The sequence below is a fragment of the Toxorhynchites rutilus genome, chromosome 3 (assembly GCF_029784135.1).
Source record: "Toxorhynchites rutilus septentrionalis strain SRP chromosome 3, ASM2978413v1, whole genome shotgun sequence".
In the NCBI taxonomy this organism is placed as follows: domain Eukaryota; kingdom Metazoa; phylum Arthropoda; class Insecta; order Diptera; family Culicidae; genus Toxorhynchites; species Toxorhynchites rutilus.
The window spans coordinates 179,351,137-179,423,225 of NC_073746.1; the positions used below are offsets into that span (position 1 = coordinate 179,351,137).

Consider the following 72,089-nt stretch of genomic DNA (forward strand, 5'->3'; position numbering starts at 1 on the left):
ACGTAATTAGTCGCGACGCAAATTGAAACAATGACTGATGAAAACATTACCGAGCGCAAAACACCGGTGCAAAGAAGCTTAAAATAAACAGCAGCAGCTATCTCGTCGTCGTCGGCGTTGCAATCGATCTTACGAGTTTATACGGCAGCCTCTGCCTCTGCGACATGTTTGCAATTCTCACCTGTTCACAACAAGGCGCCAAATGATGACCCAACTCTGCAAATTCCGCTCGCAGGCTGTTTGCTGATTATCATTATTATGACCATTAAAACATTCGTAAGAGTTAGCTCTAATGCAGACTGGCGCTGGGCGAGAGATACTAAAGGGGAGCGCGAGCTGTTTTGATGCACATCTGGTTTGACTTAGCGGCAGCAAATGCCAGATGTCGTGAAGCTTTTCTAGATATTACATTTGTGATACGAGTATAGATTATTGGAACAAAGAAATTAGATGACGGTGTCAATCATATTTCCTGTTTAAAAAAAAACAGTTTTCTTATGACTGAAATCATACGTTAGCCTATCCTTTCCGTACGCTTTTATGCAAATTTAGACAAGGAAAACTCTGAATAAACTAAGATCCTAAGGTGAACGAGGCACTTGAGATTCAACCAACTGTTAGAAATGTTTTATATATTTCGGTTCATTGCAAACCAATTTCTTTTGATACGATATTCTTGGGCAACAATTGAAGTTAACGAAGTTAACAGTTAACACGTAACATTTCTACGTATAAATATTTTTATGTATAAATTATCGCGATTTACATGTTCTGCCAACTTTTTTTCTATTTAGAAACATGTCAAAGGCGAGAAATAACACACAAAAATGATACGAGTAAATCATTACTTTTTCAGGAATCTCCATACAAATTTCCATACAAACTTCTGAAAGGCCATGCTTTCCAGAAACTATATAGATAGAAAGTTGATGTCTTCGACAAAAGTTCATATTTTCAAAAGATCTAAAACTTTGTCGTATACGCTATATCGCTATCTTGACTTTGAACAAAAATAGGATTAGTAATATTTTTTCAAATAAAACATGAAAAGGTTGTTTTTGAACAAAATCTTTTTCCCTTTAAAAGTGCTCATCTTCTGATGTATAGATGACTGGTTCGAAATTGTAAGGGCAATTCACATATTGTTTCAAGAATTTAAGAAAATAAGTTTTTGAATACTTTTAATATATTTTTTTTTATCAGTGTAATTTTTCTTCAAATTTTTTCGGTATTTCTTATAAAAATAAAACTCGTAAGACGAGTTGTCATGAAATCCGTCTATGATACACCTGTCTTTGGCATTTTTTTGCTTTAACACTTTCGTCGCCCAGAGCGATTCGGTCGAGTTTCTTGCGGGGTCCAAATTCAACTGTCGGTGCGCTAGAGAAATAAGCGGGCAACGATAATAATGAATTCGGGTTCGATTCAGGACTACTTTTCTGTTGAATCCGAATGAAATCAACCGACTAATGATTAGAAAACTTATAAAAATAAGTTTTCAGCCAATTATACAGTGTTGGAAATGATAACAAAAAAAAAATGAAATACAACCGAACGTACCGTTCTGAATAATATTTCGGACACTTTGTTCTAATATCTTGAATTGCTTAATGCACTGATGATACAGGGTTTCCCAACTTTAAATTCCGAAAGTCAATTGAAATAAAACACACTTAGAATTCGAATTTCGATGAAACTTTTATTTCAAATAAAAGTTTGGTTTATGCCATTATGTGTGAAATACAACATCATTCAAATGTCCACCTAGGGCTTCCTCGCACACCTTGATCCGGAACTGGTAATTTTCGATGACTTTTCGGCACATATGGGGCTGTATCTCGGTCATAACTTCACGAATGTTGTCTTTCAAATGTTCAAGAGTTTGCGGAGAGTTGGCATAGACACGGTCTTTCGCATAACCCCACAAAAAAAAGTCTAGCAGGTTCAAATCGCATGATCTGGACGGCCAATTGGCATCACCAAAACGCGAAATTATGCGTCCCTCAAATTTCGTTTCGGGGGCCATGTTCGGTCGTGTTGTGTGGCACGTGGCGCCGTCCTGCTGAAACCACATGTCATCCGTATCCATATCTTCAATTTGTGGCAAAAAAAAATCGGTTAACATGCGGCCATAGCGCTCACCATTCACAGTTACCGTCTCGCCGTCCTCATTTTCACAGAAATACGGCCCGATGACTCCACCAGACCATAATGCGCACCAAACAGTTTGGGTGTTCACATAGCCACCGAGCTCGAAATGTGCCTCATCGCTGAAGAAAATTTGATGCGAAAATTCAGCATTTTGCTGCTGTTGTTCTTTCACCCAATCGACGTATGCCCGACGTATTCCATGGTCTCCACGCTTTTTGTACCAGTTGGACTTTATATGGATGTAGGTGCAAGTCCAAATGCAAAATTCGCCACAATGATGTGTTTGACAAGCCCAATTGCTGAGCACGCCGTGGAATCGAAACATTCGGGTCATCCTCCACACTGGCAGCAACAGCAGCAATATTTTCGGCCGAACGCACATTACGATGATGCACAGGTTTCACAATATCCGCTACGGATCCAGTTTGTTCGAATTTATGCACTACATTAGCGATTGTGTGCTCTGTAGGCCGTCCATGTCGACCAAAATCCGTCCGTAATGCTCGAAAAACATTTGCCGGTTTTTCATCATTTTTATAGTATAATTTAACAAAATTAACACGTTTTGCGATGCTAAAACGATGCATATTGTAAAATGGCAGACATTCAACTAACGATATAACGCTTTGGTTGACAGCTATGTCAAACGGTTGTCAGCGCAGGGCTGTATACTTTCGAAAGCCCGAAATGGAAAACCCTGTATAACTATAAAATTAATATCACAATTGCTTCTTTAGAGTAATTCCTTGGTTTCACTATCAATTCATTTGTGAATTACATTGGAATTATTACATAGTAGGAAAAATCCATCCAAAATCCATAATCCACTCATAATCGTTTGTGTTTGACATTTGCTTAGCGTGAGCACGTAAAATTTACCCCTTCATCAATATTTAAATTTCTCTCGTGTTTCATCAGTTCTCATTATCGTTATCAGGTCACTGTGATTTCTTGGTAAGTGTTTCGCAGTTGACTATAAAATATAATCAAGTGTAATGTACCGTTCTGAATCATATTTCGGACACTTTGTTCTGATATCTTGAAATGCTTAAAGCGCTGATGATATAACTATCAAATTAATATCACAATTGCTCTTTATCCCTTGGTTTCACTATCATTTCACATGAGAACTACATTCGAATTATAACATAATCGGTAGAAATCTTACAACACTACTCATTATCGTTTGTGTTTGACGTTTCCTTAACGTGAGCACGTAGAATTTACCCGTTCATGGATATTTAAATTTCTTCCGTGTTTCATCAGTTCTCATCATCGTTAACAGTTTACTGTGATTGCTTGGTAAGTATTTCGCAGTTCATTTTAAAATATAATCAAGTGTAATGTAATTTTCTTCCAAAAAATTACGAAATAAAGTGTCCGAAATTTGAATTCAATCTGTCCGAAATTTGATTTAGTGTCCGAAGTTTGATTCTTATTCGCTCCATTTGAAAAGCATTTTATACGATGTTTTTGACGTAGGATTACGTCTTTCGGGAACATATGGGAGTACAAATTGAAAAACGAAAATCGATCGCATCGTGAAAAATGTCCAATTTCAAACGCTTATTGCTCAGTCATTTCATGATGGAATAATGAGATTTTTGCATCAAACGATTTCAGCAATCTACAACAATTTTTCACCTTGAATAAAAAAATATATATCATGTAACTAATTATCGAACAATTGAAAAATCTCAACCCCTTTCCTAACGGAAATACCCACTTCTGATTGGTCGAAATTGATGACACATGCGGCGACAAATACATAAAAGTAGGGGGAGTTCTTTTTATCTGTATTATAGTGACTTTCAACCCATTTGGCTGGTTCGTCACTTTTACTTCCATTTTTGGAAGAATGTCGGGAGAGAGAATTGAACTCGTGACCTTTGGCGTGAGAGGCATGGATGTCACCACTACGCCAGATCGCCTCCTCAAAGTAGGGGGAGCTTTTGTTCCTACCGAAATGTATTCCCTAACAGAGACATCAAAATCAAGGTGCCCGAGGGAAATCGGCATTCCAAATATATGCAAGTCGGGATCATTTTCATATTGCAAGTAAGGTGAGTGATACGGTTAATTCTAGCAAATAAAATTTACTTTGCTTCGTGAAATTTTATATCAATGACCGATCGTGTATTGTGAAAAATTTAGCACAAGTGTTAGTGTAAAATTGTATATGGTAGCAGTTGTGTTAAATGACTTGAAGTATGAAATGATTTATTTCAATTTTCATAAATAAAAACAGGAAGTGGGTTATATCTATGGTATAACCGCAAGAGTGACGTAGGACTATCGTTGATTTAGAGATCATTTGTTTGAAGTTGAATCTGAATTCATTCTGAATGAATGAATATTTGGAGAACTTCGAAAACGAGAGCGTTACGTTGGAGCCACAAGGTTTTATGCATCCAATATTGGATACGGAAATATCCTACTGATGGGAAAGAATAATCTTCAGAAGCTATCCTGTTAATTGCGATTGATTGAAAAATCACAAAACCAAATGTATTTGGTCACAGTGTTTCTTGGATAGAAAACATTAAAATAAACTCTTTCACATGAATGTAATTTTAAATTCCCAGAGGAACTGGCAGATTATTTTCAGTAACGATTAGATATTTCCACATTTTCCTCGATACTGGAAGCCCACCAGTGGTTAATGCTAACTCGATAACCATCTGTTAATAGCACTTGATTGAAACATATTTGGTCACAGTGTTACATGGATAGAAAACATTCAATTAAACTCTTTCACATGAATATATTTTGAAAATTCCCAGAGGAACTGGCAGATTATTTTCAGTAACGATTAGTTATTTCCACATTTTCCTCGATACTGGAAGCCCACCAGTGGTTAATGCCAACTCGATAACCACCTGTTAATAGCACTTGATTGAAACATATTTGGTCACAGTGTTACATGGATAGAAAACATTCAATTAAACTCTTTCACATGAATATATTTTGAAAATTCCCAGAGGAACTGGCAGATTATTTTCCAGCAATGATTAGATCTTTCCGGAACTTTCCCGATGCTGAATGGCATCCTAACGGAAAGAGTTCTTCGCGTGTATGTGTCGATCCTTCGCCGTCCACCTCCTCCAGCACGTTAGGCAACGATGTTGTCTTGTCGATGTCCTCACGAAAAATGAATGTGTCTCACCACCAGAATATCGCTTAAGTATGCTTCTTGTGTGTGATTGAATCGAGAGAAGGTGTGGTTTACGATGGCAATTTGGAAGGCAAACTAGAGGGGAATGAACTCTCTGAGCTCGGAACTTTCGGGGACTGAGCAATAATCGATTGCGGGCGCATACAATATTGGATACGGAAATATCCTACTGATGGGGAAGAATAATCTTCTGAAGCTATCCTGTTAATTGCGATTGATTGAAAAACCACAAAACCAAATGTATTTGGTCACAGTGTTACATGGATAGAAAACATTCAATTAAACTCTTTCACATGAATATATTTTGAAAATTCCCAAAGGAACTGGCAGATTATTTTCAGTAACGATTAGATATTTCCATATTTTCCTCGATACTGGAAGCCCACCAGTGGTTAATGCCAACTCGATAACCACCTGTTAATAGCACTTGATTGAAACATATTTGGTCACAGTGTTACATGGATAGAAAACATTCAATTAAACTCTTTCACATGAATATATTTTGAAAATTCCCAAAGGAACTGGCAGATTATTTTCAGTAACGATTAGATATTTCCACATTTTCCTCGATACTGGAAGCCCACCAGTGGTTAATGCCAACTCGATAACCACCTGTTAATAGCCGCGCGTGTATGTGTGTGTAGCGATGTCTTCCCAGGGAACCGTTTGTGGCATCACTCTCCTCCTGATAGATTCCCTTCTGGCCTAGGGTGCACAAACAGGCTCTTGGTGACACCGTTCATCCGCGCTTTCATGATAAATAAAGAGCTTCACCGCAACAGCGACAACATGCTCCAATCGCTGTTCAATTAGAACTGAGTGGATTTCCGAGCGCCGCTCGCTTATATACCGATTGGTGATTTCAATAGCCTGTTTTGAAAGCAATTTTAAGACTATTGAAACAAGTTTTTGGATCAAAAAGTTACAAGTATATAACGCGTAGACATTTTATCTTTCGAATGAAGTGTTTATCATACCATTTCGTTCAGTTGTTTAGGAGCTATTAACGCTCAAAATCTCGGTCTCCGGCGTAACGCTTTCGTTTTCGAAACTTTGATTTTACACCCCGGTATAGAAATGAAAGACGTAGTCCTACGTCAAAACCAAGGTGTGTTCCCGCTCAAGAACAGGTCGTTTGGTTTAAGCTGTCTCTTTTGATGTGTACATTTTCACCCAAGGAATTGTGTTCGGTATTGGTTGGTGAGTTGGTGAGTTTTCTTTCTTTATTTCATCCATACATAACGCAGGAGGCATCTCGTCTAGGATCACAGAGAGCGGTTTTAATCATAACTCGTTCCGCTTTGGTATCTCTTGTCTGATACGCACCATCCAACTACTGTTTACCATCCTTCTGTCATCATCACTCGGTAAACACTGGCGAAGTGAACAAACAAAACGGCCACCGAATCATCATCAAAGAGTTTAACGATGTAATTCTCCAAACATATCCAAAATCAACAGATAGCCTAACGGAATCCTACGTCGTGCGGTCGTGTCTCGGATACAACCCTTCTGTGACTTTTTTTATGTTTTCAATCAAATAGGTACCAAAGTAGAAAGCTTAAAAGCATATTGAACAAATTTATTAAAAATATCAACCAAATAATATCTGGCATAAAGTTGAGATCTGTTTTCTGCATCATATACCATGAGCGTCCGAAATATGATTCAGAACGGTACTTGCTTTATATACTATATTCGATGGCGATGGATAACTACAATTTTATTGGATAATATGGAACATTCTGTTCAATCGATTGCGAAGATTCTGAGATGATTGACATTTGAGGGAAAATAATTGTCATAAACTATATCACATTTGGCAACTCCGATTTTTCACGTAATTCGTTTTCATCGTTCTTTGCGCTTGGTAGTTACAAAGCTAAAAGAAGAAGCAAGTTGCAAGTTTTTTTCTGAGAATAAGAATTATAATTTCGCAACGCGAAGAAGCCCCTGTTTATTCCAAAAAACAATATGTCTATTATGTATATTTTTTTAAACACACATGTGTTTTTTTCATCCCTCAAATGTTCACCGGACGGCGTAATAGTAAATCTGAAAGTGAGGAAAGTAGTAACGTACGAAGCGTTAGAAGAAAAGTTTCGAGTATTATCTCATCGAGTTCCGATTAGGATATTGAAGAACTATATGCAAGAGAAGACCTGGACGATATGTTAGAAGAACTTACTATGGACGAAATAAAGATACTGATTTTTCAACAGTACAGATCTGGGTGACAGGGCGATCAAGTTGTCAAACGATGAAAAAAATTAATACATTTTTTTTCGTTAAGAAAAAAAATTAACCTTAAGCTTTGGAAAATCATAAAACTGTCAGATTTGATGATATTGCGCTCAAATGTGGGATTCAAGCACTTGAATATTATAGCTAGTAAAAAAAAAATATTACGAAACAACTGACGCCATTTAAGTTTTTTGCCTGATGGGCACCGATTTTCCACTGTGCGATGGTCTAAAAAATCTTTCTTCCCCTTGTTTCCAAAAATGACTTTATTCAAAAATTTTAAACTTCAAATAATCGACATATTAAATTGATTCCAATGAGGAAGCCTTCTTTGAAAAAATATTACACTTGCGAAAAAATAGATTCTGGTCGCATAGGAATATTGAACGAAGGCTGAAAAAAAGTAAAAATCATGACTCAAAAACGAAAAAAAACACATTTTTGTTTTTTGGATATGTTATGTAAAAAACTCAGCCTCCCAATTCACGTCCGATCTGTTGCATCAATAATTTTTGCTATATATAACACAACCATGGAAGCCTCATATCAACAGTCCCGCTGTCCAACTGTGAACATTCGAACAATAGGAATATTCTTACGCAGAAAAAAAGGCGACATGTGTTGTGTATCGAAAGAAAAGGAATAATCTTAGATAAAAAATGTGTATCGATAGGATAGAACTACTCTTACGCCTAAAAAATGTCTACTGTGTGATATACAACATGAGAAAAAATGTAAGGTAAATGATTTTAGTTTGTCCAGTCGAAAATATGATCATGGTTTGTCCACTGTTTTGAATGCTCAGCGCATATGTGTCAAATTAGGTATTAGAATATTTCAAAACATATTAATGATATTATCTTCTTCGTGATTTACAGTAGTTTTATAGTATATTTTTACGGATTCACATGTTTTAAAGAATTAGAAAAACCACATTCTATTGGTGTCAATGCGCCCCTCACTCGGGCTAACTTTTAATCAATCACCAGATGATTATTTGGCACGTATTCAGACCTTTTCTGGATTATAACACTTACAAACATTGTAAACATCAATTAAGGCATTTCGATGATCAATTATAATAATGAGTTGTCCGAATCACAAATGTTGTTTTATCCACATGATTTCTATGGCAACCGCTTGGCGCGCTGCAGTTTGTCTATGGTGTCCTTCGCGCATAGCAGAAATAAAGTTTCTCTGTGTTGAGTGTGTTGAGGTGAACACTTTTAACTCTTTGTGGTCGTTTGTCTGTTCTCAGCCACCACAGCAAGAAACCATGCTAATCTTAAATTTTACTGACCCAAGTATCATTTTATGCTATTCCTAAACTATGCTTTATGTCTAGTGAAATTGTTCACGAATCAATACGGTTAAGTAACAGATAACGGTACTCAGTGTCAAAGTAATCACCCATAAAGTGCATAGGAGTGTGGGACAAAAATCATAACAGCAGAATTTAGCCATTGTAACACTTTGGTGTGATGGAAAAGATTGTTCATAAGTATCAGAACTACTGTTTGCATGAATGTCTCATGTTATTTGAATAATCGCATAAGTGCCGCAAGTGAAAAATATTTGTTCATCTAAAGTGAGAACTTCTGATCATTTCGGATACGTAGAAATCATTATTTGAGTAACTGGTTCAAAGTTGAAGTTGTCTTTAAGAGCAGAATGTTTGCATAAGTTTCTTACGTCATCTGAATAATTTCAAGTTTAAAAAGGCTTCGTTTTTTAAAAGTGAAAAGTTCTGATCTTTTAGGATACACATTGCTGACATTAATTACACATTAATTGCATCGATGGCAAAAATGTATCATATCCAGCAGATAATAAAAATAAAATTGTGTATTGATCATACTTTTTTCTTTTTTTTTGTCAAGTATTGTTTATTTATTTCTAGTATTTACATCACAAATTCATTATAATTTAAAAAGAATTCAAGTTAACTATCAATTGCATTGTTATGATTTTTGATATAGTTTTTGTATAGATTACGAATAACCTCAGAATTTCAATTTTACTTGCTGGTGCGATGTTGTTGAGTACCGGTCGTAAAAGATCGTCAAATGTGAGTCTTCGCCACCCACCCAGTGTCGTCGCAAATCGCTGTTGCATGTACCGCCATGCTGCAGTCACTCTGGGGCACTCGCTGAACTTATGCTTCAGCGTCTCCGTAGTCACGATGCAGCGTTCACAATTCTGATCGCTTGCTCACCCGATGATGTTGTACAATCTACGATGTTCTGTCTTTTCATTCACCAACAGATAAAGGTCACTGCGCTGGCTCGATGACATTTTTTTGGTGGAAATGTTTAGCCAGATTTTCTTCCAGTTTTGGCTCGGGTATTTTCGTTCCACTCTAGGCGGTTCCAGTTGTTCCAGAAATGTGTATTTGGTGGCAGGTGGGTAGCTGTGTAGCTGTACTGTTTGTATTTGGTCGCAGGTGGGGTTTTACTGCATATGCTGCGGCAGCAAGATGATCTGTTGACACATGATTTTCAAACAGGGACATTCAGCAGGATAGGGGATGTTTTGGCTCAATACGGATTGATAAAACGGCATTGTATTGATTTCTTTCAAGTGGCGATTGACCAGAAGTACCTTGCTTTTGATTACCGGTAAGTGTAGCTTAAGTCCGCCTTGTTCTTTGCTACTCGCCAATTGTTGCATTGGGACACGTGCTGGCAAACCACGAAATAGGAAAGTTCCCATCATCGCAGTCAGTTTCGCAGTATGAATGCACTGTGGTGGTAATATCGATGCGACGTACCACGCCTTTACTGTGATAAACGTGTTCAGCAGTATAACCTTCTGTTGTAAGTTTAGGGATCGCATGTTATGCATCCACATTATTTGCGCAATTCTGGATACCAAACTGTCCCAGTTCAATTTTGCTATCAGTCGCACTGAATTGACAAAAATAATGCCCAACACCTTAACCTTCTCTGTTGTCTGCAGCCCTGGTATCGTCAGCGGATCTCCATTGATGAAACCGACATCTATTAACACTGTTTTTTGACGATTGAGTTTTGCTCCAGCTACTATCTCGAAATCGCCAAATACTTTAAAAATACGTTCCATTGTTGACGTTGAAGTTGCGATCGCCGTAATGTCATCGGCGTACGCAACGCATAAATCATCACCACATATACGCTCCAGATGTGTAAGTAGTGGATGCAGATATATCACGAAAAGAAGCATGGACAAAGGATCACCTTGACGTACAGAACGCTCTATTCGGATCGGTTGTGACAGGCGTCCATTCATGAGCAGCTGCGACGAAGAGGCATCTTCCACCCTGGAGATCCAGCTAACGAAGCTCGGATTAATTCTCAGAGAGAGTAAAGTCCGGTGTAGGAACTCATGAGAAACCCGATCAAAAGCGTGTTCCAAATCGAAAGATTTCAACTTTCCTTTCTGTTTGTTCGTTATCATTCGGGCCACTCGATCCTTCAGCGAAAGAGAGGCTTGAAAAATTGACCGATGGGCATTTGCGCATTTCTGCACAGCGCTCAGCACACGGTGAGTCCGGAGTAAAAGTTCTAAGCGAGCTTTCATCACTCTACTCAGAATTTTGTAGTCAACATTGAGCAGGGTTATAGGACGGTATGACTGCGCTGTAGTTTCACCGCCTTTCTTTTTCACCAGCACGATTATGCCATCGGTGAACGCTGAGGGGAGCTCGTTTCTTCTCGCTTCATTGATTATGAAGTAGAGTTCTCTATATATTACGTCAAACATTCGCTGGTAAAATTCTACCGGTAACCCATCGGATCCGGGCGATTTCCTCTTTTGCGAGGTTCGGATGGCATGTTTGATCTCACTGACGGTGATTTCTTCCATCAGTGTTGTGTTAGCTTCGTCGTTCTCGGGTATAGCACTCTCGCATTCAAAGTTTTCTTCTGATATCGGCCTTTCCTCTTCCGCCGCATACAGATCCACGAAGTACTGAAACATGTGCTGTTCGACTTCACTAGAACCCACTATTTGTTCTCCTCGCTCGTTCTGAAGTTCTGTTATTTCTGTTCTTTTTCGCCGTCTGTCAGCAAGTTGAAACGTTGATAAGTTTTCCCCCGCTACGAGTGTCTCGTTGATGCGTATGAAATTTTGCGCAAACTTCCGTTGCAGAGAAAGCATTTGAGCTTTAACGCGATTGATTGTGACCAGCATGTCGGGATTTCTGTAGTAGTCATCATATGCGACTCGCAATTGTACGTAAAGCCGTTGATGTCCAGCGTTGAAGATGTTGAATATTTCTCTTGACTTCCATCGGAAAAAAAGATCTTATTTTCGGTTTCGCGAAGGACAACCACCATGCCATCCAGCTGGGAAAATTCCTCCGCTGTCGGGTCCAAAATTGCCATCGAATTTGGAATTCTTCTATATTCTCGAGAGTCAAAAGATGCGGACGGAGACACCAGAAACCGCGTCCTTGTTCGCGGCCAAGATGGGGAAGGCAAATACGAGCTGTTAACGCCTTGTGGTCTGTGAAAGAACACACGTGTGTTGAAGCGCTACGAAGCTGCTCGCGTAGCCCTGCGCTTACATATATACGATCGAGCCTGGATGCCGCATTGTGTGTGATATACGTGGGCGCTTGAGTAGTGGGATATAGCTTCAGCCACAAGTCGTATAGCTGCAATTGCTGTACAGTCGCTTGCTGTGCCGGACTCGAGTTGACACTCGTAGAGTCGCTTGGATGTAACACGCAATTGAAATCACCAGCGAGAATTACGTTTCGTGTGTTGTAGCGAAGATAGTATGCAATTGTTCCATTAAAAAATCGCTCTCTCTCGGCACGTAAAGCTGTACCTGAAGGTGCGTAGACGTTGCAGAGAGTAGTATTCTGGATTCGTAATGCGATTAGACGGCCATCCAGGCTCTTTTCGACGTGAGAGAAAAGAGCCTGGCTATCGCCGTTCCCCGTCTTGCGTGATCTACGTTGCAGACGACGTTAAAATTGGGAAGAGATAACCGCTCATTTTCTACCTCCTGTAGGAACACGATGTCTAGCTCCTGTGTTCGGAGAAACGTACGGAGTGCGTCAATCTTCGTTGGGTTGGTTATCGTGTTTATATTTATCGAGGAAATATTGTAGCTGGAGAATTCAGCCATTAGGATAGTATATTATCTCCTTCGCGCATGTTGTCCTCATCATCACTGCGAAGCTTCTTGCCTGGTGGGCGATCGCGGAGAGTGTAGAGCGAGAAGAACCAACAGAAGAGTCAGTATCGTTCCCATCGGACTTGCTGCTAACAGTTTTGCGTGTCACTCCACTGTTAGTAGGGGGTAATTGACCTGTTGTGACGGTCAACGACCCACTGCCCGATGGTTGAGTCAAACCCGAGGTAGAGGGCAACGTAGGGAATTTTTGTTCGGTGGACTCCGGTGGTGGTAACTGCTGGTGCTGAGTAGTATTTTTTGGTGGTGGCATGGTTGCGGACTTGGAAGCGCTCGTCTTTTTTTATTCTGTTCTAGGAACGAGTTTCACAGGGTCTTTGTTGGTTTGGTTCGTTGTTTTCGGCGGCATCAGTGAGGTACCCATCTGCTTTGCAGCATCGGCATATGACTTTTGCACAATTTTTTGTTTTGCACGCAAGTAGCCCCGATGTGTATGTACTCGCGGCAGTGTCGACAAGTTTGTCGTTGTCCAAAATAAGACACCTGTGTCATCTCTCCGTCGATGGTGACCCACGACTCGATGTTTTGTTTAACGATCATTCTTACTATTTTGATACCGGTCGGTGTACCGGAAAAGACAACGTCGGCTCCGTTTAGTTGCTCCCGAATTGAGATGACATCACCGTATTTTGAGAGTAGTTCGGCGATTTTTTTATCCGATACATCCTCGGACAAATCGAAGAGCCTCACTTCCACTGCTCCCTCCTCTAGCGTGATCCTCAACGGATAATTTTTACCGTCGACGGTTAACTCGTGTTTGTTGTCGTGCTCTTCGCAGATTTTTTGCGCCAACGATAGGTCGGGGACTTTCACAAAAGTAACACCGAGAGTTCTGCTGTTCTGGATACGTAGTACATCACTTTGTTTCAACCCCAGAATAGTCGCACAGAATTGGTGGATTTTTACATTATCCGGCTTCTTCGGCACATTCGAAAAATCTATTCGAAAGGTATTTTCTCGGCGGCCCATCGAAAAGTCGTTTGGACGCGCAGCGACACGGAACGGCTCAGTGATGAGCAGAAAGCGTAATGGAAATATTCCCGATAGAACTGATATAAATTTAGCTTATGTTCGACTTCCAAGGAACGATAGCAAGAACGCGTTTGTTCAGCACGGAAGTTGAGCGCTCACTGTCCTTATACTTCATATGATGTACTCTTGGAGACTGTTTCCAAAGATTTCACATAAAGACGAATAATGAAATATAATTTTTATATCAAAACATCACATTAAAATACATTGTTAAATTAATATATTGTTTATATACAGTTCACAAAAAAAAATTTATATTTACATAATCTTGCATGTATCACTGCTTTTTCAAGAAAAAATAATTCCGACCAGTACGACACCCATGTCCAAAATTTAAGACGACCGCAAAGGGTTGAAATGTCCAAGATAAGGCAATATCTATATTCTGAAGAAATCCTAAATTAAATTAAATCAATGGATCGATATGATGACAGTAAACTCAAGCAATGAGTAATGCACATCTACTTTCAAATTCGTTTTTTTTCATTCAAAAATAATGATTTCTGAAACTGGACAAACCATGATCATTTTTCGGGCAAAACATGATCAGAGGTGGACAAACCATGATCATAATTTCTTTTTGAGGAAAATTGTTAAAAAACATAAATATTTGAATAATTTCAACGTCTTATGGTAGATTTAAAAACTAGAGACTTAAGGCTTTTCATCAAACTCAAACTCATCTTAATTATATGTGACTAGCTGACTCGGCGAAACTTCGTCTCAAACCAAAATTTATGTTTCGTTATCACATCCACGGTTCCTTACTAAGCGCACGTTTATGGGCCCAGCAACCCCCATGCCCTAAGAGAGGGGATAGGTGTTTAGAACCATCATAGAAACGTTTCGTGCCCCCTAAAACCTCCACATGCCAAATATGGCTCAATTTGCTTGATTAGTTCTCGAGTTATGCAGAAATTTTTGTTTCATTTGCATGGGAGCGCCCCTTAAGAGAGGGGGAAGGAAATGTCGAACTACAATAGAAATGTTTATCGATCCCTAAAACCTTTATATGCTAAGTTTGATTCCATTTGTTTCATTAGCTCTCGAGTTGCTCAGCAAACTCCCCCCTTCTCTTTAGAGAGAGGAAAGGAGTGTCAAACCACCATAAAAACATGTATTGCTCCCTAAAATCTCCACATGCCAAATTTGGTTCCGTTTTCTTGATTAGCTCTTAAATTTTGCAGAAATATATCCCCCCCCCCTCAGAGAGAGGGGAGGAGTGTTTATTCACCATAGAAACGTTTCGTGTCTCCTAAAACCTTCGCATGCCAATTTTTGGTTTCATTTGCTTGATTAATTCTCGAGTAATGCAGAAATTTGTTTTTCATTTGTATGGCAGCAAACAATATGTTAATGTTAATGTCTAAGTCAACGAATCTTTGCATCATAAACTGAAGTGATAAAACCTGTGAATTGTAAAACCATTTTTTTTTTATTTTTCCGTATATATTCAATTGCATTTTGATATAACGGAAAAGTCCAAAACTGTCGTTGAAGGCCTTTGTACGACGAACCAGTTAATAAATGTTACTCTACAAACCTTTACGAGACAAGAAAGATTGTTTCAATGTTTTGCTGATGTAATCTGCCGCCCGAATTACATTGCGCGACCTTTTTGATTGTTTTTAATGTTTTTTCCTCTCTCATGGTAAACAGAGCAGGTTATTAACCAGAAGTTATTGTGTCACCTTGATCAACCTAGACCCCAAACAAAACCTCATCAATATCTTTTTACGTCCAATTGAAGAAAAAAAAGTGCTGTAAATCCTATGAATTAAATGTGACAAGAGCGCGAACTCACGCCGCGTATTTCCGATACAAACAGGTGTACGAAGATAAGAGCTCTCACCACACCATATCAGCGATTCTCGTTGTAAAATCGTACATCGCGAGTGCAAGTAAACTCAACCTCTTTTTTTTCCGTGAACGGACTAAACGGACGCAAGATGTTTACATTTTGCGTGCTAGTGTTGGAACCCGTCTGCCGTAGTTGTTTTCTTATCTTGCGAGTTGAGCTCAAACAGAACCCAACGTCATCATATCAAACCTGGGACCACATCAACTTTAGCCGTTGTCAAAATTCCTGCCAGCGAGCCATCGTAGCGGTGGAAGGTGATGTTTTTGATCGGGTTTCGGATGTAGAGAGTAGAGCGAACACAACTGTTTAAAATTGATTCAAAAAATACTTTTAAATGTTTATTCCTCGAAGTAGAGTTTTGGATATTGTGTAGGACATAAAATTGTGTACAAAACAATCACAAATTTGATTTGCTTATAAATATAAATTATGGCTTATCGTACTTATCGAAATTTTTACATGTACTATCTACTAAGGACCAGTTATTTATTTGTTGAAAACCATTAACCCCACTATGAGAGCGTGACTCTGGGGGCGATAAAATATTATGTTTTCTGCTCATTAGTGTGAATGATTCATTCAGCTGAGAGCTGCGCTTGGCTTGTTTTGGCAAAAATGCTTGTTGTTTGTGCTTCGTGGACTAATATAGTTTGAAACAGATGTTAGTTTGGCGTATGGCACTCGCTGTTTTCTTTGTGAAATCTACTGTAAAATCACAACTCTGTTTTTATTGTTTGCTTGATTTTTAGTTTTTTTTTTCAGAGATATTATTGTCTCAAATTTCGCATTATGGCGACGAATCAGACCTGCAACGTTTCTGCGTTCCATCTATTTGTACTATCGATATCTTCGCTTAAAAGTCTAACTTTTAGTTTCAACTGAGATTCTCGGAAAAAATGAACTTACACAACATGCGACTAAGGTAGCAGAATAAATAACGATTTTGGACCTAAACCTACGACAGCAAAAAAAATGGAGTTGTTTCACCATCATCTGATCTGCGCGCGATACTTCAAACCGAAAGTCACCCAAATTCTGTTTGACAGCTCCCTCTATTGCTATGCGTTTGAGGGGCTTTTCACCGCGCCTATTATCACAAACACCACACCGCGTTCCCCGCTTTGATTGACACCTTCAGTCGTCTTTTTTCTTCTTAATTTTCCCTTCGGTTTGGATGGTTTTCGTCACCATCTCAACGCAATCGTCGAGCGACGGCTCGGAACCGTCGGCACTGTAATCCTCTCCCGCCATCCTGCTGAGGGTTAGAATGTAGGAACAAGCGATCCGCAGAATCGACAGCTTGGACAGCTTTTGCGAGTTGGAGTACGAAGGGACGGCCTGGCGGAGTTTTTCGTACGCCGCCGAGATCGTATGCACCCGGGTTCGCTCGCGGGCGTTCGCTTCGATTCGTCGCTCGCGGGTCATGTTTTTGTAGTTACGCGGATGCAGTGGCTTCGTCGAGGATCCCGACGGTTCACCGACAATGGGCTGGGGAGGTACGAACACCGCTGGTTGGTTCGGGGGATGCAGCGAGTGCTGTAGATGGTTCCGCCGGGAGTCTTCTTCGATTTTCTCTTGGGATTTGGCGGAGAGGGATTTTTTGGACACCAATGCAAGGGGCTGCTGCTGGTGGGGTATCGGAGGGGAGGTCGCTGATGGGCGGATGGCTGGTTGGATCTGTTGCTGGAGTTGATCCAAGGGTTTAATGCTGATGGCACGATGAAGTGTCGTAACTCCGGGGTGTCTGACCAGAAGATCTGCAGGGTTAAGGAAGTGGGCTGGTAGTGGATGACCGTTGGGCATTTCTTCACTTGGTGCCCATGGTCGGAATGGATTACCCCCGACATGGTGATCTGGGATTTCCTTCCCTTGGCTTAACCGTTCCTCGTAGCGGATGCGCTTCTTGATCGGTCCGAGCGATTCCGATTCTGTGATTATCCTAAGAGGTTCGGTACTTTTCCGCTTGTTTTTAATGACCGAGGGTTGAGGCAACTTTACTTCCACCGAATCCTCGGAGCTATTCTCCGGACTGATTATTCCATCCCTGGAACTCTGGTCCAAACTTTTGAGATCATCTTCATGTTCCGAGCTGCCCGAATTGAAACCGGAATCTCGTTCCAGAGAAGCGGCCGACATTGCAGCACCTGGAAGGATAAGGAGAGAGCAGAAAAAAAAGTTATGCATTAGACGTTTTTGTTCCAAGGTCGTCGTACAAAAAGTTAACCACAGCCCCAGATGGGACCGTGTAATATAAGCAACAAAGTGTAGGGCGCAAAAAAAATCGAAACCGGCTGACAGGTGTTGCCAGATGGGAACGCGTTCGCCTTCCGCCGGCGATGAGACAAGGGGGAGAAAAGTCGTAATTGCGTATCGTTACAGCAACAAATTGGAAGGGGGAGAAATCGGACGGACTCGGAACCAGAAGGGAGCCCGTAATTTACGAGTTTAACGTGTGTCCGTGAGTGTTGCGCGGCAGAACGCTTCTGCTTCAGCTTCTGCCGATCGGTGGCGGGCCGGAAATTACGATTTAATATTATTTACATATTTGCGCCATCACACCACTTGGTTCTAATATAAGGCAGAATAGTTTTTTGTGTGCGGTAAGTGAGAAGGGAGAGAAAACACGGTCATCTGCAGAGGAATTTGCCAGTAATTAGAGGAGGACCTAGGTCTCTTTTTCGCGCCATTTTTAAGACTTTTTAGGCGTAGTTAAATGTTCTGTGCATGACGCTTCACATAGTGAATTCGTGAAGCGGCTAATCAAACCTTGTTTACTACATCCCATTCATCTCTCTCTTAGCGATGTCTAGTAATCGCTCCAATACTTCCTACAAAAATCGATTATAAACCCTTTATAAGGCCGTGGAAACATGGCAAGAAATTGACTTCAACTTCATAGAACATGATCCTCACATGGAAAAGAACACATATTTAATTTTGAGATAAAAAATCAACTGTTGAAATAGTTGAAAGAATTCATGGTAATATATTTGCCACTGCCCGTTAGCTCTAAAAACAATGTTTACCGCTGCTTTGTAAGTTCACTTTATTGCGCCTTTGGTTATGCAAAAATTGAAACAATATTCCTAGTGTAGCGAAAAAATATATTTTTTTTATATAGACTTACAAAGAAAAAAAAATGAAAATTTGAATTTTTCATCAAATACACCATTTATTTTATTGAAAAGGCTGCATGATCTTACACAGTAGATCCTAAATAGAACGCTTACAGTGAAAAACTCAATAAATGGATGCATTTTCAACGAATTTAAACAGAATTTTGTGTCGACGCTCTAAAATAGCGGTTTGTTTACAAAGAAATGACTCCCGAATTAATATCGTACATTTTTAACAGCCCTAAAAAAATGGAGTATTTCCAGATACCTTCAGACGTTTTTGGTTAAGCAGAATATTGAAATAATATTCCAAGTGCGGTGGAAAAAATATGTTTTGTGGGTAGCAATATAGTTGCCATGGCCTTATAAAGGGTTAATCGCACGAATACTGAGCAACCGATAATAATAACGGATTTTTAAGGAAGAATGAATACACTTTTTAGAGGGTCTTTGTAGCCTAATTGGCTGTGTATCCATTACTAAGGGAACGTAAGCTTAGGGCCCTGAACTGAAAATCTTTATGTGTTGTGTGTCCAGTCTCTCACCGTTTACACACGCTCTGCTACTTGCAGCAAGAAAGTGATTAATAACTCAACAACGGAGGCCTCATATCAACTGTGCCGCTATGTACGGTTCAGCTATGACATTTAAACAATAGGAATACTCCTACGCCGAAAAGGTAACATTATGTCAATTACAACATGTTATCGAAAAGAAAATGTACACGAATAAATTCGGTTACGGCTGAAATGTTAAATGAACCTAAATAGAATAAACATATGGGATAAAATACACTTTTAAAATAAAAATTATGAATGAAATTTTCAATTTTCTCTATCGAATATGTATTTTGTATAATGGAGTTACATGTTTTTCGCAAAATGTGGAACATATATTAAACGAAAACTTTGTTTTATGATGAATTTATATTAAAATGGCGAGTTTTTGTGGATATTAGGAAATGTATAACCAAATGGGTAAATAAGAATGGGGACTACAAGTTAGGTGAAAAAACAACCCTGTGTAAAAAAAATTCTTTTAAATTTTAACCTTTTTTTTTAATTTTTAGGGTGGGCTGTCATACAAATGAAAAACTAATTTCTGCATAACTAGAAAACTAATCAAGCAAATGAAACCAAATTTGGCATGTGAGGATTTTAGGGAGCACGAAACGTTTCTATGGTGAATAGACACTCCTCCCCTCTCTCTGATGGAACAACTCGAGAACTAATCAAACACATGGAATCAAACTTAGCATATAGAGGTTTGAGGGATCGATAAACGTTTCTATGGTAGTTCGACACTCCTCCCCCTCTCTGAAGGGGGCCCCCATACAAATGAAACACAAATTTCTGCATAACTCGAGCTCTAATCAAGCAAATTGAGCCATATTTGGCATGTGGTGGTTTTAGGAGGCATGAAATGTCAATGTGATAACGAAAAATAAATTTTGGGCTGGACGAAGTTTGCCGGGTCAGCCAGTTACAAATAAAAATAATCATAACGGCAAAAAAATTCAAGCAAATTAGTAATATTAGTCTAAATAATTATTGATCTCAGTGTGACGATTGATAGATTATTATGAGGCGAATAATCGTATCGAATAACAAACCGCTGAAAAATAGTCTATTAGTTAACGAACGATTAATTTAAAAAATCGGACATCACTACTGTCCCTCACCTGTCATTAACATGTACTAGAAACTAGTGCATGTAAAATGAAAAGCGAGGGTAACCCTACAGCACTGAATCACGCGACTGCAATGAATTAACGCTCGCACGTTAATTATTACACAGATTGGAAAGATATGCAATACGTCGTGAGGACGCCTTTGGCGCCTTTCTTTCCGCGTCGATTGATGAGGTACGACGTCAATTGACAGATGTTCTACGGTTCAAACCTATGTCTGACAATGCCAATCGAGACGTACACAAAAATGGGTTGGGTTCCAATGGTACTTTCAGATGTTGAGACAACAGGAGAAAGGGAACTAATAAAGATCGGCATATAATTTAAATTTTTGCATCGTAGCTGACTGGCTGTATTCGGTGCATGAACTCTGAGACGCTGCTAAGCGAGTTCACAGCTTCTCGCCGCCCCCTCCTATTGCGGTGTGCTGCTCTTCTCTTCGCGCGGCCCGGTATCGTTATTGTTTTATATTACGCTAAATGACGGCGCCAGATTGCGCTGAAACCGTCTCGCCAAAGTTCTCGCTCGCACAAACACATCCGAACGGATTCCGAATCCACTGCGCCAGGAAGAAAACAGTGTCCTACGCCCCATCACCACGCCGAAGTGAGTCTGTTTCAAACTGTCAAACGCCAGCGCTCCCGATGCTGTTGTTGCTGCTGCCCTGGATGCTGCTGCCGGAGATGTTCGCTCCGAAGGAACCTTTTTGTTGGTATTTTCTGCACAACAACTGTGGCGCGGTTCTCGTATTTCGGTACATTTGAAAGTTTAAAAAGGCATAAATAATCCAGCGAGCAAACGAGCGTCTGGTTGCATCGTGTTTCACGCGACTCAGATTCCGCTTCCCCCCCATTCTTGTTGCCTCTCATCTCAGCGCGCGCAAGAAGGGAACACGAATTTTTGCATGCATTTAAGATAACGATCGCAATTTTGCGCACATGTTTCCACACATGAAGACCATACTGAATGGTCTTACCCTCGTTGTGTTTTTTTTTCGCCTCGTCGGAAAGCGCGCACATTTTGTCCCTTATGACCGTGACTAAACAGGGCATAATTAAACGACATCATCTGTTATTCGCGCAGCCCACGCATACCAAAACTGCCAAGTGGCGGCAGTGGTAGTGGTTGTGATGGTCCTGCTGCCCCTACTAATCATCATCCCTCGGCTCCCTCTTTGGCCAATATCCAGCCGCCGCCTGTCGTGGATGAGTGTGTGCGAGGGCTTTACACCATCAAATACAGCTGGCACCTTTTTCAGATAATCGATGCTGCCCGGGATGTGTGGTGTTTCTCATTAGTAATTTTTTTTGTGTTGTTGTTTTCTAGCAATTGCCATATGGTATTCCCATCGCACTCGGGGAAAACACAACAGACCGCGAGTGGGTGGTGAGTGGATAATAGATGGGGATTTGTTGCGGTTGCAAACTGTCAAGCCGGCCAGAAACTTCTCGGGGGAAGACGCATAATATACGGAAATTCTTCGCTCTATTTTCGCTGCAGCTTCAAAAGTGTGTTCGTCATAATTCTGTATACGATGCTCCATATGCCTTCATTCCAACGCATTTAAAAGTGGTCAGCATCCTTCGCACTACCTCAAACTTTGGGCATATGAGATCAAGTGCTCCGGTTTATCATTTTGGGTACAGAGGTGAGGTTGCGTGCCCTGTCAAGGTATTGTCAGGATCAACCATGACCTGAAAAGAACTGAGTCAGGTAGAAGTTCACTTCTCCGTGTTTTCTATTCATCCAGGTCTGGAGAACCGGTGTATCCGCCATATCACATTCCTGCTTCTATTTGGCCATCTTGCCAACGACCCCACTCTCATCAATTTTTGGAAACCTCAGGTGTCCTCTGTTTGTAGCGTTCACTCTCCACCGTTGGAGTGATACCGATAGGGATCATCCCGACAAACACTCACACAGCTTCCTACGAGATAGTGCTATACACGCATACGACTCACATGGCTATGAGCCGCATCGTGCTGTTTATCTTCTCGGGGTTTCAATGAATCTCTAAGGCCAACAACCAGACCGGAACACGCGTCTCTACACCCAAAGTTAATTTCTAGCACATGTTATGGCATCCCGATTTATTACATTAAATGAGCTGAAATATAGCAGAAAATGTTCTACTCCCCAATACATGTATATCATTTGTATAATATATACGACAGAGCCAATATGAGCGAGCGATACAGGAGACAAATTTGAATGAAAGCATATGAAAGCTTTTCGTATAGTTTGCCAAATACACGGCCCAGACAGAAAAAGATATATTATCGCTCATGTTCGTCTTTATCCTTTTAGAAAACACCAAATTAATTTAATGATGAGGTGTAATATTATCACGCTTCGTAGCCCCGAATAAGGATATGATTGAATGACTAAAAAGTGAATAAGTGACACTGCATAAAAACAAATACCACTGGCGAAAGACACAATTTAGCATCATTATTTCCGGTAGATATTCGGATGATTCATAAGGGTGTAGGGATCAATTCCCGTTCTAGCCAAGGATTCTTCGTTAAAAAAATTTCTTCCGACTTGCATTGGTACACGCGTTTTCTTGAACTCAAAATGTAGTCAAGGCGTGTCATTCCACAAACTAAGTACTGATACAAATGGCGCGTGTAATACTACGTTGAGACAGCGAAATTTCTCTAAAAACGTTAAGGCTAAAGAAAAAAGCCTTAAGCCTGAAAGCCTTAATCTAAAAAAAAGGAATAGAAAATACATGTTCGAAAAAAATTTCTTCAAATTGTATTCTAAATGAAGCTATATATTCACATCTGGCCTCCCTAGTCGCAAAGAACGAACACAAAGAAACGCAAACACAGAAGCTCAATTTTTGTTGCCAAGTAGTTTTGCATAGGGTAGTTTTTCATGGGAATCAATATTCTTAAGATAGTTCCGTTTGAATATTCGAGATGGCCATCTTCATTGGCATTCTAATATAAACATCGACATCGAAAAAAAAGTTTTTTTTTTCAGTTATAAGGAAATATTTTAGGCCGTAAATCGAAAACGTGCCTTAATTGAAGAGAGCCGTTGTAGCGAAATGCCGTATAAAGAGCGGCCGTATAGCGAGGTATGGGTGTACTCGAAGTACAAAATTTGTTGATTATCTTTGTGTGAATACCATCATTTGATACTCACGACAAATCGCAGCTCTGACTGCATCCTTCTGAAATTTCATGTACAAGAGTCTCATCTTTCAAAAAAAAAATTAGAAGGGTGGTGTCCAAGACACGACCGTACTGTTAACGTAGGACTACTTGTCACTCATTTACAGTTCGGTGCAATTTGAAGAGCACAAATTGGGATAATAAAAACGTGGGACATTTTGCAACAATTCATTGTGAGGTGCGTAAAAATATTTCCAATCAATTGTTGTAACACCTTCGCGATCTATCAAGCAATGGTCGAGTAGCTAAGCCGAAAAATATTTTTAAAAATATTTTTAAAAAATACTGAATGTGCATCTTACCACGGTGTATCAAAAAAAAAATTATTAAAAAAAATTCATCAAAAATTTTAATACTAAAAAAATCTTCAGATTTTGAAAAAAATTTGTTTGGGGTTTAGAGATTCAGTACTACTCTAATTCATATTGAACTCTCTGTGGTCGTTTGTCTGCTCTCAGCCACCATACGTTTCTTACCGTTCTGGTCGTTTGTCTGCTCTCAGCCACCACAGCAAGAAACCATGTTAATCTTATATTTTACCCAACCAAGTATCAGTTTATGCTTTTCCTAAACGAAGTTTAATGTCTAATGAACCTGTTCACGAATCAATACGGTGCTCCTATGAGTAATAAATAACGGTATTCAGTATCAAACAGAGTGGTCATCCTCACAAGATAATGCACAGTGCGTTGAATGCATAAGAATGTGGGACAAAAAATCATAACAGCAGAATTTAGTCATTGTAACACTTTGAAAAAGATTGTTCATAAACATCAGAACTACTGTTTGCATAAATGTCTCATGTTAATTGAATAATCGTATAATCTCTCAAGCGACAAAATCTTTGTTCATCTAAAGTGAAAAGTTCTGATCATTTCGGATACGCTGAAATCATTATTTGATAAGTGCTAGTTTGAGTTATGTTGAAGTAGTTGTTTCGAAAATTTATTGCATTAATGGCAAAAGTGTCTCATATTCAACGGATAGTAGAAATAAAATTATGTGTTGATTATACTTAATATGATTTACTCTTGGAGACTATGTCGAATGATTTCGTACGGAGACGAATTAAAAAATATATTGTTTATATAAAAACATCACATTGAAAATACATTGTTAAGTTAATACATATATGTATAGTTCACGAAATAAATTTAAAAAAATGTTTAGTTTTTCATAATCTTGCATGTATTACTGCTTTTTCAAGGAAATATAATTCTGACCAGTACGATACTCATGCCCAAATTTAATACGACCGCAAAGGGTTAAATGTGTTCCTACGGCTTTTCTAGATAAGTGTGCTATATATTTGAGGCCTTTTATGGGACACCATAGGATCTATGGTGAAAAATGCACCTTTCGTTTTTTTCACGCCATTCTCAATAGCTTTGAGACAAAAATATGAAAAAATACTGAAAGTACATCCTACTAAGGTGTATCGATAAATATCTTCAAACTATTTTTTCGTTCGTAATAAAAACAAATATTTTAATACACAGTACACAAAAATTTTATATATTTTCTGGCATTTAAAAATTTTGAAAGAAATATAACTTGAGACCCACTTTTGCTCTAATTTTTATTTAAATGCGTTCGTGTGTGTCTTTTTTTCTACGTGTGGCGTAATTTTTCCTAGAGCATTGCGATACGCAAAAATAATTTTCTTCATCGTCTGCATTATTATTTTTATTTTCTTGAAATCGATTATTTTATTGCATTCGTGATTTTCAATTGTAAGATTAAATTAAAAAAAAATTTAAAATAATTCGGATAATTTTAAGTGTTTTTTCATTAATCCGAATGATCTTTCCATAAGGACTTTATGAATTTGGTAAACCATCTAAATCCAATGTAAAGATAATCTCATATATTTTAAGATATGAGAAAAAAAACTGTACAGCACAACAAAATTTAGACATATTAAAAACAAAATTTCAAAAATATTAGAGCAGTAATGGGTCTCTAAATTCAAAAAAAAAATTTAAAAAAACCCAAAGGAAAAAAAAAAATTTTTTTTTCACGCAATCCTCTTAAAAATTCAAGAAAAAATTACGCTACATGTGGAAAAAATACAACACACATGAACGCATTTAAATAAAAATTAGAGTAAAATTAGGTCTCAGAGTAATATTTTTTTTTCAAAATTTAGAAATGCCTGAAAACATATATAATTTTTTTGTACCGCGAAAAACACTCTAAAAATTCTGAAAAAAAACACACATACCTAAAATAGACGTAGGAAGAAATTTGAATACAAAGTAGAAAAGTATTTCAAAATTTAATCTCTATACAGGGTAACTTCGATATAACGTACATTTCACTTTCAAAATTATACGTTGTATCGAATTACTTTATATCGAAGCATAATAAAGGACTCACAAACGTAGCCTAAAATACATTATTGTGTTGCTATTTTAGTAAAGTTAATGAATAAATTCAATTAGAAGTCGGAGCCAGACTTTCTCATGATGTTTCCCTTCGTACTGTTGATTAAAGTTTGATTCATTTGGAATCCGGAATCACAAAACCAGCTGAATTTCGGGATTAATTAAAGGTACAAACCATGTTTTAGCATCACAACACAGATAGTTCATTGTTCTTTCAGATAAAAAATATTCAAAAAAAAAATTCCTTTGCACTTTGGAAATGTGTACGTTATATCGAGGTTAAATGTACGTTATATCGAGTGACGTTATATCGAGGGTACGTTATAACGAGGGTACGTTATATCGAAGTTTACCTGTATATTATATATGAAAATTTTGTGTTCGTTTGTGTACGCGTCAAAAACTCGAAGAGTACGAAACCGATTGAGCTCAAAGTTGGACACTATATACATTTCTCTCCGAGGAATGTTGTTACGGCATAAAAAATAGAAAAAAAATGGAGAAAAATGATCTTTTATATGGCCATAGTACGTTTCTGAAATTAAGCTTCTTATGAAAATTGACCATTTCGTATTAAATATGAATTCTATGTGATGGAAACATCTTTTTTCCCAGTATTTGTCAAAATTGTGAACTGAAATTGTGTTTCGGAATGATTTAAAATTTATCGATTTCCCTCATCTATCTCTATATATACAAAAATGTTCTGTTCGTTTGTATATGCGTCAAAAACTCAAAAAATAATAAAAAAAAAATGAAAAATTCAACTCAACCATGCAACCGCAATGTGCCACAGCAAGGCGTGGCAGGGTACAGCTAGTTAAATAAAAATTTATTTAAATTATTTTTTAGTGTTTGATTTTCTGATGAAAAAAATGTTTGAAAATATTAAACGATACGCCTAAGTAAGATGTACTTTCAGTATTTTTTTTTCTTCATATTTTTGTCTCGAAGTTATTGAGAATGGCGTGAAAAAAAAACGGAAAGGTGCATTTTTCATCATAGCTCCTATGGTGTACCATATAAGGACTCAAATATATGGTACTACTGCCAAAATGTTTTATTTAGTACTCTATACAATATTTTCCATACAGCTGATGATTTGGTTTGGGGGACTTTTTACTCCCTTACCCAGCCAGACTCTTTGGAAATATAAAACAAATATTTTTTTGTACCACGCAACACTGAAAAAATCTGACAAAAATCACACATATCTAGAAAAGCCGTAGAAAATCATTTAAATGTGAATTAGAGTAGTACTAAATTTCAAAATTCAGAAAAAAAATTCAAAATTTCAAGATTTTTTAGGACTAAAATGTTTGATGAAATTTTTGCTGATAATTTTTCTTGATACACCGTAGTAAGATGCACATTCAGTATTTTTTTCAAATTTTCATCTTGAAGCTTTGGAGGATGGCGTGAAATAATCGAAAAAGTACGTTTTTCACTATAGATCCTATGTTAAACCACATAGGGGTTCAAATAAACCGTCAAAATTTCTTATTAAATATCCTATACAATATTTGCCATACAGCTAGTGATTTGGTTTGGGGGCACTTTTCACTCCCTTACCCGGCCAGGCCCTTTGCTGTTTCGGTTAAAGATCCCTAGTACAGTTTAATTGTTTTAGTCAAAATCGTCTAAATACATTTTTAGGCCACTCATATTCAGGATGGTGCGCCTTAACAATTTTTGGTTAAAACGGTTTAAGTTTTTTCCGATAGTTTTATTAGTTTTGCCCAGTACTAAATAGTACAGATATATATCTGCCGAAGCACGGCTATATCGCACCACCCTTGAGGGACAAATTGAAACAAAAAAAAAACAACCATTGCCAGATGGTCAAATATGTTTCAAGATGGCCCAAACTAGAAGACAGTGCATGCATCCCCGGTGCTGCAGATGATCACCACCAATCCGTAATGATTTTCCTCCACGTGGAAATGAAATATGCTTCCAAAATAGCCGGTTAACTTTGGTCCCCTCCTCAGTTTCGCGTTTCTAGCCACACACTTCCCTCTACCATACGGGGCGTATAAAAATAAACGCAAAAAAAAAGCGTCACACCGCGATTATGTACACTTGCCGTGCCGTCGTACAACGCGTGTGACTCTCGCGTATAGGGGGAGGGCGCGAGATTAGTGGAATGTAAACAAGCGATAAAATATAGCAATTCATACAACGATGAGGCACAACACCCGGTGATCTATTTTCTTTCCCCACTTTCGTTCACTCCTCCTCCACCCAGTGTGAGAAGAGACACGAATCTTTCACGGTTCGGTTCGACCCCTCCTGGTTGGGTTGGGTTGATGATATGATTTACGGGTTTCTACTTAGCCGCCGCCTCAGTGGCCACATATGTCCATACTGAGCGCTCCGTCTCCGTTTTGGCTTCGGTACACCATTTGTTCGCCGCCACTTAACTCCCGCGGGACCCACATCCAGAGATCGTCTACAATTTTTCCTCTCTGTTTTTCCAAACTTGTCTGCCCGATGCCAGTGTCCGGACACAAATTTTCATCTTGCTTTTTCTATGGGAGGAAAGTTATTTACGAGCTTACAAATGATGGCTCTTTTGTCTTGCTGTGCTGCGAATTTTTGGCCTCTGTCAAAATCGTTCTGTGATAAATTAGTTGCCCTCAGGATAGCCGCATTGAGAAATTGCACTTTAATTAAATTGTTCGCTTAAATATGCAAGAAAAGAGTCTCAATCGAGAGAGAGAGATGGCAGCAGCCTCTCTGCATAAGATTTTATTTTTATCAGCGTCTCATGAAATTTTTAATTTTGACTTGTTCTTTTTATCCTCGCGACGGGTCGCTATTTCTGGAAGTTTATGTTAATTTTTGTTTTCCGCTGTTGTGCGGTTGCATCTTGTCGCGACGCGTCCCTTCCTTTGCTCGGGAGATGCCGCCTCTAGTGGAGCATCTCGAAGAACACAGTGGCGAAGAGGAAGACAACAAAAAGGTGAAATATTTCGTTTCGTGAAACCAGACGGCTCTACAGGTTTCGGGACGAGACTTTTTGATAAGAGATGCTGGTTTTATTGGGTGCGAGGAAAAGGTTGTTAAGTGACTCACGCGAGAGGCTGCTTATTGTTTTTTGTTGATTTCGAAACTGGTCCTTTTTCTCACATCTTTTTTTCCGTCTCTTGTTGTTTGCCCGAAGCCCGAAAATTAATAACATGTCTCATTCGGTTCGGGTAGGAAGCAACCGCAGCAGCATCAGCAGACAATTCAGACAAGAGTTCCGAGCGTGGAAGGACAGGCAGAAAAAGAAGAAAATGTTCTCCTCGAAAGTTGGCCCGCAAGGAGCGCGGCCTGAGAAAACGACGGCAGCGATGCAAGATAAACCTTTTTGCAGCATATTCTTCGAGCGTTCGGGGTCGGTTGCTGAAGCCAACAACGCAGATGGGTGCGACATCCCACATGGCAGGGATGAGAGAGTGGAAAGAGGCAATCGTTTGTAATATGTCTCGAATATGTAGCGAGGGAGTAGAGAAACGTGGCGTTGTGCACCCATCGCCCTCCCATCGTTATATATGGAATATAATCGGACAGATGGCGCCAAACCCACACACAAATTATATAAATCCATTCCGCATATCCCACTTGGCAAGCTCTTAGGTCTTCCGTCTGTTTTTTTTCTGTTCGTTGCTCCTAGCGGCATCGGTTTATCGCTTCGATTTTCTCCGCCTTACGATTCTTCTGCAAAATTCAGACTAAACCAATATGGTTGGTGGTACCGCGTGACAGGCCAACACGCAGGAAATAGATTGAGAAATAACAAATAAACCTTATTCTAAACAAATTGCATTCTTCAAATTTACATTCTGCTTTGATCCCAATCCAAACACCAATCCGTTGTTTGTTTGAATTTCACGCCGTTCGGGGTTCGGACTATTTGGATGCACTAACATTTGCTCCTTCCGCGTGGCTGCACTCGGAGTCAACAAACGGCGACCCTTTCGGGAGGCGCCAACAACGCAAACAGTGCGCTTCTTCATGCAATGATTTTTTTGACGTGCCAATGTCATTTACGTCATACACAGTGTCGGCTGTCGGCTGCTACACACCAATTTGCATTGGTAATAAATCAAATGGGCAGCGAATAAATTAGAATCACCTCTTGTGCGGGCAAGGGTCCACTACCTGATGCAATGCAGCCCGATACTTACCAAGCCCTCCCAGACGCGTGACCTGTCATGTCACACGAACACACACACACTCGCGCACACATACACCCGTGCGCTTTCTTTCCGTGCGTTATCGAACAGGAAGTAAGGACCGTCAATTGTGTTCCTTCGGCCGCCGCCGCCGCCGCCGCCACCGCTTGGCCACTATCGAAGCTGATATCTGATTTATGCTAATTGTATTCATATTTTTCAACGGTTGCGCCGAAGTCACACACTCCCGTGGGGAGTTTTGAGGTTTTTGCGGTGCAGCAGAAATGGTTTATTAATAATAAAATCTATCGACGTCTAGCCGTCGTCGTTGTCACACCTTCTCTGACTCGCCGGTGCCAACCAACCGATTGTTCAGGGTATGCATCATATCGGTTTAATTAATCGCGAATGGGTTTTATGAATAAAACAAGCACCGGGGTGATGGACACATCATTTTTGTTGTTCAGATTTCGAATTGTCACACACAATTCTAACGGACAATAGTGTGAGATTAGAGGAACAGAGATGCCGGAACGAATTTCAACACAGGACTACGTCTAACCTTATATTGGGGCCATTCGAATGTTCCGGGAGAAAAAATGTATAACTTTTATATTGTCTCATCTGTGTATTTTATTAGGTTCGTTCAACAATTCAGCTGAAACAGAGCCGAATTTATTCGTGTACATTTTTATCTCACGATAATTTGTTGTATATTACACAGTAGCCATTTAGGCGAAAGAGTATTCCTATCTTATCGATACACATGTCGCCTTTTTCGGCGTGAGAATATACCTATTGTTCGAATGTTCACCAGTTGGACCATACACAGCGGGACTGTCGATATGAGGCTTCCATTGTTGTGTTATTAATAGTATCAATCACCGATGCAGCAGACCGTAATGGGACTGGGATTACCGTCATATGATGATTGTTGTAAGGGACTGAACTGGTAAGGGACAAGGTTAGAGGCGATTGAATTGCAAAATCGTTAATCGTTCATCCCTCTTCCTTTTTCTCTCTTTCTGTCTCCCTCTTTCATTATCTCGCTCACTTTTTCTATCTCTCTCTCTCCCTCTCTCATTCTTTCTTTCTCTCTCTCTTTCGCATTCTCTCTCTCTTTTTCGTTTTTCGTATTTTATTATTACAATTACCAACAGGCCTGAACATTAGTGTCCTAATGGTAAATTTAATATATTCTGTATACTTGTTGTCTAAGAGCGGTATAAAAAGACTTCTTTAAATTAGAACGAGTTAGGTTGAAATCGAAGGATGTGAAGCAACGGTTGAAGACGCGACACAAGCTTGATACGGGCTCATTATACCCGTAATTGGTACGTGAGGAGGGTATACAAAAAATGTGCGAGTGTGCAAATTTCGTGATGTTATATTGAAATTAATGGATTCGAGAAGATCTGAAAAGTCTATATTAGAGAGAATTAGGTCAGATATGAAGGTCGCCTTAGGAACCCAATCAACCTACAACGAGCTTTATAGTTAGGAAGATTCGAAGGATCGTTCCAGGATAAATTACGTAGAGCGAAATGAACAAATTTATGCTGAAATGCGCTGGACACCATTCTGGTAGTAAGGAGAGCATACAACACAAGCATACTCAATGATTGAGCGAATCAGTGCACAGTAGAGAGCTTTGATACAGTGTATGTCCTTGAAGTGTTTTGTGATCCGGAATATGAAACCCAGGAGTCTGGATGCTTTAGTGGTGATATACGAGATGTGCTCTCTGAATGTTAGTTTCGAATCAAGGGTGACGCCAAGATCCTTGATGATATCAACGCAATTTAAATGCTCATTGCGTAGTTTATACGAAAAGACAACAGGTGAACGCTTCCGCGAAAATGATTTGACTGAGCATTTCGATGGATTCAAAACCATTCTGTTGATATTGCACCATTCAGAGAAAAGATCGAGTTGATTTTGTAAGTATACTGCGTCGTTAGAGCAATTTACGAATGTAAATAGCTTGAAATCATCAGCATATGCAAGTTTCTGATACTTCACGCAAGAGTTAACATCGTTGAGATAAAGTAAGAAAATGTAAGGACCAAGGTGACTACCTTGAGGTACGCCAGATGTCACTTCGAAAGAAGATGATATAGTGTCACCGATTTTTACTGCCATCATGCGATCTGTCAAGTTGCTCAAGTTTCTCTCTCTCTTTTTCTCTCTCTTTCTCTTTTTCTTTCTCTCTCACTCTTTATTTCTCTCTCTTCAATTTTAAGTTCCACTCTATACAGCTAGATGCGTCCTAGCTAAAATTCGATTTGGAATTTATTATTAACTAACTGATCCGGCAACTTCGTCCCACCTGAAATTGAATTTCGATATGTATACATTCGATCATTCACATTTTCCTTCTAGGCACGATGTTGGGTTCAATTCATTCATTGATTGATTTTTTTTTATTGACCGTTTTACAATTTTCTCTTTCTATAAATTTCCTTATAAATCTACCAAAACTCATCATTATAATATAACATTATTATCAAACAGAATTCTCGTGAAAGATTTTTTGATCATTTGCCAAAAAACATGTTTCTTTATAGAATAAAACACATAATTGATACGAAAAAGGAAATTTGCATTTTAAAAGTGCATTATTCCCCTCATGAATCCATCACCATTTACGCTTCACACCAACGCGACTCGAAGATGAATTTCTTTAATGCAAATTTCAACTGGAATAACTCTACGATGCTACTTCAGAGCATATGAGAACGAAATTTCCCCATTTTCCTTCAAAGCTTTAAAAAAAAAATCCGATTTTTCTCCCCATAACATTGATCTATGCCCAGACGAATCCAACAAAATAAAGCCAGCTCAAATCTGACCTTTCCCTCCTCGGGTTTTGCGCTCACCAACATATTAACCGACCAATTCTTATTTATATAGATTGATTTTCGTGTTTTCGGGCTTGTTGATAGCTTTTTCCTAGCGTTCATTCAATTTTCGCGATTTTATTCATTGTTTCCGGGGGGGGGGGGGGGGGCGTTATGTTACAGCGCACTTCCAACCGGATGCGAAGAAGGTATTTTACTGTGATGAGAGCTGTGTTCTTCGGTTGAAAACTGACGGTAAAAATGTGTTCCGCATCGGTTACTGTCGACGTCGCCACCACCACACAACCAATTCAGGTCGAATTTTCTGTTGGCGTCCTGCGAAAGGAACTGCATAGTATAACTTGCGGATTATTTCTTTGGAAATTATATACTTGGGGGCGTTGAAGGTGTGATTTTGCTGAGAGATACTGAGCAACGACTTGCGTATTCAATAAGTTATTCAAATTGAACGCCCTTGGTGTAGTCCTAAGTCTTTCCGGTTATGTCCCCGACATTACCCATCAGACTTTTTTTTTCAAAATTTTAGATTTCATTGCAACATAATGGTTCTATCCTTATTTTTGTATTATCCGTCGCAAACCACAAACTTTGGCCCTCTTTCTGGTAGGGTAGGATTTCCCATTGAAGTGTTCCGATATATGTTTAAAAGAAACGACTAGAGCGACATATGCCCAAGCATTGTCAAGCAACAGAATCACCTTATTGTATCTTAGCTAATATTGGGGCCGTTCTGCCTTCAAGGCTCGTTCAAACGCATAAGGTGTATTCAATACCGAGCTCCAGTGGTTTGGTTTCACCTGGATTCAATAGTGCATTATGTACAACGCCAGGATGGGTCCATAAAATACACTACATGAGCTTTAAACCATGTATGGGTCGCTTAGCCGTCGATGTGGGCTAGTGTAGGGGAAGATCTACGATCCGATGCAAGAACCTCCTCTGTTTATACGTAACATATGTAAAACTCCGATGCATTCTATGGTAATATTCGAAGTAATTCAATTCGTTTTCAATTATGATTTTATATTTTTTGCTGGGAAAGGGCATTTCTGGATTTAACGAATGTGTTCTGGTATACTGGTGACTTTTTTCGATCGATTATCCAATCGGAGGGGAATAAATCGAAAGATTTGAAGTCTCCGTTAACAAAGAAATCGAATGCTTTAAAGTCTCCGTTAACAAATAAAAAAAAATTAAAGAGGAGGTCATTCAATTCTTGTGAATTCGAGCATTGTTCCTGGATTAAAAGTGGACGCACGATTCAAGCCGGATGTGAAGAAGGTATTGTCGATGGATTCATCTGTTGTAACAGCAATGTTACCTTGAAACTGGTTTTTCCAGTTGATTAAATGTATATTCTTTATTACAATTAGTAAATTTATGCCAAAAATCAGTACAACAAATTGCTCTTCCTTCGAAATTGAATTTAAATTCATTACGTTCAATATCACTTTTTCGTTCCAATAATTTTTTATTCTTTCCATTTGTTAATTTGAATATTCACTGCTAACCAAACTGGTTAGTAATAAACGTTAACTCAAATTAAGTGTCAACTAATCTTGTGAACAGTACAGTATTATTCAACTTTGGAATTACTCTACAATAAATCTATAATCTGTCTAGCGCTTTCATTACTCTCTATCCCATCGCTCTTTCGTATACTTGACAGTGGGTCACCAAACGTGTAGAGTAGGGTGCCAATGGAAATGATCATCTCGAATTTCAAAAAGTTACCCCATAAAAAATGTTCACCGCCTCGAAAAAACACCCGATGCAAAATATCAGCTCAATCGGACTTAAGGGAGAGTGGCGCAAAACGGTCAATGTTTGAGTTTTTTGAAAATCGAAAAATCACCCAAAGGGGGAGTAAAGGAAATCGGGGTTTTCGAAAAAAAAATATTTGATGCCAAATGTCTTAAAGTTGCATGAAACTCGAGATCTTGTGTCATCTCGAAAACATTTTTTTTGTCAAAAATCAACACTCTGGGACACTTTTTTTTTCGGAACACGAAACAAAAATAATAGTTTTGGGTGCCTATAAATATAGTTATCTATATTTTTCATTCGGAACTTGCTGCGAAATGTTGATTTGCACGAAAATATACCTTATGCAAAATTATAGCTCCTTCGAACTTCATTTGTTATTTAGTGTCGCAGACGTTAAAATTTCGATTTTCAAAAAACTCAAACTTTGACCGTTTTGCGCCACTCTACCTTAAGTCCGATTGAACTGGTATTTTGCATAGGGTGTTTTTTGAGGTGGTAAACATTTTTTATGGGGTACCTTTTTGAAATTCGAGATGCCCATTTCCCATTTCCACTCTACATGTTTGGTAACCCAGTGTCAAGTGTACAAAAGAGTGATGGGATAGAGAGTAATGAAAGCGCTAGACAGATTGTAGATTTATTGTAGAGTAATTCCAATATTGAATAATACTGTACAGTTCACAAGTTGACACTTAATTCGAGTTATAATCGCGTTTATTACTAACCTTACTAACCAACTAAACTAGCAGTGAATATTCAAATTACCAAATGGAAAGAATAAAAAATATTTGAACGAAAAAGGGATATTGAACGTAATGAATTTAAATTCAATTTCGATTTTCAAAAAACTTGACGTAGGACTAGATCGGATACCATTTTAGAATGCATTGACATTTTTGAAAGAATTCATTAGAAAAGGAGTCGTCCTCCGTTGTTATTCCATATCAATTGTGAGCTTATGGAACGATCCAAAGGCTCGGAAACAGAATTCTATGCGAATAGAACCCGGAAGACGCGGAACAGTGTTTGTTTGCCCGCGAACAGCTTCTCCAAAGTCAAAAACGGAAAGGATTCTCGCATCAGATTTTTACTGGGGATGAGAAATGCTGAGGGCAAAGCCACGGTATTAAACACAACTTATGCGTTTGAGTGGAGCAAGGCACGACAACGCTCGACAACATGTCGTTCGAGTAGTTTAAGTTGTAATCACCAACTCATAATCCGACAGAGAAACAGTTCCATTCTTACGAGGAGACAAAAAATTAGGTAAATTCGTGAAGCGCTTTGGTAAACGTTGTCCGGATAAGTATTATCGTGGTTAATCTAGACCACAACTGGTAAATGAATCAGATGAGGTGCATTACCGCCTATGAACAACAGCACGTCATAGAGGTAATGTGCATGTCACCCCTGCGCACCATCTGGGGAGCTAGTAGCGAGAAATGATTAATTATTCTCCAATTCAGTGCCTGTGACTGCGTCACGCTGGCTTCAGTCAAATAAATCAACTTTTATCTAAATCTCTCCACGCGGTCGTCTAACTTCTGTTGGTACGAGACAGCAGCAGCAGCGAGTCCTTCATCTTGCGCATTCGCCTCTTGCTTCCATTCCTCCTCCTCCCTCTCCTCTTTTGTTATTTCTTGGCTGATACCCGACGGCGACCATGTGGTGATATGCTAATGCGATTTGTCATCGCGATTGCTCCCCGCATCCGCACGAGGAGAGGCATCGGCGGCACGCGAAGAAGCGACCAAATTGCTGTTTAGTAAAATAACACCGCTTAAAATATTTAGTGAATAAGATTTATATCAGTGTCTGACGGTCGTCGTCACCGTCTGCCGCTAGCCAAGGTGTTTGTGTGGGCGGGAAATACCATTCGGTTCGATGAGTGTGATTTTCCGAGAAATATTCATTCCACAACATCCAGCACCTGGGTTCACGGGGGTCTGTGCAATTTAGTGTGCCCCGATCCGACTTTGACACACACAGAGAGCGAGAGAAGCGTCGTGAATTAGCTACGGTTTGTTTGTTTGTTTGTTTGTTAGCAGCCGGACTCAGCAGCGCGATTTGTTTTGAAAGTATCTTGCCAACCAATGACTTTGAGATCATGGGGCATCCGAGAATTATTAATTTATTCGATAGCTGTCTTTTGCGAAAGATCACACACATTCCAGCCTCAGTGCCACCCTCTCGGTTCGATCCCTCAACGTTTTCCAACCCCCTTTGTGTACTCAGGCTCAGACATGCTGCAACATGTGAATTTTATGTTCGCTCGTGTCGTCCTCTCCGGTTTCGTGTGCGAAATAAAGGGAGACACAGGTGCGTTTTAGTGAGCGATTTATCTTCTCTGTCTGAGCGAGGGCTCGCGCGAATGGCTGCAACAGATTACGTGAATGGATATTCTAAATTCACGACAAGTTAATTACCGTGAGGGAAACAATCTTCTTTTTCAAACTTAGTAGAACAAATTCACCATAAATCAATCCCATTGCCCGCACTGTGCACTTCAAAGGAAAAACTGAAAATCGGAAAACAAACACACCTCGACTTCCCTGAACAACAAAAAAAAACAGATAATCAAAAAAGCCATAAACAACCAAATTCTCCGATTCGGGTCGGCCGGCCTGCCTGCTGGCCAGACCATCGGCAAGACGCCGCGAAATTTCCTGTTCGGCAAATAAACTTTCACACCACCGAGCCGAGGGAACTTAGAACAGTGATCTCGAGCGTTGATTTTTCCCTCTTTGGAAAACGAGAAGAAAAACAAACGCTTCATTTTATGTTCCTATAAAATCGGGGGGCTATAATTATACCATCCTTCACCAGAGCGATAGAGAGATAGAGGAAGAGACGACCCGCCTTTCCAGTCCATTGAGCGCGCCATCCGCGAGAACGCGTTCTTCTGGGAAAAGGTGAAACTCGCCGAACAGAGCGAGTGGAGAGAGGCGAGGTGAGGTGAGACAAGGCAGACACATCTTCCAAGAACCTCAGAAGTTTGCGCAACGATTTGTGGAGCCAGCGCATCCGGTCCGCGATATTTTTAGTTCGTCAAAAATTCAATGACATCGGAATCCACGAATCAAGACCATTCACGGGGGCCAGCTTGCGCGCATCAGGGACGCATGCATGCCCTAACCAGTCAGCCAGTCAGCCAGCGATGAAAGGAGATACTAATTTAATGAGTAAACAGCACGTCCGCAGAGGATTGAACATCTGTCTAAACAGTCTTCGACCTGGAAACGTGGAGACCAGCGTGTGGCCGTGTTGCAGCTAATTACGATTTGATTATATTCATCAAAGTATGGCGCGACCATTCGCGGGACCGGGATTCGCCGCTGCTTGAGAAGAAATGCTAATTAATTTGAACAGTTCTACAGCACATTCAGATGGACTCACGGAACGGAAGATGCGCGCCGGTAGTGACTATTTTTAGTAATAGTCGTGAAGGAAACAAGTCACGGAGGGAGGGAAGCGAAGTATCCACTTTCAAGCAGTACCGAGAACTCTTCGGCTGTTATTCTTGCCATAAACAGAGTTTCACCCGATCGGGTATGATTGAGCAATTATTTCCTGCCGCAGTGCAGTTTGCACACAAAGTCACATTTGTGGCCAATTAAAATCACGCCTGGGCGCCACAAATAAATGACATAATTACAGCCCATTCAGCCGCGTACACCGAGCACTTAACGGCTGTAATTACTTGATCTGATTAGTACGTGAAAGTTGGAGGACAAACAATAAAGGGAAAGAAAGGAGTCTGCGAGCGACTGAGGGAGCCAATCGGGTTGTCCCATCTGAATCACGACGGCACATTCGCGACAACAGAACACGAAAAAGCCGCTTAACATCCACCGCGTAATAAACTTGGTGCCATTTACCACCTCCAATTATGCAGTTAACCACTCACAAGGTAGATATCAGATAAGCAATTTATTGTTACTTAAAAGCGTTTCCTACCTTTCATCAGAATCGCTGACAGCTCGACGGCACTCAGTTTCGGGTACATCTTGGCTATGGCATTCATGGCGAACGTTAACACAGAGCATCCACGCACCTGCGACAAGTTTCAGAACAAACGTTCACTAATCAATCTCGAGAGCTCTATCCACATCACACTGAATCCACACCACTTAGCATCCTTTCATCGCTCCAGAAGCAATTCCGTTCAAACCACTCTTAATTACACGACACACTCTCAGCAGACGGTTCCATCTGTTTATTCCATGGCGATGTCACACTGCTTCTTCTTCTTCACATCCCCTCACACATAAAAAGCCAAACGGAAGTAAGTATCCTTTCGGTGTTGGTCTCGGTGCCGGTTATTTAATTCCACTCTTCCGTTGTTTGTAAGCACCAGAAGTCTCGTCGTGCAATCCAATACTTTCTTCTGACCCTCTGATTCGTCAGAACGTGACACAAAACCGAGACACTTCCGAAATACCGCGCGACGTCACTTTCTGTAACAATTCACAACTGAACAAATGAATTCTCAGTTGACCAAGCGGAAGAGTATACTCATATATTTACTCATTCGCGTCCAACTTACGACTGATCAGTTCAAGTCGGAACGCCGGTTGTAACAAAATTGTATTCATCCAATCGTTTGTCAGCTGAGAACAACGCCGAGAGAGAGAGAGCAATGCATTCCTCTTGCGCTCTCTGAGCGCTCACACACAGAGACCATCGGAGAGAGTGCACGCCACTGCCGCTGCGAGAAGAAACATGCATCTGAAAACGGGAAGCGGGGTACACTTGCACTGCGCGCGAATGCACTTGTTTATTTGTTTGGCATCTCTGTTCGTCTAACTTGGTGTCAGGTGTGCGCATAGCGGCGCCAGGCAGTGTGGGGAAAGAGATGGAAGAAATGTGTGAGTTAAGAATGATGCGTATGGGAGAGCGAAATTGTGTGCATTGGCTGACAGAGAGAGAGTGGAATAATGAGAGTAAAAGTGATTGACGGTTATGCGTTGGAATGGTATTTAGCAGGGGTACGACTAAAACGTCAAATCCCTCATATTGCCAGTGTACCCAATATTGCTGCGGTTCACTGACATTGTGGTTCTATCAATTACTGTTGTTTACAACTCGGTCCGGTTATATAGTCGAATAGTGGCTAACTTTAAACTCCATGTTAAATGTGAACACCTCCATGTGAAACCGAAATATGAAAATCGCTCATGTAGTTAGAATAAAGCAGCGCATTTTTCGATTTCAATCCTCGTAAATGAAATGTTGATAAACAAATGACGCCATATTGATTTTGATTTTGGGTAGCCTATATTCAATTGATGTCTAACCCCTGGTATTTAGCGCGCTTCTGTGTGAAATGATTAGATGTAACGCTCGTTACTACGCGACAGATGATATGAAATAGTTTTTCGAGTTCTTAAAAATATTCTTATGATTTCAACGGAAAACAACCGAACATTTATGGAAAACATGGTTTAGAAATGATTGAAAACCCTACTTCTATATTACTCACCTGAATTTAAATTTGACGGGTGGTAGAGTCAGATAAGGTACGTCACAAGAACCTGAGACCATCCAAGGGTTCCCTGGATTCGCATTTGAATAAAAATTCGGTTTGATATTTGCTCTTTGTCAAAATTTTAGATAGTGTAACCAATTTCTATACATATCTGGTTATTGAGTTGTCCGGAAAGTCCGGAAGAAAATAATCAAAAGTTTGAGGCGTTTACAGGTTGAAAAGAATCGGTACAGTGGTAGACATTCGTTTAGCCGCACCCTATTTTTCCTCAATATTTTTAAAAATAAGTCAATTCTTTGTACAGTTTTGCTCATAAAAGACGATTATTGTTTATTTTCATCGAATTCATTCTAAAAAAAAGTATAAATTCACTTTTTGTTTTCTAAGTAATTCAAATATGTGGAATCAGGGTGGACATTCGTTTAGCCACATTCTAAAATTTCAATAAAAGAAAATTTGTGCGGCAAATTTTGAGTCCAATCGGAGCTAGTATTTAGCATGTCCTCCTCCATTTCGGATCACTTTGAAAACTCGATTTGGCATCGAGTCAGACAGCTTTTAAAGTGTTGCCATATTGATTATAGCCCAACATTCCTGAATTACTGCCTTGAGACTGGAAATGTTGTCAAATTGTCATCCGTTTGCATAGACCATCTCGGCCAAGATTCTCCATAGGTTCTCTATGGGATTGCAATCGACTGCCAGCAGGTCATTCAAGAAGCGGAATGTCCTTCTCGGCAAACCATGCCTTCGATTGCTTGGAAACGTGGATCTATGCATAATCCTGCTGAAAAACGACATCCTCAGTAGCGTTATTCTCAATATGGCCAATCATAACGTCCTCCAGTAATTGAAGATATTTTTCGGAGTTCATTCGAGTGAAAATGAAACAAATGAGAAGCTTGCTGTGATAGGAAACGGCTCCCTACACTGTCAAACTTCCCCCCTAAAAGTTTCGCTTCGATCTCACGACATGCCATTGACTTAAATTGTACCAATAGCAACTGTAACAGTCCGGACCATCTAAATTGAACTTTTTTCGCCGGAAAATACAACATTTCTCCATTCTAGTTTCCATTCCATGTATTGCCGGGCGCAAATGAGATGGTTCTGCTTATGGGTGGCGGTCAGTTTCGGCTTCCCTTGAGGTTTCTTCCACATGATGTTTGCTGACTCATTCAAGATGCGCGCAATATGCCTCTTCGTTACTGGAACAACCGATTCTGCCTTAATTTATGAGTAGTACATCGTTTCCTGGTTGCTTCGTGTCTTATTCGACCTTTAAGACGCAAAGTAACTTTGGTGTTCCCATTTGTTGGTTGTTATAACCCATATTTCTGGCACTATTTAAAGAAATTCCGTACCACTTTCTCAGATAGACCAATTTTTGTTACGATCGAACGATTAGAAAACTTTTTCTCACTGAATATCTTTATTTTCCGCCCCTCTTCCGTCAATAGAATACCTTTCGCCATTCCTTTAAATTCAACGTAAATCACTAATCTGACCAACTTCTTACGTTGCGCATCTAATATTTATCTTGTAAATTGAACATTCCCAAGTATTTTTTTTTCAAAAAACACAGATAACGGCTTGGTGAATATGCGAAAACTCGATTTTTATGCCCTGCGGCTAAACGTATGTCTCGGAAAAAACGCCGTTTGAACGTTTATATCCACCGATGCCGCCTTGTGTATGTGTGATTGTGACGCACGTCATTTCAATAAAAGTGACTTAAATATACTATCACTACAGCAAATAAGTATCCCGATAAAAAGGACTAGTTGTTTTGTAAGTGTTTCAAGTTTTTTTTCAAGTGCGGCTAAACGAATGTCTATCACTGTATATACAGCAGAATCTCCACATAGCACACGAAACGATGGACCTATTGCGCAATGAATTTGGTGAGTAATTCATCAAGGAATACTAAAATTTAGTATCAATAATGAATTGCATATTTTTTACAATTTCCTGTGTTTATTTGTGCATTAAAAACCAAGCGCTTAAATCACCTTTAGAATTTAGACGTTTGTTTATTGTTTGATTTTTTTTTTATTATTTTGATTGGAACCACCTGGCTATTCGGTATCAGTTCCGGCAACTCATTCTCCTTACTCATTTTTTTGCAATTGACGATTTAATTTCCAAAAGAGCGGATCAAATGCAAACGCTTCGTCACACATCGAATAATTTCATCACTCTACTGGGTGTTCTAGCGCCCTATGATATGCAAGTGCACGAGTTACACATCGAGTGAGACTCGATGTGGTAGGTGAAGGAGTCAAGTCACTGCTTTCGGTGATGATGAACCCAGCTTCTGTACATTTTCAGGCCATATCAATTTGTTGTGGCTTTTTGGATACAGGCCACGATGTAGTTTGAAAGTAATCATCTCCTGAAATTCTAGTCATAAACAATGTCTAGATTGGGGTTTCGTTAGATTAGAGCGTTAGAGCGAAGATTATCTCCTTTTTACTCAATCTAAGGTACACCAGGATAAATTGAAACGTTTTTTTCGAAGTCCATCTTGAAAGATATTCTCAAAAATCACCAAATTTAAATCTGTTTGCAGCATATACAGGGTGCGTGCGATAATTTTGCACTGAAGAGCTGTATATCGGCAAACGAAATGTTAAAATTCTTACCATAAGATGACAAAGTTTCATTAAGGCTTCGGTTGCTCGAGTAATACGATTTCACTAAAAATACACGTTCTTGTAAATTGTACATCTTGACACTAAAAACCATCCGATCAGACTGAAAAAGTAGCCGAATATCATCGTCCCGAAATGGAGAATGCAGTGTTACCATCGACGGAGCGAAAAAAAAAATTTATAAGGAGCTAATCGATTTTTTTTTGCGTGAGCGTTTAGTCTGAAAGACCCTGTAGATTCATGTTCATGCTCTCCTTTTTACTCTTAGAAAAACACTTTCCAACTTCATTTTATAATGAGATGTAATATTATCACGCATTTATGCAATAGCACCAGTGGCTATGTGGATAGCGTCGTCGTGTAAAACAGCCTTGCATTTCAGCCGGCCTTAGCTCAATCCCCGTTGACATCGTTTGAACTTTTTGTTTGGGTACAATCCCAAGTTGACGTTCAGTCACAGAGAAAGGGATGTCTGCTTCCATACGTACAAATATTTTAAGGTTTTTGAAAAAGGTACTTTTATTTGTTCATTTCACCCTTCAGTACACGAAAAAGCATTTTTTCTGCCGAAGATGAAATGGTTTCTGCCAACGCTAATTTAGGTGTATAAGTTGTTAATTCTTCCTTTAAGAATTATATTCTTGGGATCGTTGGAGATGTAATTTTGCCGAGAGATAGAGAAAATGTAGGAGATAAGATGTAATTAGCTTCATTTAATATCTAGATGATAAGGTAAATAATGGAGTAAATATTCCTAGTGCTTTGTCTGTTTCGAATTTTTGCGATTATTTCTAGATTGAGTGTGCACTTTCCAGACAAACGTTGACATGTTCAAAACTATTCAAACCTATGCTGCGGAGTAAAATAAGATTTGTTTCAAGCTGAACTCTTTTGCTAGATCAAAACAAGACTATGTTGGTAAGAATGCTACACCGAGTTTTGCGCCGTAATTCTACATCTGTCTTACACCGCGCTTGAATCTGGTTTGCTTCTCTGTTGAGTTATTTTTCTCCACACAAGCACATACGGTTGGTATGGGGGCGTACTGTTGTTTTTATGCTTTGCTTAGAATGAGCGAAAACGAAACGGGCGATAGAATTTGATGTGCGTGCGTGTAAAATGAGGCGCGCGTCACACAAGTGAGAAGCGATGTTTAGCAACTGAATAATACGCTGTGTTCATTCGGCGCTGTCTTGTTTATGGATTTGGTACACTCCGTGCTAAGAGAGAACACGTGTTTGTTATAAACGCGCGCTGATGAAAACTGAACTCAAGCGCAGCGCAGCGTATGTTTTCTGAATATTGGTTACGATACGTTGAATATTTCAGTCGAATTTTCCATTTCCGATATTTGAAATTGTATTTCACTGTTGATAATTCAAGAATGGTAGACAAAAAAATGTGTGTACCAGATTCAAACCAAACTTTATCTGCTAAACAGCATCAAGTATTCGACCTCCGAATGCACATGTCGGTATCTCCGCACCATGACAGCACAGTGTTTTTGTCTTTCTGAAAAGCTACAAATCCCAGAGATGAGATAATGCTACGATAGATTTTGGATCGTCTGCAAAGCAATGCAGAGAGAGCAATGAAGATCAATCGTTGCGAATCGAATATGTTGAAATTTAACACAGAAAACATCTGACACAAAGATATTGTTAAAGTAAAATTATAAGTTTTATAAGTTTTTTTTTATTTTGCAATATTTAGGGTATAAATTCCTGAGTGTTATGCTCATTTCCATTAATCCATTAATTGAACTTTTCACTGAGTACAACAAGTACATTAGCTTGTTCTTTGGTCTCAGGAATTTAGTGATGTATCCACAGTGAAAAGCCCTTAAAGGGGGACCCCGGTCTAGAAAATAAAAAAAAATGAATTTTTGTTTTTTTTGCCTTTTTGGGAATCTTATGCCCTCAGAAATGTTGTCCTAAAAGGATTTTTCGATATTTGATTTCCTTGGAAAGTTGCAGCCAATATAGTATTGTTGTATGAATTTTTAAACGTGTTTCTCTCGAAACCATGTTATTTCAACTTGTGGTATCGATATCTTAGGATCTACTCAACCGATTTGAAATTTTTTATCAGCATGTAAAAATGAATTATCTAAGGCGTTACAAAGCCATTTTTTTGATATCTCATTTTTTCGATTTTTAAAAAAATTATATTTAGAGATTTTTCATGAAAAATATCTCATTTTTAACAAAAATTATCGCAGTTTTGGAAATTTTTCGAATTTTCTTGAATTTTTGTATGTAACGCTTTAGGTATTGTCCTAAAGTTTCAAAATATTCATTGGAATTCGTTCTACGACACCGCATTCCTTCAGAACCGATACCACCAGCAAGGTACCTATTTTCTGACAGCCACATACAAATGAAAAACAAATTTCTGCATAACTCGAAAACTTATCAAGCAAACGGAAACAAATTTGACATGTGAAGATTTTAGGGGGCACGAAACGTTTCTAAGGTGAATAGACACTCCTCCCCCCTCTCTAAGGGGAGTACAGGGGAAGGGTCTGCCTTTATTCTATCATATTTTCTGTATAAAACATTTATTCCATGTAATGATGAGTATTGGTTGAAGTACTAGGAATTTTTTAGTAAAAGGTGAATTCAACGGGGTCGATTAGAAGATCAATCAATGAATGCGATTGGACTCGTGAACTTGCGCTTAGTAAGAAAACGTGAATGTTTGAAGGTATTGATAACAAAAAAACAAATTTTAGGCGGGACGAAGTTTGCCGGGTCAGCTAGTACTGAATATAAAATCAATCACAAACTTCATTGTCTTTGCACAGAAGGGACACGATTTGAATCACCCCATTATGCAACAAGCCTATGTAGTGGAATCAGTACATGATCAATCCTCAAACTGGAAGTATAATGTTCCAAACGTATGTACCTTCTTCAGACTCCAATATCTCTGACACGGAGGGTATAACCCGTAAAATGTAAACCTTCAGTACCTCTTACTCAAACGGTATAGTTGAAATGGACAGTCACATCCATAATCACATCCAATGCATGATGGAAAGTGAAGGAAAGAATATTGAACTTTCTTTCTCTCTTTCTTTGTTTTTAAGAGGCTTTAAACTTTGCATTCGCCTCTAATATTGAACTCTTTTTTATATTGCTTTTATATTGCAGTTACTGGACGCACAAACACTGAGTGAGAGTGAAATTATTCCTCTCGCGAGCGATAAACCTCTACGCTTCGCATATTATGAACACTGTCTATATCCTCCCCACTACATGTCCATTATACCCGCATCGATAAAAATGTTCTACTTTTCGGCTTGCTTTATTTTCAGTAAAAAACATGGAAAAACACATTTTTATAAAACATTTGGCCAGTTATTTCGAAAACCAGTATATTGAACTGTAAGAAACTGCTTTTAAACTTTTGAAAACATGAGTTTCCAAAGATACAATTGAAGTTCCCCATAGTGGGGGCAAAGGTGCGCACTTATTGAATTGAACTTCTGAGATAACTTGTACCAAAAATCAAAGCTTTATCATCAGAAGCGGGAGAAGCATCATTATTAGAGATTGTAGGCACCGTCCAGTAGGCAGGAGACGGGTGTTCTATGGTTTTTTATGGGTGAGGAGAGTGGATGTTATGATCGAACATACTACGCGGAGATTTTTGGGAGGGAGGAGACTGACAATAAGATATTCGAAAATGTCCAACATTTGAAACAGAATTCGTTTTTATTAACACACTAACTGACCCGGCGAACCTCGTCCCAACCACAATTGATATATTGATATATATATATATATTATTTCGAACACTAAAATAAAATAATTTCTATGAACGTAATCTATACTCGCGGTATATATTTTTTTTCTCCCTTCTTAAGTTAAATCGTGAGGAACGGACACCAGATCATTTTTATTTATATAGATCAAGTTTATAAATACATAGTTACCTTCACTTGATTTATTTGAAACTCACTGTTGGAAAAAACAATATTTATTTGAAGTTTATTGTGAAAACATAAACATAAATGAAACATAACCGTTATTGAATTGAATGCATGGTGAAAATAAAAACATTTTTCATTTGAAATTGATTTCAATTTTCCTCATCTTGGATTTCGGTTCTGAGGATTCCGACGCTTTGCCTTGGAGCGCTGATGCTTCGTTGTACTGTTGTGGGGTTCGAAGAGACAGACGATGGTTCCCCATGAAATTAGAATCGAAATCTCTTACTGCCTGTTTCGCAACTTGGTTGAATTCGTGCTGGAGGTTGTTGGCTTTCGCAAAATCAAACGCCAGTTCGCAAGATCCTCAGACTGCTCACTCGTAAATACCTATCCGAACCGCCCTAGGTGCTCGCTGACACATCCCAGCAGAAGTAGAAATGTCAATAAAAGAAGATTCGAGTCTTAAATCACTTTCTGATATGAGCCTCTTCCTCAGAGCTGATTCAGAAATATCGAGGTCTCCCGCAATCCGACGCTTCAAGAATCCCTCCCGAAGCCTCTGTCGGACCATTTGAGCATTTCTGGAGTGCATTTCTTCAAATCAGTTTCCTTCTTGAAGGTCCCGTCAAAAATGTGGTTGAAAACATTTCGAAATTTTTTTTCAGAGCAAAACTCTGGTGCGAACTTTCGCACCATAGCCACTGCGCACCTTTGCCCCGCAAGCAATTTTTGAACTAATCGAATTTTATAAAAAAGCTCTTGAAATTTTTCACAAAAACGAATGCGCACTATCATCTACTATAAAGGGTGTGTCACATCAAATTGCATCACGGAAAAAACGCTGTAGAAATTCGCCCAGTAGACCGATCCTTTTGAAAATTTTAGACAGTAAAATAAAAAAATTAAACAACTTTTGGCATTTTCTTTTTATTCATACTTCGAGCCCAAGCCCGTATGCTCGCACCTTCCTCTTTACCCCGTCCATAAGGTTCTGTACAACGTCAGGTTGTAGTTTTTTTTTAACAGAAATCCATTTTCTCTTGAAGTCCGCCTCCGATTTGACAACTTTCGGAGGGCCTCCTTCATAATCGCCCAATATTTCTCTATTGGGCGAAGCTCCGGCGCGTTGGGCGGGTTAATTTCCTTTGGCACGAAGGTGACCCCGTTGGCTTCGTACCACTCCAACACGTCCTTTGAATAGTGGCACGAAGCGAGATCCGGCCAGAAGATGGTCGGGCCCTCGTGCTGCTTCAATAGTGGTAGTAAGCGCTTCTGTAGGCACTCCTTAAGGTAAACCTGCCCGTTTACCGTGCCGGTCATCACGAAGGGGGCGCTCCGCTTTCCGCAAGAGCAGATCGCTTGCCACACCATGTACTTTTTGGCAAACTTGGATAGTTTCTGCTTGCGAATCTCCTCCGGAACGCTGAATTTGTCCTCTGCGGAGAAGAACAACAGGCCCGGCAGCTGACGAAAGTCCACTTTGACGTAGGTTTCGTCGTCCATTACCAGGCAATGCGGCTTCGTCAGCATTTCGGTGTACAGCTTCCGGGCTCGCGTCTTCCCCACCATGTTTTGCCTTTCGTCGCGGTTAGGAGCCTTCTGAACCTTGTATGTACGCAGGCTCTCCCGCTGCTTGGTCCGCTGGACGAATGAACTGGACAAATTCAGCTTATTGGCGACATCCCGGACCGAACTTCTCGGATCACGTCTAAACTGCTTAACTACGCGCTTGTGATCTTTTTCACTGACGGAGCATCCATTTTTGCCGTTCTTCACCTTCCGGTCGATGGTTAGGTTCTCGAAGTATCGTTTTAGTACTCTGCTGACCGTGGATTGGACGATTCCCAGCATCTTACCGATGTCCCGATGTGACAACTTCGGATTCTCGAAATGAGTGCACAGGATTAATTCACGACGCTCTTTTTCGTTCGACGACATTTTTCCAAATTTACGAAAAATTGACAGTGAAGCATGGCCAACGTGATCTATACACTCTTATCTGATTATAAGCGAAAGCTGAAGATATAATTCCTAAAAATTAAATTTCTACAGCGTTTTTTCCGTGATGCAATTTGATGTGACACACCCTTTAGAATGAAGGTTTTCTTGACAGTATAGTTTCGAACTTTCCAGTTATTTGAGGTAAGTAAATCGTCATCTCCAAAACTGAAAAAATTAGATCAAAACATCGCAAAACTCTTTTTACCTCATAACTTTTTGCCACTTTCATGAAATGTATCTTTTTTATATGTGTGAGCTGCTAGTGTAATAATGTATCAAACGTCTACACTGTTGTCGAAATTTTATGCTCGTTTGCTTCAGAATGGCCAATGCGCACCTTTGCCCCGCACTACTCTAAGGCTTACCCAACCTCTTCTCTTCTTTTCTATTTATTCAAAAAAGATTCTTATTTATCGATGGTTTGTATTTCGATATCATTTGCCAAGTCTATTCCTAACCTTATTTCATTTAGGTTGAATTTAGAGAGAAATGGTGACATTAAAAGAGAAATAAAAAATATGGAGTACTTTGTAGAATTAATCGATTCGTGACCTTTGAAGGTAAAATCACGATCTACAAGGCACTGATCAATTCACATTTTGATTATTGTGCATCTTTGCCATTTCCCGCAAATTAGAGGCAAATGCAAAGAATGCAAATTGTGCAAAACAGGGCGATGCGTCTGATATTGAGATGTGATCGACTAACTCCACGGAGATTTATGCCTGCAATTGATGTTAGTGGGACAGCTTATTAAATATTGCACGCTTATGTTCACGTTATGACACCGAACTATCTACAGAAGACGATAACGTATGGAAGAGATATGCACCGATATAATACAAGACGAACGAATGACCTCAGAATCATGAACTTTCGAATGTCTGGTCTACAACACATTATCTAATGAAGCAAAGACAGGAACAAGCCTTCGAATGTTCCGTAGTATTTGTAAAGAGTTTGATTTAGCATGATTTGGATGTTTGACGTGGGACTACGTCTAACCGGAATATATGAGGGGGTAAAATGAAAACCTAAACACAGAACATGCAGAAAAAAATGAAAGATTTCGAATGCTTATAACTCGAACATTTCTTACTGGATCGGAAGAATGTTTGCATCAATTGATAGGGAATATTTCCACGCTTCTATCGCAATTAATAAAATGTTGTTTTTCATTAGATAAACAATGGAATAACTGTAAAATGTCATGCGTTATCTAAACGCCCTAACTTGGGGAAGCCATCAAAACCAAGCAGCCTTGGGGAAATCGGCATTGCAAATACATGGAAGAAGGGAGACTTTTGTTCTCATCGAAAAATGTTCCCTAACACAGACTTAAAAACCATGCAGCGTTGGAGAAATCGGCATTGCAAATTCATGCAAGTCGGGGGTATTTTTGTTCCGAATGAAATGTGTTTCCCCAACACAGACTTCAGAACCAAGGTGCTGGGGAAATCGGCATTGCAAACACATGAAAGTAGGGGGAGCATTTGTTCCCACCGAAATATGTTCCCTAGAAGATATTTCAAAACCAAGGTGTCTGGAGGAAATTGCCATTGCAAATTCATGCAGGTTGGGGATATTTTTGTTCCTACTGAAATGTTTTTTCCTTAACACAGACTTCAAATCCATATAGCGTGGGGAAATTAGCATTGGAAATTCAAGCAAGTTAGGCCATTTTTGTTCTCACTGAAATGTGTTTCCCCAACACAGACTTCAAAACCAAGGTTTCTGGGCAAATGGGCTTTGCAAATAAGTGCAAATTACAAGTACTTTTGTACTCGCTTACCATTGTGTAGACTTGAATATGTTTCCCTAACATGATCTTCTAAACTTAGGAACCTGGAAAAATCGTGCAGACGCCGGACGCTAGATGAACTTTCAAGTTTCAAGCAAATTCGCTTTGAGAAGTACGTACACTTGAGAGATGCAAACTTCAGAGGAAAAACGCAAAATAAAATAATCGTTCGATAATTCTTCCATTTACAAATTATGTCCTCGGCATCATACCAAACGTAAAAGGACTGTCATTAAATTTACTTGTAACGAAGAACATAATCTATCACAATGCATGAATTGCCCTTCCATGACGTTTGTTTATTCTTTTTACTCCCAAATCAAATATGTTGAATTCAATTGAATTCGGAACTTGTTTCATTCAAACAAGAATTTACAATACAAACAATACAAACAAATAATTGCTAAGCTAAGGTCCCACGTCAACCTTGCGGATATATCATAGATATAACCCATCCATTTTAACCCTGTATATAATCAATGTTAATTAATGTGAGCAAGTAAGATGACGAAGTCATTACGGATACTTGTGTTCCTTATCTCCAGAGTATGATGATGATGGTATGCTTATTTATTTGTTTAATTTTGCAATTTTTTTTTCTTCTTTAGTCGCACACTCAAAAGTAACATTAAACAAAAGTTTTAAACCGCGCGCGTTGGCACACATAGAGAAACATGAGATTGAACTTGAACAAAAACATTTTCTCTCGAATAAATAAAAGCATTCCAAGAAGTGAAGCTAGGTAAATTCATCATAACGAGATTTTTCTGTGTTGTGGCAGATCTCATTGTAAATACAGGTTGGTACGTTTATATTCCAAGCTGAATGTAGGGGCTGAAGTATCGGCTGGAATCAGGCTTAGGTTTACTCAGCTGCTAGAACTCAAATAAGATTGCATTTGCAGACCGTGGCTGGGAATATGATAAAGCGAGAATCCCCTTGTCAATTCTTGGCTAATACTGACATAGGTATTGGGTTCAATACCCGATCGGTCTAGGGCAGGGTTTCTCAAAGCGGTCGATACCGTCCCCTTGGGGTCTATTTCGGTTTCCAAGGGGTCGACACAAACGAAAATTTATTTTGGGGGTCGACGAGGTCTAAAAATCGACCCCTATTAATGAACACAAGTTCTTATTTGAAACTTTCTTGATACTGTTTAAGTTGTATTACGTGGGGCAACTTGTTATAATAATGACTAATATTTTAGTAGAACGAATGAAGTCATGATCAAATTCAAGTCCAAGCAACTCATCGACTAATTTAATTCAAGAAATTACAACGTGATCACACAACCTAATAATGTGAACTAAAATGAAGTGATTGAAAAATAATTTAAGAGATATTTAGTTACGCGTAGCATTTTTTCTATTACTTTAGGATACTTGGTCGGTGTTAAGTCAGACCAGAAGTGACATTTCCATGATTTCGAAAAGCTTGAAGCTAGTTGATATAAAGGATTTCATTGATCATTCAAAATAAGTGCTGTACGCTTGATTTTTCAGATCTGATAAATGTGGTATGTACCTTACAACATACTTAACCTAATTCAATCAATAACTGGAAATTTCTAATTTTGCGACTTGGTCCCCTATGACTTAACACCGACCTCTTGTGACCTAAAATTATGAATATTCGGTTTTCTTTGTTTTCGGTTTTTACGCTGATTGATGTCTAATGCAAATTTTCTATACAATAGTGACTACATGCAAGTTTATCAATTAGTAGATCCGTGAACATACCTGAAACAACTAGTACATACATTTACAAAAATGCGTAGTAAAATAAGCTACAAAATATTTGGTACGTACTATGTACTGAAAACGACTTTGAGCAATGACATCGTTCAGAGACGAAATGACGAAGTGTTATTACAGACCAACAGCATTCACAGCATACGCCAGTTTCACACAACACTCTACCACATGAGCGCTTGCCACCTTCCACTGCCACACCAACTACCATCCACCACACCGCTACATTGTACAACACTCAACGTAATCCAAACACTGCAATTTTGTCAACTGCATTGATCAAACTCAGTGATCGCAACGGAAACACAATTCTAATCCGTGCGTTATTAGACAACGGTTCTCAAATTTGTTTAATTTCCGAAAACATTTCCCAAAAGCTTGACTTCAAACGTTGTCGAGAAAATTTACCCGTTAAAGGAGTTGGAGATTCGCTAACAATAGCTAAACAAGCCGTGATAGCAAAGGTTCATTCACAAGATTCATCATTCACTACTACGGAGATCAAGTTCTTCGTACTGCCACGCATCACTCTGAAATTACCACAACATAGTTTCCATATTACTTCGTGGAATCTGCCCGATGGAGTATGTCTTGCTGATCCTTATTTCAATCAATCTAATACGCGACGACGCGTGGCAAAAAACTATGATAGCCAATTTTCACAGGCCTCTTTTGTGGCTAACTTCTGACTACCTAGCTCGTTCGCCATTGACAAAAACAGGTGGTAGTCACTTGGTGCAAGGTCCGGACTATACGGCGGATGCAAAAGAGCCTCCCATCCGAGCTCCCGGAGCTTCTGGCGCGTCACCAAAGAAGTGTGTGGCCTGGCGTTGTCCTGATGGAAGACAATGCAGCCTCTGTTTATCAAAGATGGCATCTTCTTCATGAGTGCTACCTTCAAGCGGTCCAGTTGTTGGCAGTACAGGTCCGAATTGAGCGTTTGGCCATAGGGAAGCAGCTCATAATAGATTATTCCTTGACAATCCCACCAAACATACAGCAGAACCTTCCTGGCCGTTAATGAGGGCTTGGCCACCGTCTGAGCCGCTTCAGCGGGCTTCGACCACGACCGTTTGCGCTTCACGTTGTCGTAAGTGACCCACTTTTCATCGCCAGTCACCATCCGCTTCAGAAACGGGTCGATTTTGTTGCGATTCAGCAGCGATTCACATGCATCGATACGGTCAAAGATGTTTTTTTGCGTCAACGTGTGTGACACCCATACATCGAGTTTCTTTGTGAATCCAAGCTTCTTCAAATGGTTAATAACGGTTTGATGACTTCAGAGCTTGGAAATATTGAGCTTGTTAAGCAACATTGAAAATATATTTTTATCAGTGTAACGCGTTTATTTTGCTTGTCGATGCTACTGTCATTCATTCGACGGCAAACAAATTTACAACTGTGTTCATTAATATTCATTCTGTGCTCTCTGAGCTTTCCTCAAAGCTCGAGTCATGAGAATTCATTCACATTTATTCATGGCCATTGAATTGTCAGGAATGTTGTGACTGTTCATTTTCAGTATCCCGATATGTGTGTGATTTTCTCATTGAGTCAGTGCCTTGCTTATTCAATTGTTTTTGAAGTTACTCCGAAAGGGCAACGCAAATCGGTGGCGCAAGCGGAAATGTCAACAAAAGAGCAAGATCTGCATGCACACTCACAGCTAAGGATTGCTTAGGCTTGGACGGCGAGGGGGCATTCTGCAGAATCGATCCAACCAGCGAATGCAAACTGTGTCAGCCAAAGCTGGATGTTGGCGATTTCATCCACTAATCCTATAGCATAGTTTGATCCGTTTGCAAAAGGAAGCTCGAAATATTCCCATTGCGGTCGTGTCTTGGACACCACCATTTTATGTTCGTGTGTTCAGAATTTAAAAAGAATTAAATGTTTGAAATTTGAGTCAAGACGGTATTTTTTACATCGGAATTCTTCTTTTGAAGCATTTCTGACAAGTGGATTTGGAACTGCATATTCACTATGTAAAATGAAAGCAATTTAACTGAGACGGAAACCTTGCATGCTTGAACAATTTAATTTATTGTCACTATTATGAGCATTCTGTACTTTCTTATCTTCCTCAACAAATTTATCCGTTTCGTCAGTGTCCGAGAACGATGCTGATAGTGAATGAACTGGTATGTTAATGTCAATGAATGACAAAACTAGGGATATATTGTTTTGCTCACATTCCGTGAACGCAGAACAGAACGAAAAACAGAATGAAAAAATCTGGATGAATCAACTGTGAGTGGCTTGCTGTGATTGTGAGGTTTGGCGTTGGTTCATTTTCGGTATCCCGAATGCAATGGTATAATGATCGAATGTGGCCGGAAATTCAGCTAAAAAGATTGATGTGATACAGATATTTCCAAGCACTGGATGACTTATCCCCAGCTCTTGGCCGATGCTACGGCTGCTACTATGCCGGTCTTTCTCGGCTAATTCAGCGATTTTGTCGCAATTTTCGACGACAGGCCTTCCGGAGCGTGGCGCATCTTCGACGACCTCTACACCAGAACGAAAACGTTGAAACCATCGTTGTGCGGTGGAAATGGAAACTGTACCGGGTCCATAAACTGCACAAATTTTATTGGCAGCTTGAGATGCATTTTTGCCTTTGTCATAGTAGTACTGTAAAATATGTCGGATTTTCTCTTTATTTTGCTCCATATTTGCGACACTATAACTCACGAACGACTTAACCAAACAAAACACTGTCCAGGACTATATTATAGCGCGCAAAAATACCTTTCCAACAAGCTATAGTATGACTCGATACAAATAATACAACTAGAACTACGCGCTTACAACGACACCTCGCGGAAATACCGCAGGACTTTTTTGACAGCCTAATATAATAAAGATAAACAAAGAAACCGTTCGAACGCGGAGATTTAATGATTCAACTCACCAATATTAAACTGGATTTAGATATATTGGTAGAAAGTCACCAGGTTCATTCACTACATTAATTTGATGCAAGGTGCGGGTATTTTTGTATTCGCATACTTTTCTGAAGATCGGAATAAGTTTCCTCAACACAGATTTCAAAACCAATGAGCCAGGGGAAATCGGCATTGCGAAATAGATGCAAGATTCGGGTACTTTTGTACCCGCATGCATCTTTATCCTCGAGAATATGTGCAGACTCCAACAGCGGTATGAACACAATGCTTTGGCTCGGTTATTCGAAGATATCCTCTGATATCTTCAGCTCACTGAACTTCTACGTATGCTGTTTGGCAAAATGTTGATACCAATTTGCTGCGATAACGTCGATAATGTCGATTGAACAACATGCGTTAAACTTACTTGTCAAAATTAAAACTGAGTGCCTGAAGCACAATCAATCAAGCAAGTTTGCGGTTCGAGAAGTACGTACACAGTAGCCACTTGGTTACGCGTTCGCTTACTAAGCGATCGATCGTGAGTTCAAACTCAGGGCCCTCAATTGACCATCTTTGTGTTGTTATAGAATAACTACGTCCACGCAACCATCATCAGCTATGGAGATCGATCAACGGTGGAACAAAGATCGATTCATCCATACAACTGCTCTGCTCTGCAAGAAACATCGGGCTGCTGTTCTATAAATAACCCAACAATGATCAATATCAACTGTCTCCGCTGTCCGGTCTGCTGAACAATGGAAGAACAGAAAGAATACCCTTACGCCTAAATGGCTACTACAGTGTAATTTATCATAATGTAATGGAACAGAACATCTAACGCCTAAATGGCTACTACTACTACTGTGTAATTTACAATTTATAGCAACATATACATATGTACATGTACACGATAAAAACCCGGCTCTGTTACAGATAATGCTAATGAGCCTGATAAATAAATAAATGTGATAAAAAAAAGTACGTACACTTGGGATGTGCAATAAATTCAGAGGGAAATGTAAAATACATTGATCGTTTAGCCATTCTAGCGTTCACATATTTTGGAAGTCCACGAGAAATGAATAAAATGAACAAGGTATCATGCCATACGACTTGCAACGGAGAAAGTAATCTATCACAATGCATGAATTGACCTATATTGGGATTTGTGTGCATTTGTATTCGGGAATTGTTTCATTCAATCACTGGTTTAATGAATAATTTAATCAACACACCTAAATGACTACTGAGGCAACGGTAGTCCTACGTCAACCTTGCGATTTTATTTTAGGTATAACCCACCCATAGTTTTTGAATGCGTCTCTCGGGAACATATTTTTATCTTTGCGATTTTAAAGTTAGTTCCAAAAATTAATTACTTACTTTAGTATTTGTAAGTAATTTGTATAAATTCTTAATTACACTTGATAATTACTGAAGTTCATGTATACATTTATTATGTTCAATTTTAATGAGAAAATAATGTCATGTTTTCTCATTTCATCAACCGCACAGTTTTCAAATTGGTAAATATTCTGATTTTTAAAGAAATTTGATTATAGGGATCTATGGTATCACTTCATTCTGGAAAATGGGTCTATTACCCAAAACAGTTTGAGAACCCCTGGTCTAGGGTCTTCCCGTGTTGGAAAATCTCTCGAACTGCCATGGAATGAAAACGTTCGGATAACGGCTAAAATTGTTTTTTCGATTAGTAATCGATGTCTGGGAAATAATCAGTCAGTATTATTTTCAATTTAATTTGCTTACTGATTAGTTGGTGAAAAAATAAAAACATTAGTATCAATAAGATAACTCATCCCGCTCCTTCTATTGTTAAACCGTATGTACCTAAAGTAAAAAAACTTTAGTAAAACTTCACAAGTAGAGAGAAACGGTAGCATAAATACAGCAAGCACTTTGATCGTCAAAAAATGTGAGTTTTCCGATAGTGATTTAAGGTTTTTCCCGCTAATTAAAAAAACTTTTCGTGTATTGTTCAGTGAAGTTCTGTTCGCCTACAGAAGAGGAACAATTTGATGCAGCTAAACTGTAAGTTTGATAACAATAAATGAAGGTAATTGCATTTTAATTTTTGCATGTTGTGTGGGGTGACATGGACACGTTTTTATGGGGTGAATTGGCCCTACAGATTTGATACCTTTCTTTGGTCTAATTGATTCCAGATGCCGTTGAATTACAAAAAGAGACAACGTTGGAAGAAGGAGGAACTTGAAAGAGCAACGTAGGCCATCGAGAATGGATTTTCTTTGACCAAGCATCAAATATGTTTGAAAATGCTCGAACAACAGTGAAAAGATTCATGCAGAATTCGAGATGGTGTCAATCCAACTTTTCTTGTCTGGAATCTGGCCAAGGCCCCTGGTATCGATCCCAAAACATTGTTACTGATTGTAACATTATCCCAAAATACTTTACATAAACATAAGTATGTTTTTTCGATGAAACATACACTGGACCAAATCACCCTACAGACGGTCCAAATCACCCCGCATCAAGTTTTAATGTCCAAAAATTATCTCTTTTATTTTATGATATATTTGGTAGATTGAAGCTTTATAATGATTCAACATTATTTATTGAGAGAAAGCAAGTGTAGCTCAGTATACAATGTGACATTTTTTATTTAGACCTATTGGTTTGGAAATATTAGGCGATTTGCTTAGGTGGTCCAAATTCCCCCCCTTTTCCCCTACTTAGAAAAACCATAACCCAAAAACCAAAAATAACACCTTTCTGATTTTGTAAAAATGTGTTATTTGTTATGTAAAAACCTCACCATCTAAATCGGTCAAATAATTCAAATGTTATGATTTTTGGAAAAAAATCATTTTAAGGGGAAAAAGGTAAAAAAATATTTTTGGAACCATCAGTTAACTTTGAAAGATCAAATCTCAAATATGATAAAAATAACATCTCTGATGTGTCTTTGTAGACTACCGCGTGTCAGTGCGAAAAGAAAGTTGGAGAACACACATGACAGAACTTACAGTTGACCACGTTTCCATCATATCGTGTTATCTTCCAGAATGCCACAAACCAGCTTGGTGCGGACGTTTTTTTCTCAGATTTCCTGTATTATTTTTGTTTTATTATACGAGAAGTGCACATGTGGAATAAACTGCACACTTCCACCGATGTGTCGTAGACAGGACGCAGAGGACGCAAAACGAAACGGGGCAAGTCAAAGATCAGACGGTCCATTCCGGCAAGCGTATAGTTCTGAAAGATGTTTTGATGCGGTTTTTCAAACACAAATGGATCCAAGTGTGAACCAGCTGTCATTGATAGTTTTGCTTTGTCGAGTTTGGAGAACGATCGGAAAAGTACCCTTCCTCTCTCTTCTGCTTTTCGGGTAAACACACTCGTTCAGTTCGTTTGTTGATAAACATTCTGGAAAATGGGGTGAACCATATGGAAAATATGTTTCTAAACAAAAGATAGTTTGTGTAAACTGTATTCAAACTTGGATCTGAACCGATAACGAAACACAAGACGGGGAGGTTGGTCGAAGCATTGAAACCTGGAGGATACGTTTTGACTGTGACTAATTTCAGCTCGTGCAGTGAATCAGAAAATCTGCTTTCATATGCTTTCATCAACAGCAGCCGCAACGAAATGGTGCCAATATTTCATGAATAATTGAGAAAGACGTTTTCACACTTCATCATCACGTGGCATTTAGCAGCGGTCAGTTTATTCTGTGCTACTCAGAAAAAAAATAGTTACCCCCAAAAATAATTGTTAGCATATGCTCTATTTGTAGAAGAAAGTTGTTGCATCGTATTCATATCCGCTATTTCAGGTAATATTTCAACTTTATTTCACACCGGTACAAAACGAACATCTTCAGCTACGTAAATTTCTAGCACTGGGTGGTTTAATAGTGGCACATATTTAGCGCTGACCTATTCCGGTCCTCGGTTTTCTTCTCGCTTCATCGCTAAAGACTACCCCCTGCCGGTGTTCCCTCCCGGCTACCCGACTCCGAATTCAAACAGGTGCATCGTTGCATCGTTCATCGCATGCATTTGGCGAGGGATTTTCCGCTATTTCTCAACTGATCCGATCAAACCATGTGTCTCGCATTCGGTGTGCTGTGCTGCTTCCCTCCCTCTTCCGTCGTCTAATGCGATGGGAGGAGGGACCAAATATAGCTCATTTGGCGAGCAAGATAGCTGTCTGCAGGACAAAACCAACTGCGGCGAGATGCAGGTGTACACACCAATAATGGATGGCTAAGTATCGACAGAAGTAGAACATTTTTATAATTTTATATCCTTGTGGAACACATGGCAGGATCTGAAACGATTGTGATGAATTTGTACGGATCATAAAGACGTTGAAACCATCTGAAACAAAAAAAAAAGCATGAGGAGAAATTATCAGCAAAGAATCCATTTTGACTTTTTTCGACCCCGAAAATGTTGACTATTCGAATCTTTGAGTGAGTATTATATGCGTGTAATGTGCCTTACGATGTCCAGTTAAGGGAGTATTCTAGTATAGAGGCACGAATTTCGGACGTTTTTTTGAGCTCCAAAAAATAAACATGTTTGCTATCCATGATATAATTATTTGTTTGTCTTGTTTTTAACAACAAAACAAAAATAATCATGATTAGAATAGTTACAAGCTGATAAAGTGAGAGGGTTAAAAAAATTGTACCATGGCGTACACGATTCCAGTCCTTCTGGTTATCTGAAACAAAAAAAAATCGAACAGATTCTGAATCAGTAAAGGGGCGGCCATACAAATGAAACACAAATTTCTGCATTACTCGAGAATTCATCAAGCAAATGAAACCAAATTTTGCATGTGATGGTTCCAGGGTGCAATAAATGTTTCTACGATGGTTAGACTCTCCACCCCCCTCTCTAAGGGGAGGGCTGCCATACAAATGAAACACAAATTTCTGCATTACTCGAGAGTTAATCAAGCAAATGAAACCAAATTGAGCATATTGAGGTTTTAAGGTTGCAATAAATGTTTCTATGATGGTTAGACTCTCCACCCCCCCCCCCCCCTCCCACCTCTCTAAGGTGGGGGGGGGGGCTGTCATACAAATGAAACACAAACTTCTGCATAACTCTTTGGGTATGAGAAATGTTTCTATAATGGTATGACACCCCTCCCTGCTCTGGATTGGAGAGGGGGTCCCATAAAAATATTACACATATTTCAATCAAAAATATTCCAACCAAACATGACAATTGAAAATTTTCGGAAAAATCGGAAGGAAAAAGGGAAAATTTTGCAAATAAATTCCCATATGTTTTACAATTACATAGTGATAAGAGCTGTTAGTCCATTTGATGTTTGGGCTAGCGGTATTTTTGTTCGAAACTGGAAATGGATTTAAATGTGGTGAAACGCACTCCTATACCTACTATACCAATAAAAACGTATCGCCGAATGTGTTGATAAGAGCAGAACTCGAGGAAGGAATTGTTCGATTTAGGGCTGTCTTTATTCTATCATATTTTCTGTACACATGTTAACATTTATTCCATGAGTAATTCCAAATGAAATCGACAAATGACAAAACATGAGTATTTTTGATTCGAATGAAAGTTTGTATTCCGTTTGGGTTGAAGGAAATATGAATTCTCCACAGCAATTGGGATTTTTTTGACTCAAGCGTAACTTTTGAAAAGGGCATACGATTTTAGTAGGAGAAATCTTTGATAATTTATATCTCAAAAACTATGAGTCGTACCGAAATAGTGTCTTAGAAAAGGGTATAGAGTATTGATGTCTAAACATGAAAAAAATATACACTGAGAAAAAAATAGTACTCTTTTTTTATTTACAAAAAAAAACTTTAATTTGCAATATCCAAAATACATATTTTTAATTTTTTTTTAAATTTTTTCGTATAAAATAGAAGTCATGTAGAAAATTTAAAAAATGGGTCCAAGATGGTAAAACTATTTTTGACGAACTTTGTGGAACATCAAATTTTTATGAATTTTCGAAACTTCGAATTTTTGTATGTTAACAATCATTTTTAGCCACAAATTATGATTCCTGATGTGATTTAAAACAAAAAAGCTTATTATAAATCTCCTTCTAAATGCAGCCATTCTCGAGATATTTTGAAACATATTGTTAATTTATTGTCTTTTTTATAGTAAATATTCCCTTTTTATATGTTTGTCGTGTTATACCGTCATGTTCATGCAATTTTATGAGTTTGCTTATAATTTCCAACAACTTTTCCAAATACATCATCATGGTAAAAATATATGTTTAGGAGTTACGTTGAAAAACATTTGAACAGATGTGGGTTAATATAAAACGTAGCGATATTAAAAAATGTTTTTTTTATCCTAATACAAACTTTTAACATGTTATACATGTTGCGCCAACGGAACACAACATTTATAAAAGGAAAAAATATAATTCTCTACAATTTGGTCAAATAATTCCTATATTTATCGGAGTTTAAGATATACTAATAATAATACTAGAATTTTTAGCATTTATTTTTTATCAACATTTATTTTTATCAACTAACAATTTTGTTGTATATAATTTATTTTTTTCATTATTTTCTTATATTTCTATACACATTATTATAATTTGCTGCATTGTCGTTAGAGTACAAATTTGCTGCAATACTTCATTCAAACTTCATTCTCGGATACAGGTACAAAAGAATGATACTTTTGAGTACCTGGAATTTGTTTGGTGTTATCATACATGCTACTCAACTCTTCCACATCCTGATCATATTCTTCTCGTGACATATATGAAAATGACAATTTTGTAAGATAGTCTTCTTTTCGCTTGCTGGCTCAGTCAAATAACGTTTTTGCACTCGTAATCGGATGTTCATGCTGCCTAGCCAAACTAGCTCTTGCTGCCATCCGTTTTAATGTACCACCAATAGCATCACAAGGTCCTTTGCCGTGTGATGTTACAAAAAAATGCCATTCAGCGTCGATGTCGTATTTCGATTTAAACTGACAAATTTTGTTCCTATTTTTATACTGGGATGCAGCACCATCCGACATGAATTTTATTCTTTTTACCTGCATTTGTTGTCTCAAAAATGTTACCAATTTAGAAATAAATACTTGCACAGCTATTGTGTCATGACTTAAAACTTCAGATATAACTACAAAGCTTAAATTTGCCAGAGAACCTTTTTCATCTCTATAATAAACAACGAATGGATGGATTGTTGCTTGATCATTGTTCCAGTGATGACTTTGAACTGAATAAAAATGAATAATTTTCGGAAAAATCGCAAATCACAACAACCTCATTTTCTTGCAAATTAGCTATTATATTACAAATTCTTCCATCTAAGAGGGGGCTGCTATACAAATGAAACACACATTTCTGCATTACTCGAGAATAATTCAAGCAAATGCAACTAGATTAGGCATCTGGAGGTTTTAGGATGCAATAAATGTTTATATGGTGGTTAGACGCTCCACCCCCTTCTCTATAAGGTACCTACCATACAATTTTTGCATTGCTAGAGAATTAATCAAGCAAATGAAACGAAATTTGGCATGTGAAGGTTTTAGGGTGCAAAAAATGATTCTATGGTGGTTAGATACACCTCCCCCTCTCTACGGGGAGAACAGGGGAGAGATCTGTCTTTATTCTATCATTTTTTCTGTATCAAACATTTATTCCATGTAACGGAGAAACATGTAATTTGCAAGTGGTTGAAAAATCTTTAACGAGAATTTTGTCTGAATAAAATCTGATATTATAATGATGAGTTTTGGTAGAAGTACTTGGATTTTTGTAGTAAAAGGTAAATTCAACGGGGTCGATTCATCAATCAATCAATCAATGAACAGTTCTGCGATTGGAGTCATTAACTTGTGCTTAGTAAGAGAACGTGAATGTTTGAAGGTATTGATAACAAAGAACAAATTTTGGGCGGGACGAAGTTTGCCGGGTCATCTAGTTTACTATAAAAAAGACAATAAATTAAAAATATTTTTTTAAATATCTCGAGAATGGCTACTTTTAGAAGGAGATTTATAATGAGCTTTTTTGTTTTGAATCACATCAGAAATCCTAATTTGTCGCTAAAAATGATTGTTAACATACAAAAATTCGAAGTTTCGGAAATTCATTAAAATTCAATGTTCCACAAAGTTCGTCAAAAACCATCTTTACCATCTTGGACCCATTTTTAAAATTTTTTGCATGACTTCTATTTTATATGAAAAATTTTTTAAAAAATTAAAAAATATGTATTTTGGATATTGCAAATTAAAGTTTTTTTTTGCAACTAAAAAAAGAGTACTAATTTTTTTTCTCAGTGTATATTTTTTTCATGTTTAGACATCAATACGCTATAACTCTTTCTAAGACACTCTTTCGCTACGATTCATAGTTTTTTAGATATAAATTATTAAAGATTTCCACACCAATTGGGATTTTTTTGACTCAAGCGTAACTTTTGAAAAGGGCGTATCGATTTTAGTAGGAGAAAACTCATATTTTCTCTAACCCAAACGGAATACAAACTTTCATTCGAATCAAAAATACATGTTTTTAACACTTTACCAACCGGCCGTCGATTATTCGACTTTTGCTCCACAGCGCTTACCGACCGGTTGGTTTGGTTAGGTTAGGCTGACAAATAGCAAGCAGCAAGCATTTCGTATTCTTTATTCAGAAAATCGGTGCTTTTCTCAAAACTTTAGCTTTAGCAAACACTTAATAGTGTTTCGGACGATCTGCGGCTGAATGGGCGGTGAAAAGGACATAGTATGTTCGAACCGCTACCGGTCGGTAAAGTGTTAAAATCTGCATTTTTTGGACGATTTCATTTGGAATTGCACTCATGTAACGGAGAAACATGTTATTTGCAAGTGGTTGAAAAATCTTTAACGAGAATTGTGTCTGAAAATAATCTGATATTATAATGATGAGTTTTGTTAGAAATACTAGGTATTTTATAGTAAAAGGTAAATTCAACGGAGTCGATTAGAAGATCAATCAATGAACAGTTCTGCGATTGGACCCATGAACTTGCTCATAGTAAGAAAACGTGAATGTTTGAAGGTATTGATAACAAAGAAACAAATTTGGGCGGGACGAAGTTTGCCGGATCAGCTAGTAACAATTTAATGTAATAAATCCAGGTTTTTAGTTATTCTCAAAAATCTCACACTAACATTCACCGCTGCCAAAGAGTTTCTTTGTCGACTGCAAAAGGGACAAACCTCTTCCTTTCCAGCTTATGGCACTTTCTTCAAGCACATGTGCTCCAAACGACGATCTCATACCCTGTAGAAGCAAATGACAATCAATTTGCATCTTCTGCGCCAATGCCAAAAACTGAGACACGAGACGTGCGAATGTGCTTCTTTCTATTTCCTACTTCTCCGTTCATATGCTGTTGATATGCAATTTGAAACATGTGGACCATGTTCTCTTAACTTCACCGCATTTGACTCGGCATTGCTGAGGACTGAAATGGATCCTGAAATAGAGCTTATGGCAACAATGTGTCCAATTTGTTGAAGTTGCACTTTTTTTCATGCTCGGATCCTGGAACTGCAATACAACCGAAAGATATGTAGCACGATGCGGATAGTTAACTGCTGTAATAATCTCACCCTCAGAACGATGGATTTTTCCGGAATTGTTTCGTCGACTGAACATCTGGGCTGTGTTCGACCATATGTGGAGCTATGCTTTGTTCTGATTTCCAGACGAAGTTGAGTTATTGCACTATCAATAAAAATGAATGTTGAGTGTTGTGCGAATTGGAAAGCACACATGGGCGACTTTAGAGCCCACAATTATTAAACATTTTTCCCCATACTGAAGCAAAAACATAAGATAAGTGTTCAGGATTATAGAAATATTTGAACGTTTTTTTTTCGAGGTAAAAATGAATGTGGATTGTCACATTTAAAGTAATTATGACTATCATGATTAATATGAAACTTCAGAATAACGTGTAACCGAATAATGCGCCCAGCCTCCTTCTGCCGCTACTATTTAGTAGAGCCTTGACTGAGTCATAATAGAGTTTGGAAGGTCACAAATCAATTAATACGAAAATGATAATCAAATTCACATATCGCCATTTAATTTGGACCATTTGCCTAAGTATAAGTCTGAATTTTCTCACGGTTCGGACAAATTAACACATAGTTCTTTCACTTCCAGATTTGGATGTACATTTCGCTTTCCGAAACAAACGTTTTTCAGAATCAGCGCTCCGACTCCGACACGCAACCAGCTTTGGCATCCTGCTTCAAACCTGAAGGACCATAATTTATCAGTTCTGCACATCGTTCCACCCGAAAACACCATCGGATAACTACCGATCTAGCAACTCTACGGATCAAAATATTCGTCGTAGTAACAAATATCTCCATTCATTCAGGGGCTCGCTACTCATTCATTAAGTGAGCGATGTGAAAAAAAGAGCTCCGAATCTCCAAATGTCTGGCTGCAGCCGGAAAATATGTTTACATTTGTGTTTGCTGCCGATGCTGACTTGCGATTCGGTCTTGCAAGACCAGACGGCACTGCCCCTACCCTCCCAAGAAGTTCCGGACCGAGTTTTTATGCTCGTTCTCGTTTGGAAACCGCACACATGTTTTACGCATGCCTGTAAGGAGAGTGGCGAAAAACGAAGTCATTATAGTTATCCAATTTGGTACGCAAATGTGAGCAACAGATCTGTGGCAGCGAAAAAAAAAACGGTTTTGTATACACTAAATATGAGCGGCAAAAGGCAAAAGTCGAGGTCGGAAATTAGATGTAAACAAAAAAGCTTCCTCTTAAAACGCTTCTGAAGAAAGCATCTTCGTCCTGGGGAGCGAGAATCACCATCATCGGTCTCATCGTCAGGGCGACTCCAGATGCCTGCCTCGTAAAATAACACATGTTAAGAGATATTGAAATTGAGAAGGGTTAGAAATCCACACGCAGTGCTGCTATAAAGCATCCGCTGGAATGTATACAGATCTTACACGCGAAATCATAATTAGGAAATCACCGACATTGAACTCATCTATTTTCGTATAGTTTACAGAAAGATAAAAAATGAGCGTTTTGAGTAGTGTTTACGTATCGTCAAGGAGCTTGTAACTGAAGTGATTTCCAGCCATCATTAGACTGAACCAAGCCCTTCATGAAATGTGTTTCATACGAAAGACAAATATATATTTTATACTGCGATTCATTTTGAAGTACTTTATTCTGAATATCTCCAAAATTGATGACGTTCGTGACTTTCAGTCGGACGTCAATCCGCTCTGATAATGATTTTGTGGTCGTCAGAAGACATATTTACAATGTCGACTTGAATAATGTAACCAATGCGTTGTGTTTTTGATGTAGTTTTTGAAACTATTCAATGATTTGATATTCTTAGCATGGTGGCATTGGCGGCATAATGTCGCACGAATACTTAATGCGCTTTATTAAAGATTTTCAACTATCATCTTCGAATCAATATCATCTGAATACACCTAAAGTTAATTTTCGACAAACTCACCGAAATCAATGGTATTCTCAATTTCATCCACAAACACGAATCAAGGACTTTAGAAAAATAAATTGTTACAAAAATAAATCAATGACAAAGCAAAAAGAGCAGTCAAATCGAAATCAGTTTTAAATTGATTCTTTGATTTGAATACATGAAACGCGTATTGAAGACCCTTACTTAACCCTCTTTTTTGATGCGTAATAACGCATGGTGATACATTTTTTGACCCACCTAGAATATTATTATCACAATTTTTTTCGGAATCTTCTTATTTTGAGTAATTGGCAACACCATCAGCAAATGTCAGAAATATATTCGATTGCGTTGGCAAGGTTTATCATCATACACTATGTCCAACTTCTATAAGACCAGGTGATGATCTTGCTGCTTTGTGTCATTGTAAACAACCTCTAGTCGATTGGTATTGGTGACTACCATACGCTGCATGATTTTCATATGTGTGTGTGCAAGCGCTGAGCGTAAACCAAAGGTTTTGTATTTTTCAAGTGTCAAGTTAATATAAGACCAGTTACATTTTTCCGTTGTTTTAGTTGTTTTGATCAATAAATCTGGAAAATGTCGACAGGACAAGTGCTCACGGAGAGAAATCGACATGCATTTCACCAAGAAAATGTTGGTATCAGAGGAGTTTCACGTAAATCGAAGCTCTCTGACCGGGATGAGCGAGAAATAGCTAGAACAGCTTCGAGTACCTCAAAACTCCTTATGCAAATAAAGCAATATTTCAATTTAAATGTTACTCGGGTGACAATTCGTCGAATTTTCGTGAAAAAGTGGTCACATAAAGTGGGTTTAAAAGGTTAAAACTCCTCATCTTAAACCATCTCACATCCGAAAACGTCTGAGTTTTGCCAAAGCTCACATGAATCGACAGTGGGACATGGTATGATGTGACAAAGAGTGTTTCCAGAAGAATACATTTTGCTATATCAGCAATTCCAAATGAAATCGTCCTAAAAATTCAGATTTTAAAAACTTGTATTTTTGATTTCAATGATAATAAAAAAATGATAATAAAAATTCAATTTGCAATATCCAAAATACATATTTTTTAATTTTTTTAAAAAATTTTCATACAAAATAGAAGTCATGCAAAAAATTTTAAAAATGGGCCCAAGATGGTAAAACTATTTTTGACGAACTTTGTGGAACACCGAATTTTTAGGAATTTTCGAAACTTCGAATTTTTGTATGTTAACAATCATTTTTAGCCAAAAATTATGAATCCTGATGTGACTTAAAACAACAAAAGGTTATTATCAATCTCCTTCTAAATGTAGCCATTCTCGAAATATTTTAAAAAATGTTTCTAATTGATTGTCTTTTTAATAGTAAATAATCCCTTGTAATATGAGTTAATACTTTTACAAAAGGTTTATTTAAAAAAATATTTTTTTGACACCAACGTGTCTTTATTCACTCTTTCTAAATAACTGAACATAGAATTTTAGGATACTGCTATATATAATCTCGCTGTGCCCTGATTCTAGTCCTATCGCTAAATACTGCATTATGGCAAATAATGGAAATGTTTGTTTATTTGGATCTTGGGTCGTGAGATTGTTTATGATGTGATGTAGCTGAGTGGTCCGATGTCTGGAGTTTGTTGATAATGAATTATCGCTTCGCGGGTGGTCCGTTGCTGGCCAGATGGTTGGTGACTTAACTCTTCCCCTCTTAAATGACTTTGTCCTCAAAGTTTAATGGTTCGAAAGGGTGATGGCATGTCGATGAAAGATTGGATTTCGTTTTCGCGTTCTGCTGATAGTTCTGATGACTGTGTCTTGGAGTTTGTGATGATTTCGTTTTTGCTGACGGAAACAGTTTCCGTGAGAATGATGTCGTCTTTGTTAATACTTGGAATGCTGAATTTGGCGTTGATGATTGTTTTTCTAGAAAGATATAGGAAAACTCCAATTGTGGCAATTATTGATACTACCGTGAATCCTCCAATGGATCCAAACAGGTGTAGCTTCCAGGTGAGAGAGTTACTTTGAAGTTTCAATATTTCCAATTCGTCTCGATGTTCTAATGTCAGGTTCTGTAGATATTCAACAGGTGGTGAGTCCAGGGTATCGAGCTCGGTAACTATTAGGCCGGTTGTAGGGTGATACGGTCGTCCAGGTAGAATAGTTTCAAAGTTAGAGAAGAATTCTCCGTTGATTCGTAGAGTGCATCCTTCAAATTGGATTAGAAATGAACCATTGAGTTGTTGGTTCGAGTTGCTGCAGTTGGATGAGACTTGCACAAGTGCGTTGTTGATAAGTATGGAGGCGTCGTCTATTCGTTTGACTAAACCTCTTGAATATATTTTTTCGAAGATGCAATTGGAATGTTGTCCACGTATTAGTTTTTCTATGCAGTCATTGCTTGGGGTTAAAGTTGAAGTTTCGCAAAGAAAATAATTTCCTTGATCCTCACATGGTTGGTTTGACTCGTAAATGTGTGTCAAATTACGCATTAGATAATTGCGTTGCAGTGAGATGCGTTTGTTGTTCTTTATAATGGAATCAATGTATTCATATTCATAAATGTCTTTTGAAAATTGTGGTACTTTTAAAATATACGCAATGTGCGTGTTGTTCAATGTTACTTGTGCCGTTGATTGTGATAATAGTTCCTCAAATGATGTGACGAATATGTCGTGGTCTCCCAGGAAGGTTGCGATCGTATTGAAGTCGCGCATTGATAACAGCTTGCTACTCGGTATACCATGTTTTGCCATTAGAATTGCTTCCTCAAGTGTTTCTATCTGGTCCTGAAATGAGTCTAAGTTGGACAGTATCATTAAATGATTAATTTCAATCGAATGATTTTTAGCTTTTTGTTTTTCCATTAACAGCATTTGATTAGCCAAATCGGTTGCTTCTTGTATTCTATTGCTTATAGCTTGGTTTATCATTACTTGCTTGTTGTTTTGGGTGATGAGGGAGTTAGGTGTAGCGTTGATGATACGAAGGTCGTCTGCATCAGGGTTGCCTGCTACCCACTTCCATACAGTGTCTATAGTATCCCATCTTTTTTGTCTTTTTATAAAAGGTTTCAATTTGAGAAAGGTTTCATACAATTTATAATTCTTAATTTGCATCAATTCGTATAAAGGATTAACTGAAGGGTTTGATTGTATTTCATCATTCACGTTGGATATGGTGTTTCCTATTTGAATCAAATCTATGGGATGTACTATCCTTACGTAGCCTGTTTTTATCCTAGCTTTCCCTAATGGTATGATAGCTAGTGGATTATTTGTGAGGTCATGTACGTGAATACTGGAGTGTATGGCCGACACGCAGAAGGCGAGTCTGGAATGAAAGGATTGAAGAATTAATTAGATTTCCGTAGATTGACCTTATGTATTTTCCTGCCTGTAGTGTCTATTATAAAAGTGTTATGATCTTCTTTGATTTTAATGTGTTTGTACCTGCTTTTTCTTTTTGATATATCATTGGTTTTTTCGAAAGCATATGAGCCTGGTTGAAAGATTGGGTATGTTTTTTCAATAATATTTTCGTTTTTGGCCTGATGTAAATTATATATTTTTTCAAAAGTTTTTTCTCTTTGTTTGGCAAAATCTTCAAATGGTAAGTTGTTATAATTTGTTCCAATATATACATTGCGAGGTGTGTCTTTGATAAAGGAATGGAAAGTATTATTGTACCTATGAACTGATTGTTGAATCAAATCTATTATTGACCAGTCTGGGTTTAAGAATTTCAAGCATCTTGAGATTTCTCTAATAGTAGAATGACAACGTTCTACTTGGCCATTTGTTTCTGATCGGTGTACAGGTGTTTTGAAAATTTTAATACCGATACTCTTGATTTCCTGTTCTATGACATTTGATATAAAACTGCTTTCGTTGTCTATTACTATTTGCGCAGGCACATCCCAATCATATAATAGTTGTATCAAGGCATCTTTGATATGTAGGATTGATTTCGATTTGATAGGTCGGATTTTAAGGAATTTGGAGAATTTATCAAGGGATGTTAGAAAAAGATTATTTTGATTATAGACAAAGATGTCTATGTGGATGATATCTGCAGGATAACATGGGACAGGTGTTTTGACGGGGATGAATTTCTGGGGGTTGCGTTCATATTTCTCTGTTTTACAAATTTCACAAGTCTTAACGTATTCCTGTGTTATTTTTGTCATTTTCGGAAAGTAGCATTTTCTCAAAAGTTGAAGTGAATTTTCCTTAGCATTTCTATGTGCAAAATTATGTATCGTTTTAATTTCTTCTAATTGTTGTTCTTGATCATTAATGTCTTCAACTTTCGATTGTGAGAATCGTGCACGCACTAATTTTGGATTATAGTTTATTTTTGTAGATTTCTTGAATAGTAGCCATGATAGGTTCGTCGGTCATTATTCCATTTAAAAGTCCTGGAATGAGATATCTTTTCATTTTGTCTTTTAGAAAGTCAATAGTGAATTGTGGTTCAGTAAAAATGTGTCTTTTGTATCCTTCGAATGGAATGCTTTGTTCGTAGGCAGAGTTTTGACCGATTTGAAATATTATTTGATTACGGAAAACATTAATAGGGGCTTCAGTGGATGGAATGTAAGATGAATCGTCGTTGTCAGAAGAATGTTGAGTTGGTGTAAGAGAGTTAATTTGAATTCTAGAAAGAGCGTCAGCTACAACATTGGATTTGCCTGGTTTATATTGTATCTCATAATCATGTTCTTCTAAATATGCTTTCCAACGTTTTAGCTTTGCGTTATTATTTTTTGGTGATAAGGTGAAGGTTAGTGGCATATGATCAGTGTAAATTTTTATTTTGGTACCATAAATGAAATTTCGTAATGCATTTAATGCCCATACGACGGCTAACATTTCTTTTTCATTTGTGGCATAGTTTTCCTCTGTTTGTGAAAGTGTACGTGATATGAATGTAATTGGTCGTTCACCGTTTGAAAATTGTTGTGAGAGAACTGCACCGATTGCTTTATCAGAAGCGTCGGTTGTTAGAATAAAAGGTTTTCCAAAATCAGGGAATACTAGGACGTCTTCAGATGATAAGACTTCCTTCAAAAGTATAAAAGCTTGCTTGGCCTCTTCGTTGAACTTGATAGGAAAATTTTTTGATTGTGATTTTGATATTTGGCGATGGCCATCCTCCCCTCTTAAAAGTTTTGTTAAAGGTTTTGCAAGTTTTGCATAATCTTTGATAAAACGTCTGTAATATCCAGAAAGTCCAAGGA

The 72,089-nt window shown here is 38.5% G+C and overlaps 1 protein-coding gene across 1 annotated transcript; it reads right to left on the reverse strand.

Moving 5' to 3' along the window:
* Positions 1 to 15,992: 15,992 nt before the first annotated feature.
* Positions 15,993 to 39,374, reverse strand: LOC129779190 (transcription factor Atoh1). The gene is made up of 2 exons (XM_055786487.1): positions 38,771 to 39,374; positions 15,993 to 17,788 (listed from the first exon to the last, which is right to left on the reverse strand). Exons 1-2 carry the CDS (start codon positions 38,835 to 38,837, stop codon positions 16,779 to 16,781), a joined length of 1,077 nt encoding a protein of 358 aa, XP_055642462.1. The 5' UTR covers positions 38,838 to 39,374; the 3' UTR covers positions 15,993 to 16,778.
* Between the last annotated feature and the right edge of the window lie 32,715 nt (positions 39,375 to 72,089).

What these genes read in the sequence shown, in the direction of transcription:
- LOC129779190 (XM_055786487.1), bottom strand. Translation starts at nt 38,837, where the DNA reads ATGAATGCCATAGCCAAGATGTACCCGAAACTGAGTGCCGTCGAGCTG. An exon ending in GTCAGCGATTCTGATGAAAG is followed by an intron (nt 17,789 to 38,770) that starts GTAGGAAACGCT and finishes TTATCCTTCCAG; the next exon opens with GTGCTGCAATGTCGGCCGCT.